At 43.2% G+C, this 71,400-nt stretch overlaps 5 protein-coding genes across 5 annotated transcripts; 4 read left to right on the top strand and 1 right to left on the bottom strand.

Moving 5' to 3' along the window:
* The first annotated feature begins 844 nt into the window (after window positions 1–844).
* Window positions 845–16,696, top strand: LOC311146831 (nuclear receptor ROR-beta-like). The gene is made up of 9 exons (XM_084183427.1): window positions 845–1,206; window positions 10,956–11,041; window positions 11,263–11,404; window positions 13,144–13,662; window positions 13,774–13,901; window positions 14,008–14,140; window positions 14,830–14,937; window positions 15,157–15,380; window positions 15,803–16,696. The coding sequence occupies exons 1-9, from the start codon at window positions 1,200–1,202 to the stop codon at window positions 15,965–15,967; spliced, it is 1,512 nt and encodes a 503-aa protein (XP_084039553.1). The 5' UTR covers window positions 845–1,199; the 3' UTR covers window positions 15,968–16,696.
* A 7,886-nt stretch (window positions 16,697–24,582) lies between these two features.
* Window positions 24,583–42,542, top strand: LOC311147051 (endophilin-A2-like). The gene is made up of 8 exons (XM_084183662.1): window positions 24,583–24,753; window positions 33,110–33,178; window positions 33,291–33,507; window positions 33,709–33,842; window positions 33,959–34,117; window positions 38,687–38,790; window positions 38,919–39,049; window positions 39,607–42,542. The coding sequence occupies exons 1-8, from the start codon at window positions 24,709–24,711 to the stop codon at window positions 39,789–39,791; spliced, it is 1,044 nt and encodes a 347-aa protein (XP_084039788.1). The 5' UTR covers window positions 24,583–24,708; the 3' UTR covers window positions 39,792–42,542.
* Window positions 42,543–43,172: 630 nt separating this feature from the next.
* Window positions 43,173–48,088, top strand: stap2a (signal transducing adaptor family member 2a; the record flags this gene model as incomplete). The annotated part of the gene is made up of 11 exons (XM_084183665.1): window positions 43,173–43,317; window positions 46,151–46,222; window positions 46,341–46,460; window positions 46,558–46,614; window positions 46,711–46,865; window positions 46,988–47,119; window positions 47,209–47,278; window positions 47,390–47,492; window positions 47,643–47,738; window positions 47,817–47,951; window positions 48,033–48,088. The coding sequence occupies exons 1-11, from the start codon at window positions 43,195–43,197 to the stop codon at window positions 48,086–48,088; spliced, it is 1,119 nt and encodes a 372-aa protein (XP_084039791.1). The 5' UTR covers window positions 43,173–43,194.
* A 4,846-nt stretch (window positions 48,089–52,934) lies between these two features.
* On the bottom strand, window positions 52,935–62,735 carry LOC311147042 (splicing factor Cactin-like). Its single transcript, XM_084183649.1, has 10 exons — window positions 62,342–62,735; window positions 61,540–62,233; window positions 60,642–60,737; window positions 57,167–57,312; window positions 55,386–55,548; window positions 55,152–55,266; window positions 54,689–54,881; window positions 54,375–54,494; window positions 53,908–54,239; window positions 52,935–53,778 (listed from the first exon to the last, which is right to left on the bottom strand). Exons 1-10 carry the CDS (start codon window positions 62,641–62,643, stop codon window positions 53,288–53,290), a joined length of 2,652 nt encoding a protein of 883 aa, XP_084039775.1. The 5' UTR covers window positions 62,644–62,735; the 3' UTR covers window positions 52,935–53,287.
* Window positions 62,736–63,390: 655 nt separating this feature from the next.
* On the top strand, window positions 63,391–67,196 carry LOC311147053 (ubiquitin-conjugating enzyme E2 R1). Its single transcript, XM_084183664.1, has 5 exons — window positions 63,391–64,081; window positions 64,449–64,535; window positions 64,720–64,817; window positions 66,062–66,196; window positions 66,713–67,196. Exons 1-5 carry the CDS (start codon window positions 63,896–63,898, stop codon window positions 66,918–66,920), a joined length of 714 nt encoding a protein of 237 aa, XP_084039790.1. The 5' UTR covers window positions 63,391–63,895; the 3' UTR covers window positions 66,921–67,196.
* The last annotated feature ends 4,204 nt before the right edge of the window (window positions 67,197–71,400 follow it).

The raw sequence follows: 71,400 nt of genomic DNA, 5'->3' as shown, positions 1-71,400 counted from the left end.
GCTTCTTGTCGTTGTTGCTAGCTCTCTGACCTTTCAGAATCATAACAATGCACGCGCATAATTTTCGTGATGTTGTCAGCCATTAAAAAAATACTTTGAAAAAACACAGAAGGGCTACAAAGAGCAGGAAATGGAGGGATTGAGCCTGGATGAAGGAAATAGAGGGGAGGTGGAAAAGGACTATTGGTGTAGGGAAAACCGAGAGTGGATAGAGGGAAAGAGAGTCACATGGGAGGGGGGGTCATAGATAGGCCTATAGATAGGCCTATAGATAGGCGGTGAGTGGTGTGTGGCTCCGGGCTCCAATCACTCCAGTGTTGCGCCACTAACCTATTGCGTAATCTGCCTTCTCGCGGTTTCATTACTAAACTGCCAGAACTTTGCATGACAAAGCACAACCCCTATACAGCTCTCACAGGGGAGAACTCACACATTCACTTCCCTGTGAATGGCATGAATCAGAAGTAATCATTGCTACACAAAGCTCAGAATTGTATTATCATAATGCCCATTGTTCTTAGATATGGCCTATCCACCTCAACACAAAATGTGATACAAGTGCAGGAAAAAACGGGTTTAATAGCCCATACTGTTTTGACCATGCCTTGAAAAAAAATGTGATTTGTGAAAACTACAAAAAAAAACTATATTTTTCAAACCCACGTGACTAAATGAGAGTTAAAGACTTAATTGTTGTTTGTTGTTGACATTGGATCTGATCCCCCTTAAAACTCGATCCCGCGAACGCGCGGCCATGAAGAATCCGAGAGGAGCTATGGGGGAGTGTGAGATCATATGACAGTCGAAAAGGAAGTCAGCAGGGTAGACTGAGCGAAAGGCAGTCAGAACGAAAAAGGGGAGTATAGTATTGGGACCTTGCTTGCAAGCTAAACCACAGTGAGAGCATTTTGTAAAAAGTTACCGAAATAGTGCATCGAGACAAACAGGATATAATTCAACTTGAACAGTCGAATTTCTTTGCATTTGATTCACCGTTGCAAGACTTTGTCGAACAATAAGGAAACACTCGCGGATTTTTGCCTTGTTTTTTGAAAAAATATTTTCTAGTTCATTAGGCTAAATACGCTTTATTTTACGTGCCAGCAAATGCTTGTCTTGCAACAGTTTGACAGATATTTATATTCAGTTACAAACCACATGAAGTCCAATTCATTGATCCAGAAACGATAACATTCAACATGAGAGGTAATTTCATTATTAGGCTATCATTCATATTCAAATGCACATCGTATACTTTGCAAAGTATACGATGGTCATTTGAATATGAAACAATGTATCAAAAGCTATTGAAATGTAAGTTACTGTAGGCCTAAATGTGTAATTAACATTGCAACTGCTTTCTTTTCGAAGTGCGTATGATCTCTCATGCTGCTTTGCCTGACTGGGTTATCTGGCTAGTTTTGCCAGGTGCGCCACTGCCGCTGTGAATAGGCGTATAGACTAGAGTTTTCTGTCTGACAGAGAACTAGTGAAAACGTTTATATTCATGATAAAATAATGTTTTTGTTCAATATTTGAACACAGTTTTAGTGCTTTAATGTTGCATTTAATTCAGAATTGAGACCATAGGGTTGTAAATAGCCTATGTGTTTTGTTTTGTAGCCTATGATTTGACTTTTTGCATAAATGTCATAAAATTGAGGTTGATTCCACCTGGGACTCTGTCTGTAAAATGTGCCTGGGGATCCATATTGGGTTATGCAATGAGTCGAGGGAGGTACACTGGGCACTACAAATTCTAAAATAGGCTACACATTATGTGATCAAAACATTATTCAGTTGGAATCTCATGACTAAAATTAGTTGGCTATAAATCAAAGAATTACATTTATAAATCATACTAGCATATTTGTGGCAGTTTATTTTTATATCTTTGCCAGAATAGTAGCCTTCCTGAGCACAAACGGCGCTATAAATCCATGTTAATTAATCCAGAGTTACACTGAGTGTACAAAACATTAGGCACACCTGCACTTTCCATGACAGACTGACCAGATGAGGCTATGATGTCACCTGTTAAATCCACTTCAATCAGTGTAGATGAAGGGGAGGAGACAGGTTAAAGAAGGATTTTTAAGCCTTGCGACAATTGAGACATGGATTGTGTATTTGTGCCATTCAGAGGGTGAATGGGCAAGACAAAATATTTAAGTGCCTTTCTAGGTGCAAGGCGCACCGGTTTGAGTGTGTCAAGAACTGCAACACTGCTGGGTTTTTCACGCTCAACAGTTTCCCATGTGTGTCAAGAATGATCCACCACCCAAAGGACATCCAGCCAACTTGACACAACTGTCAACATGGGCCAGCATCCCTGTGGAACACTTTCGACACCTTGACCCGACGAATTGAGGCTGCTCTGAAGGCAAAAGCGGGTGCAACTCAATATTAGGAGGTGTTCCCAATATTTTGTACACTCAGTGTAAAATATTGTTAATGTATCGCGCTCAGTGGGTTAATTAATCGAAACATAATTGTGTGTGTTTTCGGCATGTTATTGTGATGGCGGTGCTAGCATGACCGACTGTGTGGCTGGTCGCGTTCCCCTGCTTAGACGTTGCATGCATCAATCAATGGTTCTGGTTGCGTGCCACGTCATTGACTGTGTCATCGACTGACATTACATTTTAGTCATTTAGCAGACGCTCTTTGCTAGACGCAGATTTAGCAGACGCAGATTGCTATAACGTATGATGTGGTTTAGGGATGGGCACGGTTATTCAAATATCGGAATGGAGGTTAGTATTCGAATACTTGTGAGTGTTCATAAAAAAATTAAAAATAAATCATAGGCCTATTTTAACAATAAAGGCTTTGTCTCAATTAAATACAAGTTTCTATGTGACATTGCTACACACAAGGATATATCATGACTTTAGAAATTCTTAATTTAATAAAACAACAAACTTTTGAATGTTTTTTTTAAAAACTTATGCCCCCTGAAAAGACATACCGTATAGCCTACACAAGTTTCACGCGTGTAGCTTGTTGTTGTTGGCACTACAGTCAGAGGCTCCATGTGTAGCAACGTGAAGTGTGAGATCTTTAAAAATGGAATTCAAATTACTGAATTAAATTAGCTAAATGAGAAGGCGCAGGCTACAATGAGCAACCGACAGGTAGGCTGTTTAAACTGAATGGAGTTGTTGTAAACAAGGACGGGGAGCGCAGCAAAATAGCCTCAACTAGCCTAGCTGGCTAGCTATCATCTAGCTATCATAGCTAGCTACTTAACATAGTTTTGATGCAGTAAAGACAGGCCGGGCAGATGGGATGATATATAACCTATAGCATTTACAAGTTTGTCTAACTAGCGCAAGTCAGTGGCTACTTTTTTCCTCTCTTCCTCCCATGTCACACACCACCGGCCCCTGCCCATCCCCCGCTCTGCTGCAGAGCGCACTCTCTCCCGAGTCGCGCAGGCAGCGCAGCAAGTTTAAACAAAATAAAAAATACAAATAAAGTTTTAGAATATACAGATATCCGGAAACATTTCATGATATTATTCGAATAGTGAAAATATTTCAAATAATCATCCCTAATGTGGGTAGCTGATACTTAAAATACCTATCCAGGTGTTGTAAGAACTGACATGTGTCAGCAACGCCTGGGCAGAGGAACACGTCGACGTGACACACATTTGGTTGATGTATACAACATCTGAGCAGGAGGACGCAAAGGATGAGAACAGTTGGTTGGTTGCAGAGCATCGCCCTTGTCAGGGGCATTCCGAAAGCGATCGAACTTGTACTCGGGCAGTAGGTTATAGATACATTTTCTTTAGCTCCTGGAATGGATATAGTAGTTGACAGGATTGACAAAATCAACAAACAGAAAGATGATGATGATGGTTGAGATTTTCTGCAATGCTACTGCTACTTTTCTTCCTGCCTATCGCCTCTAAAATTGCAACTTTACTGCAATCAAAAGGCATGCCAAGACTTGTTACATTTACATCATAGACTAGCCTACTGTCTGTGGTTGTCACAGCAATGTAACAATACATTGTAAGAATGATAGACATATATTGCTATAATAGCATATAAAACATATTTTTATTTTTATGAATTACAGTATTTAGTGTTTGTTTGGATTGAGGGCTTTTGACACTGTGAGGCTACTCTGTTCCTAATCTGCTTGGGGAGGGAGGGAGATTATTTGGGCCTGTAGAGGGTGGTTCTACTTCTGGCGGGATATTGAAATGTAAACACTAACTATTTGACACGTCATTAAAAGCGATCACTAACACATTCATTTCACACCTCAGAGTATGTGGTCCTCTGTAGCTCAATTGGTAGAACATGGCGCTTGTAACGCCAGGGTAGTGGGTTCGATCCCCGGGACCACCCATAACTAAAAATGTATGCACACATGACTGTAAGTCGCTTTGGATAAAAGCGTCTGCTAAATGGCTTATTATTATTATTATTATTATTATTATTATTATGCAGTAACACTCCTCTAATAGGGTGTAGTACTAGGTAGTTATATTTGCATTCCATGTCAGACCATACCAGAAGTTGTTTTACATTTTAGCAGACGCTCTTATCCAGAGCGACTTACAGTTAGTGAGTGCATACATTTTCATACTGGCCCCCCGTGGGAATCGAACCCACAACCCTGCCGTTGCAAACGCCATGCTCTACCAACTGAGCTACACGGGACTTTTGAATACTTATTTCACAGCCAAAGTGCAAATAAGCATTTGTTTTGTGAGTGGGAGGGTAGATTGCGGGGTAGAGCCATTTGAGTACAAATAAATACTCACTGTACTCAATAATAATAATAATAATAATATCATCATGATGATAATCTCGCTTCACCATATTGACCGTAAGCAACCCTGTGTGCTACAAAGGGACAAATGACCTCCGTCGGGAAATTAACTGTTACACTTTGTCCTTCACCTTGTGTGACATACGACAGACAACAATCACCTAAGGGGCTTAACTAGAGGAGCCTTGTATGTGGCAATAACTGCCAATATGTGTCATGTAATGTGATACTGTTTTGTTAGCCTAGAAAAAAAGTGGTAGGAGTGGTGATCTAGAAGGCTGGTTGGGTAAATGGCATCCAATCCATCTGAGTTTACTGGCCCGCTGACACACTGACTGCTTGACACGCTGACTACCTGACAGTAAAATTATCTCAACATATTCCAAGAAAGGAGAAGGGTTGGAGACCAGAGCCATAAAGCTATTGAATTAGCCTCTAGTAGAGAGAACACCGTTATGTGCTTAGGCTGTGACTGATCAACAGAAAGAGGTAGCTAGAGTTTTATTCCCTTTTTAGCATGGTTAGATTGTTTGCGAGATACCTGGTTTGGGTGTGTTGTGAGAAAGAATAGGCCTATTATGTTACCACTTTGAAACGTTTGTCTTTCTCTGAGATATCTGCGATGAGTTTAGGGTTAGAATGAGTCATTTTGAACTTGGGAACTTCTGTGCATAAACCTTAACCTTGTGTTAGTTTGGCCTCTACTGAAACAAACTGGGGACTCCTATTCACATTTCTTTGTTATGTAACCAGTTCAGTTAAGTTTTACTCTGTTGTGGTTGCTCTCCAGGAGGATAGGTCAGAGGTTAAAGGGGATTGGAGGGATTAGTCTGGCAGCCCAGGTCAGGGGTCAACTGCAGAACTGAGTGATGATGTCACGAAATGGAAAATAAAAGGCACCCTGGGAAATAAATATGCAAATAAGGCTTTACACCCTACAGTTTTAAAACAACACCCCAAAACAAGTTAATGTAATACCACATGTGTTCATTCCCTAACACTGAGAAAGTGTAACGGCATCAGCTCTAATAAAAAGTGTTAGTTTAACACTATTTTGGTGGGTCACATATAATTACTAAAAGTGGGAGTTAAAATTCCGATCATAAATTTGCTGTGTGTTATTCTGGCCACTGCCTTCCCTCAAGCTGGGGACAATAATATAAATAGTTGAAGCAGAAGCTCAATGCCAGCGAGAGTAGTCAGATAGCAGACATGGTACTGCTGTACCTAGGGCTGTGACGGTCATGGAATTTTGGATGATGGTTATTGGTCAGCCAAATGACGCGGTCACTGTAATAAACATTCGATTAGGGGAAAAAAATAAGTTATTTTAATTTTGTACTTTTGAAAGAAGCACATTTTCTCTTCTCCTCTCCTGACTGTATGTGCTGCTGCAGGGGGGGGGGGGTTCCCTAGGCTGCCATAGACTTGTTTGCTACAACACCTTGCTTGTTTCAGCAAGGAGCAACAAAGTTTAATCACGTTGTAGAGTCCATGTTACAGCAGAAACGGACTCAATCGCACGGATGCCCGGCCGTCCTGTCTTCAGTCAGCTGTCCTTTCCAAACACAAAAAAACATTGATAAAAACCGGTCATGACGGTCTTCATCCATAACCGTTGGTTACACAGAGAAAGTGTGTCAGTTGGACAGAATGGTCTGGCAGGCAACCGCACTTAAGTGATATCCCACACAACCAACCTGACAGGCCCTGCCCACCCCTCAGCCAATGGGAGCTGTAGCGGCAGAGAGTAGGCAGGGCGGTAGCGTTGCTAGAGTGATCTCCCTGAATGAGTGTGCTTGCAGAATGCTTGCAGATGAGAGTTATATAATCAAGAGGAAAGGGAGGGGGAGCGGGGGATTGGAGAGAAAAGAGAGGGCAGAGGGAGGAAGAGAGCAGGAGCTACTTTTTTTTCATTGCATGCCTGCAGCTGCCCTGTTGCTCTGTGTATTTGAGTCATTACTTAGAGAGAACAGCAGACTTTCCCAGTTTTTTCATAGAAAAAACACATTTAAAGTGATATTTTCCTACATGCAATGTCACAACAATGCATTAAATCACAGAGTTAAGTCATTTTCCTTATATCTATCTGCCTCTTGGAATACTAAAGATCCCATACTTTATGAATAACACAGATTTGGTATCTCTTTCTCTAGCACAAAAATGAAATAGACTGACAGATTGAGTAATGGTAGCATGTCACATTCATAAGTTAGTTGTTTTTGTCTTTGTGTAGCACTATGGCTGCTGTGAAGTAATACAGCTGACCGGCTCCGTCTGTTTAAAAGGAAACATGTTTTTCTTCTTCACATACTGCCCTCCATTTTAGCCACTCATATCATATGGGCCCTGTGTATGTGAAGGGAGAGAGTGGGAGAGAGCGTGTTTGAGGGGGCTGAGTTTTCTGACACATGACTCGTGTCTATTTCTGTCTCTTTCACCTCACTGGGTCTACAGTCAGACAGACAACTTTAGAGACACTCGGCCAAGTTTAGGTGCAAAGCCATGGAACGCCGTTTGGGTCTTTGCGCGTCAAAAAAGATACACGTCAAATAACACTATTTGACGCATCAAATAAGCACGTATCGTTCTTACTCTTCTCAACGAGCAGCGGGTGCTTTGTTACCCCCGTCCCAAAGCACTCACAGGCGGCCCAGTCCTCACGCAGCAGTCCCAGCTGCAGTCAAGAGCGTCCAGACTGCAAATGAATCGCGCATGCGGGAAGCCGCCGCTGGCTGATCCCGCCCTGGCTTACATTCAGGGCGGGATGTAAATATAGGGTGTTTTTTACTCACTTTTTGTCTCTCCCACAACGTTATTCCTCTCTCCTACAGCGTCCATCACAATTACATGCACATTGCCAATTATGCATATTAGGTGATGACATCATTTAGCGACTTCTAGCGACTAGCTTTAGCTTGGTACCTAGCTAGCACCAATGCAACCAGCCTGAAAACAATGATCAGTAGAAACTGCAGTCATTTTCAATATTCTTAGCAATGATTTAGGAATCCATGTGAGTAAGTATTAGCTAGGGAGCCACTTCTTGTTCTCCTATTAAAATAACTAGCTAGCAAGCTACTTAACCCTGTTGCCCAAAACTAACTTTATAAGCAGCCAGCTAGCTTCATCTGGCTAGTATGGCTTGACCGGCACGGGTTATGTGTTGTGAAGCTAGCCACAATAAGGATTAGCCACAATAGTGTAATTTGCGTGTCACCTTCAAAATAAAAGTCGCCCTTTGAAAGTGATGCAGAAGGTTACAATTGGTGGAATCATGCCATATGTAAGACTAGGTCATGTTAAACAAGGTTGAAGTGTTGGAATGTGGAGCAATGAAATGAGGTATCAGCCTACTTGGTGACACCCACAGAACACAACTGTAAAGAGTTTATGCAAATATTAGCGTCGTACCTCTTATTGCAGGACTTTGACTGTGGGAAATCACCTCCCCAGACAGCCTATTGTGCGTATTGACATTCATATTGCAGTGTACAGCCTTACCTAAGGATTGGGGATCAATGAAATGGGGTTTCAGTCTACTCCGTACCCAAGTGCTTTTTTCCCAAAGACCTACTCCGTTATCAGGCTCCAGAACATCCACGTTGTATTGTTTTTCCTCTGGAATAGTGTTCAATACACATAGTAGGTTGACTGGTACAATAAATGTGGCTAAATTCACAGTGGTTTCAGAGTCCCGCAATAAGAGCTACGACGCTAATGTTCTCTGGGTGTCACTGAGTAGACTGAGACCCCATGTCATTGATCCACAATCCACAGGTGAGGCTGTACAGTCAAATAAGTAAGCCCTTTGTTGAGTTTGTATAATAACACTCCAACCTGGTTTAGCATGATCTATTCCATTATGGCATAATTCCACTATTTGTATTAATTTGCATCACTTTGATTGAGACTTTTATCTTGAAGGCGAAACGCAAATTCCACTATTGTGGCTAATCCTTATTGTGGCTAGCTTCACATCGGTGGGTCCGACCCCCATTAATCAAATAAGAACTGTCTTATAAATTAGAGGTATTTTAGATGATGACACCTAGCTAGAAAGTTAGCTAGCTAACTATAGCTACTGAAACAGATTATGTCGTTTTGCTATGTTTTTGGGGAAGAACATTTGTTTGCATCCATCAGCTAGCTAGTTTTTTTTCCAACTAGCTCTGTGCAGTGCTTGGGGAAGTGTCTGCGCTCGTGGGCCAGAGGGGCAGCGGCAGGTGCGCGAGACAACTTTACCAGCATCATAGCATACGTATCGGTGAATCGTTGTGACATGAAATACGGGTGATAGTGTAATCAATGTGTAATAACTACGTAAAAAAATTATGAACGTGTTAAATTATTATATGACGTGCAGTCATATTCAGGTCCTGATTGGTCAACAAGCTTATTTGACGCGTCAAATAGTGTTATTTGACGTCTATCTTTTTTGACACGCGAAGACCCAAACGGCGTTCCATACAAAGCCCTTCAGTCAAATCATTCCTCCGTGCTCCTTTTATTTCATACTATGTTTACTTTCAGTTTTCTTCTTCTCTTTTCTGGATCAATCTATCTGGGGTGTAACTGTACTTAATGTGATTATTGTGGATACATTAATATAATAGTTCGATTTAAAACGTTTACATGCTTTGCAAGAACAACGATTTCCCTAATAATCCGGTTTACATGGACACATCTGAAATCAGGCTACCTAATGGCACTCAAATTGGCAATGAAAGTAAAGGTTCTACTACAGCGACCGTGTTATTTTTGGGAAGCATATTTCATTCTGAGTTCAGACATATAAAGTTTGTCTGTGAAAACTACTTCTAAGACACATACATTCAGTTGTTCCGAACTCAGTTCATTCACGCTAATGAGGGAGGCTCGCTCGGCTGTTGCTAGCACATGGGCAGATCAAATAAACAGCTGGAACAACGATTTAAGGCGTTTACATGTCCTAATAATTCGAAAGATTGCTCAGAAAACCAGGTGTTTTAATCGGCATATGCTTACTTCGATTTTGACCTTACGCCGATTAAGATAAGCAGAGTAGGGTGTTTACATGACTATTGCATAATCTGCCTTCTGCCATAATCAGGTTAATATTGAATTATTACTGTGCATGTAAATGTACTCAGTAACACCAACATAAAACGTCTTAATATGTCGTTGGGCCACCACGAGCCGCCAGAACAGCTTCAATGCGCCTTGGCATAGATTCTACAAGTGTCTGAAACTCTATTGGAGGGATGCAACACCATTTTTCCACGAGAAATTGCATAATTTGTTGGTGGAAAACGCTGTCTCAGGCACCACTCCAGAATCTCCTGTAAGTGTTCATTTGGGTTCAGATATGGTGACGGAGACACACACGCACCCTTTAAACCCCCTATGCTCCTTTGAGGCACCTCTTTCAAAGTCACAGAGATCTCTTCTTCTAGCCATGGTAGCCAAAATAATGGGCAACTCGGCATTTGTATACATGACCCTAAGCATGATGGGATATTAATTACTTAATTAACTCAGGAACCATACCTGTGTGGAAGCACCTTCTTTCAATATACTTTGTATCCCCCATTTACTGGAGTGGTTCCTTTATTTAGGCAGTTACCTGCAGTAGATGCGGCATTATTTAAAGTCAATATTTGCCAATTTCAATACCTTTCTGTCTGCTGCTGCGAAACTCAGAGCACGCAAGGCAGAGCCAAACTGACAGCCTGCCTTACACTTTCACCAACTCTTCCTTCACACTGTGCTAACCATAGCCACATGCCAGGTAGAAACCTGTTAACCGGTTGCAAACGCCAATATTCCTCTGAATCGAAGCCAATGCTAGCCTTGCAAAGTGTCTATAATGTATGTGTGAACGTTTGCAACACCTTATGCAATCACATCTGGTTTTGATACAAGCTCTTCTTGGCTGTGCCCCAAGAGAGATTGGCCTCAGCGGGGGTGTTACTCAATAGTGAGATGGGTGTTTGTGTGTGTAGGCTGTATCAGTCCAAATTCCTGTCCTTATTTTGAGATCTACTAGCTGTAGACTTGACAGGGAATTATACTTTGTATGCATTCTCATTAGGTTTTGATACAGGTTTGATAACTCACTTGATGGCTTAATCTTCACAGCTTTTTCAATATGTTCCCTCTCTCTCTCTGTGTCTCTGCAGCTCAAATAGAAGTAATACCCTGCAAGATCTGTGGGGACAAGTCCTCAGGAATCCACTATGGAGTCATTACCTGTGAAGGCTGCAAGGTGAGCTAGTACTAGAGTTTTTCCACTGTACCACTTCACAAAATAGGTCATGGGAGACTTACTGTCTTAACAATATAAAACCAAGACAAGCTGCAATAGAAAATATCCTTTGTTGTCATCAATGATTTAAAACATCCATGCTATAACATCTAGGTTTATGATGCTGGAATTGTATACATTATGTAATAATTTGACTCATCCCATTGTCTTTCTTTGTGTAGGGGTTCTTCCGCCGCAGCCAGCAGAACAATGCCATGTACTCGTGTTCCCGCCAGAGGAACTGTCTTATTGACCGAACAAGCCGCAACCGCTGCCAACACTGCAGACTGCAGAAGTGTCTGGTGTTAGGCATGAGCCGGGACGGTGAGTCTCTCTCACTCACTCACATACAGTGGGGGAAAAAGTATTTAGTCAGCCACCAATTGTGCAAGTTCTCCCACTTAAAAAGATGAGAGAGGCCTGTAATTTTCATCATAGGTACACGTCAACTATGACAGACAAATTGAAAAAAATAAATCCAGAAAATCACATTGTAGGATTTTTAATGAATTTATTTGCAAATTATGGTGGAAAATAAGTATTTGGTCACCTACAAACAAGCAAGATTTCTGGCTCTCACAGACCTGTAACTTCTTCTTTAAGAGGCTCCTATGTCATCCACTCATTACCTGTATTAATGGCACCTGTTTGAACTTGTTATCAGTATAAAAGACACCTGTCCACAACCTCAAACAGTCACACTCCAAACTCCACTATGGCCAAGACCAAAGAGCTGTCAAAGGACACCAGAAACAAAATTGTAGACCTGCACCAGGCTGGGAAGACTGAATCTGCAATAGGTAAGCAGCTTGGTTTGAAGAAATCAACTGTGGGAGCAATTATTAGGAAATGGAAGACATACAAGACCACTGATAATCTCCCTCGATCTGGGGCTCCACGCAAGATCTCACCCCGTGGGGTCAAAATGATCACAAGAACGGTGAGCAAAAATCTCAGAACCACACGGGGGGACCTAATGAATGACCTGCAGAGAGCTGGGACCAAAGTAACAAAGCCTACCATCAGTAACACACTACGCCGCCAGGGACTCAAATCCTGCAGTGCCAGACGTGTCCCCCTGCTTAAGCCATTACATGTCCAGGCCTGTCTGAAGTTTGCTAGAGTGCATTTGGATGATCCAGAAGAGGATTGGGAGAATGTCATATGGTCAGATGAAACCAAAATAGAACTTTTTGGTAAAAACTCAACTCGTCGTGTTTGGAGGACAAATAATGCTGAGTTGCATCCAAAGAACACCATACCTACTGTGAAGCATGGGGGTGGAAACATCATGCTTTGGGGATGTTTTTCTGCAAAGGGACCAGGACGACTGATCCGTGTAAAGGAAAGAATGAATGGGGCCATGTATCGTGAGATTTTGAGTGAAAACCTCCTTCCATCAGCAAGGGCATTGAAGATGAAATGTGGCTGGGTCTTTCAGCATGACAATGATCCCAAACACACCGCCCGGGCAACGAAGGAGTGGCTTCGTAAGAAGCATTTCAAGGTCCTGGAGTGGCCTAGCCAGTCTCCAGATCTCAACCCCATAGAAAATCTTTGGAGGGAGTTGAAAGTCCGTGTTGCCCAGCGACAGCCCCAAAACATCACTGCTCTAGAGGAGATCTGCATGGAGGAATGGGCCAAAATACCAGCAACAGTGTGAAAACCTTGTGAAGACTTACAGAAAACGTTTGACCTGTGTCATTGCCAACAAAGGGTATATAACAAAGTATTGAGAAACTTTTGTTATTGACCAAATACTTATTTTCCACCATAATTTGCAAATAAATTCATTAAAAATCCTACAATGTGATTTTCTGGATTATTTTTTCTCAATTTGTCTGTCATAGTTGACGTGTACCTATGATGAAAATTACAGGCCTCTCTCATCTTTTTAAGTGGGAGAACTTGCACAATTGGTGGCTGACTAAATACTTTATTTCCCCACTGTACGTGCAAGTATTCTAACCCAGAGGATAACTCATGACAGCGTTATACAACAGTTATTTCCAATCCACACAGACATTGACTTCCATTCTTCCCCTTCTCATGTCTCCATCCAGCCGTGAAGTTTGGCCGTATGTCTAAGAAGCAGCGCGACAGCCTGTACGCTGAGGTCCAGAAGCACAAGAAGAACCAGGAGTGTCTGAACCAGGGTCTGTCCCTGTCCAGGGAAGACGTGGCTGGGGGAGAAAGCGAGTGGGACGGGCACGGGGAGCTCAGTCGCTCCTACAGCAGCGGGGGCTCCACCTCCACCCTGAGTGACCTGGATGACATCGCAGCGCTCCCCGAACTGTTTGATCTGCCCTTGACCCCACAGGAGGCCCACGAGTACTGCAGCCTGGAGCTGCAAGAAGACCACGGCGGAAGCACTGGGAACACCTCCAATTCTTCATCATCGTCATCATCCTCTCCCATTTCATCCAATCAGAATTCTCCCCAGCAAAATCTACTGGATGTCACCGACGCCAATGGGATCAAACACGAGTACCAGATGTTGTCACTCACACACACGCTCTTGGCGCACACACACGCCACGCTGCTAGAGCCACTGCCTGATGACTGCCCTCTTATGGATATAGGTAAGAAATCTATTACTATTGCTATAACTAACAAAGTTTCCCATTATCAATAAACATGTTATCTGTAGTGGTCTTGTATTCATAAGTGTGCCTGTGTTGTTTCTGTTTCAGAGCGTATCACCCAGAGTGTGGTCAAGTCTCACTTGGAGACGAGTCAGTACAGCTCTGATGACCTGAAGAGGCTGACATACAATGGGATGCAGTACTCACCTGAGGAGACCCGCAACTTCCAGTGCGAGGTGAATGCACACTCACACTCACTCACATTGCACTCACCATCACAATACCTAGTATAATATATTGCATTATCGTTGTATTCAATTATTATCTCTCTCTTTCTCCCAGTCTGCAGAGTCTGTGTGGCAGCAATGTGCCCACCACATCACCAATTCCATCCAGTACGTGGTGGAGTTTGCCAAACGCATTACAGGCTTCATGGACCTGTGTCAGAATGACCAGATCATTCTGCTCAAAGCAGGTCAGGACCTATATATACATGCACACATGCTAATTAGACTGACTGCTCAAATCACTTCAGTTCTTACAGGACATACACACTGATACGCAAAACCAGGTGGGCATGTTTACACAAGTAGTTATTTCTGTGTGACATGCACACTCTCTCTTATACACACACTTACATATGCAAACAGCCATTATTTCAAACCGTGTACCATAGAAGCACATGACAATTCCTGTAATGTGAGTGAAGAAATGGTGTAAATGGTTTATCTTGCTAACTTTGGCTCTTGTACTTCTTTTCTCCAACCTTCTTCCTTTTTGTGCTCTTTTTATTTGTATCGGTTTGTTTTTTTACAAACCACACATCACTGCTCTGACCACTTAACCATCTCTGAAACCTAAATGTATTTATATAATTTATCATTATATCTGCAACACACACAAAGACATTTCTTTTACAATACTCCATATTATACCATTTGTAAATGTTTGAAATCCTTTTTGACAAATCCTTGGTTATCTCTATATTGTCCTGCTGATTTTCTAAATGTTCAAATGCCTTACATCTGCTGTCCTCCAATCTGAAATATTTACTTTTCATTGTGTGTTTGTGCATGTTGGAGCATTTTTCGTCTTCTTGGTTTTCCCCTCCCTCCTCTTCCTCCATCTCTCCATCTCTGTGGCTCTCTATGGTTGCCATTGCAGGCTGTCTGGAGGTGCTGTTGATAAGGATGTGCAGGGCGTTTAACGCCACCACAAACACCATGTTCTTTGATGGCAAATTTGCCTCCGCTCAGCTCTTCAAAGCCCTCGGTAAGTGTCTTATAAATAGGCTACTCTTTCTGTGATACAGTTGAATGTATACGGTTGATAATGTTAGCGACTGCAAATTAGCCTGATCTAAGACCAGCCTGACCGCTGCTCTTTATGTAAGCTCGTGAGATTCTGATGGTAGTATGAGGCTAACTCATACAATTCAATGAAAACTCAACATGGTGTCTGGATATCTAATATTGGGATATTTCTCTGCAGGTTGCGATGACCTGGTCAGTGCCGTGTTTGACCTGGCTAAAGGTCTCTCCCGCCTGCAGCTGACCGATGAGGAGATGGCTCTGTTCAGCGCCGCTTGCCTGCTGTCCCCAGACCGACCATGGCTAACCGACAGCCAGAAGGTCCAGAAGCTACAGGCGAAGGTCTACCTGGCTCTGCAACACAGTCTGCACATGAGCGGGGCTGCTGACGAGAAACTAGACCAGGTAAGGCCCAGCACACTCCACGGCACCACAACAACAAAACACAGCCCACAGTCTCTAGCCATGGCCCAGTTGTCATTAGCTGAGATCCACCATATTGGAGTCACTGGTGTAGCATATGTCTCCTCTCCAATAACTTTTTTATGATACGCTCCTCTCCAGAATATCCCAAACAGCTGCATATGCATATTTTATAGGGCCTTATGGCCTGAATGATCTTGTGCTGTAGACATTCTGACATTCTTTAAATCTAACAAAGACAAACATTTAACCAGTCTAGTGCTGTAGACCGGATCTATCCCATTTAGCTTAGCTTAAGTCCATACACATTTCATGCATTCTCTAGATTTTTCCCATTCCATCCCACCAAGTCCATAGATATTGATTGTGTTTTCCTGACTGATCCCGGTGTGTCCCCTCTGTAGATGGTGTCCAAGCTGCCAATGATGAAGTCCATCTGTAATCTCCACATCGACAAGCTGGAGTTCTTTCGTCTGGTCCACCCCGAGACCGCATACAGCTTCCCACCACTCTACCGGGAAGTGTTTGGGAGTGAGATCTCTCTCCCCGACTCTACAAACAACTCCTAGAGAGAAAGAAAGAGTGAACGTGTTAGCGAGAAAGAGGGAGAAGTGTGGAGGTAGGGAAGCGGAAGGAGAGAATGAATGAGTGAGGAATATAAATAGTGACCTCAAAAATAACCAGCAGTTAACGAGACAATCCAGGACTTCAAATACTCAGTCTCCCAGCATCCTGTGGTGTTAGTCTTCCACTATCCCAGCAGGCCATGCACCTTACACTACAGACTTCACCTTCATGGTCCTTTTGTACCGTAGCACTTTGGACAAACTAATAGGTGATATGCATATTCTACAGTATGCACATAGATCATTTAGCATTAGAACATCATTTTACATGAATGTACCTCACTGACAAGCACCAATGCACCAGCTAGAACCCCACACCAAATGTAAATACTAACACTGCTACAGTTCGACTGGTCAAATTAGAATCATTAATTTATAGTCCCACAGACAGTTCATGGCAGTACCCATATATGTAGGCTACATATACAGTACCAGTCAAAAGTTTGAACACACCTGCTCATTCAAGGGTTTTTCTTTATTTTTACCATTTTCTACATTGTAGAATAATAGTGAAGACATCAAAACTATGAAATAACACATATGGAATCATGTAGTAACCCAAAAAGTGTTAAGCAAATCAAAATATATTTTATATTTGAGATTCTTCAAAGTAGCCACCCTTTGCCTTGATGGCAGCTTTGCACACTCTTGGCATTCTCTCAACCAGCTTCATGAGGAATGCTTTTCCAACAGTCTTGAAGGAGTTCCCACATATGCTGAGCACTTGTTGGCTACTTTTCCTTCACTCTGTGGTCCAACTCATCCCAAACCATCTCAATTGGGTTGAGGTCTGGTGATTGTGGAGGCCAGGTCATCTGATGCAGCACTCTATCACTCTCCTTCTTGGTCAAATAGCCCTTACACAGCCTGGAGGTGTGTTTTGAGTCATTTTCCTGTTAAAAAACAAATGATAGTCCAACTAAGTGCAAACTAGATGGGATGGCATATCGCTGCAGAATGCGGTGGTAGCCATGCTGGTTAAGTCTGCCTTGAATTCTAAATAAATCACAGATAGTGTCACCAGCAAAGCACCCCCACACCATCACACCTCCTTCTGCTTCACCGTGGGAACCATACATGCAGAGATCATCCGTTCACCTACTCTGCGTCTCACAAAGACACAGCGGTTGGAACCAACTATTTCAAATTTGGACTCATCAGACCAAAGGTCAGATTTCCACCGGTCTAATGTCCTTTGCTCGTGTTTCTTGGCCCAAGCAAGTCTCTTCTTCTTATTGGTGTCCTTTAGTAGTGGTTTCTTTGCTGCAATTTGACCATGAAGGCCTGATTCACGCAGTCTCCTCTGAACAGTTGATGTTGAGATGTGTCTGTTACTTGAACTCTGAAGCATTTATTTGGGCTGCAATCTGAGGTGCAGTTAACTCTAATGAACTTATTATCTGCAGCAGAGGTAACTCTGGGTCTTCCATTCCTGTGGCAGTCCTCATGAGAGCCAGTTTCATCATAGCGCTTGATGGTTTTTGGGACTGCACTTGAAGAAACTTTTAAAGTTCTTGAAATGTTCCGCATTGACTGACCTTCATGTTTTAAAGTAATGATGGACTGTTGTTTCTCTTTGCTTATTTGAGCTGTTCTTGCCATAATATGGACATGGTCTTTTACCAAATAGGGCTATCTTCTGTATACCACCCCTACCTTGTCACAACACAACTGATTGGCTCAAACGCATTAAGAAGGAAAGAAATTCCACAAATTATCTTTTAACAAGGCACACCTGTTAATTGAAATGCATTCCAGGTGACTACCTCATGAAGCCGGTTGAGAGAATGCCAAGAGTGTGCAAAGCTGTCATCAAGGCAAAGGGTGGCTACTTTGAAGAATCTCAAATATAAAATATATTTTGATTTGTTTAACACTTTGTTGGTTACTACACGATTCCATATGTGTTATTTCATAGTTGTGATGTCTTCACTATTATTCTACAATGTAGAAAATAGTAAAAATAAAGAAAAACCCTTGAATGAGTAGGTGTGTCCAAACTTTTGACTAGTACTGTATGTTGTGCAGGTGTGTACTCACTAGCCCTAAGGGACCAAGATTATGATTCAGTTATTACACAAACATAGGCACTTGTTCTGACCGTGTTTGGTGCTGCCCTTTGTAGGCTTTTAAAATGCATTGAGAAACCTCAGTCCCACACCCCCTTCCCTTGTTAATGCCACTTAGAGACAAGAAGAAAATAAATGATCTTTAATTTATATACACATTTATAAATGAATGAATATTTTAATTAAGAATGTATATAGATAAATATGTGGGTATATATAGAGAGGGTGTGAGTGAGATGGAGAGAAAGAGGGAGATGAAAGAGAGAAAAAGGGAGTTAAAGGAAAATGGACTCCAGTGATCTCAAGAAAAGCACTCTTGGAAATGTATTTTTTTCATGGACTGTTTTCCTCTCTCGACTGGACTCAGGTTTCCACGGCAACACCCACCCCCATTGCAACCTGATGGGGTTATGTACTGTATGTCATGTGATCAATGGGGAGGAGGCTGAACACTCTTTGCCTAGTGGACACTCCCGGGGTAGGCAGCCCAATCACACAAAGGCAAAGGAGGAGACACGTTCTTGGGCCAGTATCTGAACTGTACAGACTATGGCCCAACATTGTCAATGACCCAATATTGACAGAAACGTAGGACCCTTGCCTCAGGAGACCGCTGAAATAACAAAGAGTCTTGAGGAGAAGAGTTTCTCTGTGAGAGTCCCTAACCAGCAACAGCCAGCCAATAGGAATAGGCCCCATTCACTCATAGCTTTTCTTTGGGTTACAGTTAAGTTTGTCTGTATCATAAGCTCTCTTTGCTGATTGGATCAACTGTATTATTTTTGTACATTGCTGTCCTGTGTCCTCCACTGACTGTATGTCAAAGATATTTCCTATCCACTGTCCCACTGGGCAGGATGGACTGAGCTACCAGCTACACCCCTGAGTTAGGCATTGATGTTAATTAGGTTTATGATTCAGAGAGGGCATCTCTTAACCCTTTGAAGAGGATGGATGGACAGCATATCCTGATTATACTTCAGTCCTTATTGAACTGTAATGTTCCGGAACAGAATATTGATAGTAAGGTTCTAAGAACTCACTCCAGAAAGGGTTCAAAGTGACTCTTGAGCGACTCGGGGAGCTAGCTGTTTTGTCTGGGTCCTCTCACCAGCAGTGTCTTCTACTACCCTTGTATTCTTCTCACCCATAACCTTGATCACTGTGTACGTAAGCTCTATTTTTGTGAATGGTACTCAGTGTCTAAAGACCTTTTCTCTTTATTCTCGATATTATAACACAATCTGAATTTTAAAAGACATAGGATCAAGAAAATAAAAATAGATTAAAAAACATATTTTATTCTTGGGATTTAATGTTACTTTTGTTGTGATTTTTATTTCTCTGTTGGTCTTTGATCTTTTTATGTCATCACCTTTTTGTCTTGTAAAGTCAGTTATCTATTTTTTTAAAGAAGAACCTAGGGAAATTCAAAAAATTTATAAAATAAAAAAATCTCTCTCTTCCCCCGTAAGACAAAATGTACAAGAGGTATTTTGCTAGTTAAATCGTAAACGAGTCAGTCAGCTCGATATATATTGTTGTACATTGGGATACATTACATGTTTAAATAATGTAATTAAAGTATTTCTTTTGAATCAGTGAAGTCTGTCTTTTAAAAATGTAAATTCCCTCATCACAAACGTGGTTTATTCACATAAAAAATATAATACCACTTACAGCATGTAATAAAGTGGTAATAGTATGGCAACAAGTTCACAATGAAAACATTATTTGCCTAGATATCCCTTAATTTCAGTATAATCATATTCTTGTTTACAGGGTAATACACCATATACTTTGTGCTGTGCTATAGTATAGAGGGGGTAACAAAAATAATATCTGAAAGGACTAGATAGGTGTGAATATTATCCTAATGGCTCCCCCTAGCCTTCCAACAAGCTAAGTGGAGCTTCTGCAATTTTGCTCTCACTGATCCAGACTGTGAACACAGAAGTGGTAGGAGTTTGAGGAAGGGGCTAGGGACCTAAATGAAACTGGGCGTATGTATAACACATTAGCCTGGTCCCAGATCTGTGCTTTTTCCTACTCCATTGTCATTGTTTGGCATGACAATTCCTTAAGAAGTTGGCAAGAGAGCAGAAACAGACTAGGACCAGGCTAATAACAACACATCACATTCCAAACTGCAGAGTGGGACCTGGATCATTCAGGATGGCATCACATTGTAAAATGTATTTCACTGAACAGACATGATTCTCTGCATGTAGAAAAGGTATTGGCCAATTGACATCAGCGCCATCATTTTTTATATATCATCTGCAGCATTGTGAATATTGCACCCCTCTGAAAAAGGCACAAATGTTGCCAAAAACATTCACCCCTTGCCAATGGGAAAGGAAAGTGAGCCGACTGGGATGCATCCATTGTCCTCAGCAGAGCTGTCACTGACTGTCACATCTACGGCCCACAGCAAGTCCCTTCACCGATATCTCATTTCCTTTACCTGTACTGCTGTAGGGGGGATTGGGTAAAGGTGAAAGAAGATTCCAAGTGGCATCCACCTTTTATTGTAGCAACCACCTGTCCTCTCACAAATCAGCAGATAAAGAAGATGGCTAACACCTAACTCCTCCTGACTTCAGTCTGGAATGCAGTGGCGGCTCCTGAAAAAATTCTCAGGAGGGGCAATTTTTCTGATGATTTAGGTGACCTACACACATTTAAAAAAAGATATGTCCAGCAACAACATGAAGACAGGGGCAGCATATAAGTCAATACCAGAAGCATTTATTGACTGATCTCAAAAGTGTTGGCTTACCAGGGTTGGTGGAGCCCTCAGTTTCATCTTTGCCTCGCAAAGCTAACTCAAACACTCCGCAAAACTTCACACACTGGATTAGCCGGCTGAGGATGTGGCGGTTCTTGCTAATGTCGTAGTAAATATATTTGTTATAGTGAATATGGAATATGATATGTTGAGTAAAATGTTGTGCTAAGATCTATTTAGGTCAGGAGCTGGTTATAAGTTCTGTTCCTATCCAATAACAATGGACAAAAGGGTCCTATCTTGTCAGCCTTGTCAGCAGGTGGCCAAGGACAACACCCACGCCATAGGCCTCTCAGTTCTTCCAACTCACGAGTTCTTGCTCTGAGGACACACACACACACAAACACACACACACACACATCATCACTGTTAAACACACACACACACACACACATCATCACTGTTAAACACACACACACACACACACACACACACTAAAATCCCCTCTCTTAGGCTGAACATTTGAAGACAGAGAACCCGACTCAGAGCCAATGCAACAGTGACAGTAGCCTGCAGGGGACCTCGCCCAACTCATCAGGACCAATCAGAAGATCAGAACTACTAGATTGAACCTACTTCATTTATTGCATAAAATGTCTGCACACAATGTTTCGGGGCTCTCTTCAGATAATAATAATAATAATAATAATAATAATAATAATAATAATATGCCATTTAGCAGACGCTTTTATCCAAAGCGACTTACAGTCATGCGTGCATACATTTTTGTGTATGGGTGGTCCCGGGGATCGAACCCACTACCTTGGCGTTACAAGCACCATGCTCTACCAGCTGAGCTACAGAAAGTGGATACTCATGGATGCGCATTGCAATTGTAAAATGTCAACACAATTGGAGACACCACGTCATTTTTGGAGACATGTTATTGACAGTAAACTATTGTAGATGCGACTGCTAACTAACTAAAACATTTTAGCTGGCTAGCTAATCATCTTAGCTAAATGTGGGGCAAACAATTCAGTTATTTACCGTTAATTTGAGGGATTGGGGTGAAAGAAATCGAGTTACATAGTGATACTTTACGATATACTGTATTGACAATATCGCAATATTTTAGCGCTAGTTGGCTGTACCTGCACCAAAACACCATTATTGTTCCTTCATAGCTTGTTCTCAATCTTTTCACATTGGGAGCCAATTTGTTTTCAGCACTTTTATTTCCATGACTGATCAAAACTCGTTCTCATGGCTTTCTGATCCCTCTGCAACAGACATATGGTGCGCAATAAAATCACAGTATCGAATCGCAATACGTATAGAATCATGAGACTCGCAATGCTGATGCATATATCTTATCGTGAGGTTCCTGGCAATTCCCAGCCCAAGTTCATTTGCCACAACAAATCTCTTCGCTAGCAAACGCGATGTCTTCTCCAAAACGGCAATGTGTCTCCAGCAATGTTTACTTTTTTGACGTTCTATGGCATCTCCACTTTCCAAGCATATATGACCACATGTAATATTTTGGTAAGTGATGCAAATAGTGAACTATGTAGGGCCAGGATGTAAAATATATGTAGCTGCAGCAATTTCTCTTATCTGATATGGTAAGTAATGGGGCTTAATTTATAGCTCCCTAAGAGTTTGACGAACGGGTCCGTGAACGCGATTCCAGATATATTTACCTCTGAATAAACTGCCTTTATTACACCATATCCACATCCAGTAAACTTGTGATTATCAACACTAACCTCATCGTTGTGGCGGCGGACAGCTAGCCTGTATCCCTTGTCATCCAGTTGAGTGAGTGGCAATGTCTTTTTTCGTTCGTACCAATTTTTGGAAAATCCTCGGGTGTAGGACTTTCCGCCTTTAGTAGAAACCTGTTGAATTATTAAATTTGGTCTGGGAGGTCCTAATTGTTTCGTTGCCAATTTATCTTCATTTGTTCGCCGACAAAAAGGAACTTCTTTCAAACAATCCACTCTTTTCTCAGTTACGTTCATGGTTACGTAACGTATGACGAAAGCGCGTAAGTGCAAGCCCACAGACACCCATTGAGATTGTATTGAAGGCTCTGAAATTTGAAAAAAAAAGATTTTACATGGGAGTCTATGACAGAAGTTCTGGGCGATTTTCAATCTGACTGAAATCGCCCCAAAAGGGGGTGGAGCCATTTGAAGCACGACTTTAGCCTGATTCGACATTTAGTGGCAGTGTGGCACTGTGGCAGATCAGACGTATAGATTACAACACTGATAACTACTGTTGCCGTGATATAATTGATTAGAAAAAAAATCCCTTCCTTTTCCCGTTTGGCAGTGCGTCGCCCATATCGCCCTATTGAACAGGCCGTCCCTGCTGGAATGGCTCTTTGATGTTGTTGGCACAATGTGTAGATTAATGAAAGGGGGCTGTGTCTCTCCTCTGTGTCTTTCTCACTCAAAAACTCACACGCAAAACCATACACAGCCCCCAACCATTACATCGGTAAAAATTTATAATACAAACAATGAGGTCTCAACCCCCGAGAAAAACAACAACATTTGAGACAACCAATCAAACCGTCGCACAATTTCTGAGCTAATATTGCATCAACAAACGACCTCCTTTCCAGACCAGTGTGGTCAGAGCTCCTGCGCTGTGAGTCACGTGGGGCTCATCAGCCAGGCTAGAAGAGATGAGGAGCATAATCAAATCGGATCCTTTTGAAATACAATAAAGGGCCAGTTTCCTGGACACAGATTAGGCCTAGTCCTGGACTAAAAATACAATTTCAGTAGAGATTTTCCATAGTCCGCCACATTGGACGTGTCATAATACCCATAAACAGGGAAATGTTCCAATGGTTTTTCCGCCATTCATTTTTCACATCATGAATATTACAAAAAAATCAAATTAATTGTGTGTTTGGTCTAAGCTTACTTTAACATTATGTTTTGATAGCCATGTAATTCTCTCTCGGACAAGGTGAGTTTTATCAATATATTCGCCTCAATTTACTCGCAAAAATTCACAATGCTAATTATTACTAAAAGTTCTATATCGTGGAGCTCCGCCCCATAGGGGAGCTATGCTCCTAGTGGTTTACCCTCTGCCCTAGGGCAGAGGGTAAACCACTAGGAGCATAGCTCCCCTATGGGGCGGAGCTCCACTCATAGAACTGGAGTTACACTCCGGTAACCAATCGTTACCTTGTCCAGAGAGATTTGCGTGGTTATCAAAACATCACGCCAGGGTAAACCTACTCGAAACACATACCTTATATGAAGTGGTTAGTTGCAAAATCCCAGATGGAAAAATGAATGTTGAAAAAAACGATTGGAACCATTTCCGGGTTTTATGACTCATGCTCTTCAATTCAGAACTTGGTTTAGCCTAATCAGTGTCTGGGAAACTGGTCAGATGTGTTAAAAACAGAAGGGCTGTCATAATCTCGCGATGTTGTGCCACTGGGTTTAGAAACGACAGTATGTGCCCACACCATTCCAAAACAGAAAAGTTTATTTGTAACATATTTATTTTAAAAAATTGGAAGGAAAACTATTTCACTCATATTGTAAGTAATTATAGGTCATATTTCATAGAAATCTGGGAACACTGGACAGTTACTTTAATCCGCTTGGACAATAGTGGGAGTTGCAAAATCATCATCTAGCCACAGATCTAGCAGCTACTACGCCTTACAGGAAGTATGGTTGCCAGGCAAGTTCCCCTCGCCAAGGCATAAAGTAACTAGCTTGAAGAAGTGTATGGTCAGAGCAGCAGAGAAACTTCAGCGAGCTATTCCTAAAATCAAACTTTCAGTAATTATTTTAAATCAGCTTGCACGTAAAGAAATAAGCTAACATCCTGCTGCAAAAATGTCTGTTGCAGGCTTCAAGAAACAATTTTATAAAGCCAGCCAGGTCAGTGAACAACAACTTTTTACTTCGGCTAACGTTAGCTTGCTAGCTAAATTAGTTGGATTGCTAGCGTTAGTTCAATTTATGCAAAATATATAAATGTAATTTTTGACAAGAAAATATGTGACCCACATTTTTTTGTTAGCTAAATTATTCAACGTTTAATTTAGTCTAATGGCTAACTTCAGTGGACGGAAAAGTCCTGCAAAGTTAAATCGGCATTGCGCCAGTGAGTTGGGTACGTTAGTTAGCTACTGTTAGCAGCTAGCTAGCTGTCAGTTCAGCACGGTTTAGAAACTGACTGTGCTGTTACTTTGTCACGTCGTTATGCGATTGACACAATGTTTACATTTACTTCGGCTAGCTCACCACAATGTTTCAATTTACCATAACAAAAATGAGTTTGAAAACAGCGCCATTGCAGTGATTTCATTGTATAAGTTTGTATAGCTAAATTAGCTAGTGAGTTTCGTATCAGAATGTTGACTTGAAATACTTTCCCCCCTCTTTGTCTGCTGAGTTAAGCAGAAAAATTCAGCCACTCTCTCTTGACATCCTGGCTTGGGTTTACTGCCAGATTGCCCTTTGAGAAATGGGTAAAGCAGGGTAGATTAGAGGTGAATTAAACTAGCTGTGTGAGTGTGAGAGAGAGATACATTCATGGCAGGTGAATTCCTCACTCACACGATGAGTAGCACGGTCCCTACTCGCCAGATACAAACATGCTTATTACCCTTTTGTGGAATGTATTGCATGATGTAGTTGTCACTAACAATAGCACTTATCTAATAATAGGTTTGTTATTGCATTGGATGGATATGAGACTCATTGTAGCCTTTGCAGATACTATCAGAATCTGCATTTGGCCTCAAGGGAAGTAACTACAGAACAGGTTGTAAGTAGTCCTAAGGAAATCAACCGACAGCTTTGAGAGAGAGAAACTGTTGAAATGGGCCTATTAGATTTTTGTAAATACACTGGAGGCCCTCCATAAATACTGCTGTAACACAATGTGTTGTGTGTGTGTGTGAACTGGATTGGCATCTGACTGTACCACTCACCTCTACAGCATATCCTAGTCTCAGACAGGTTATTTGGCATATGCACCAATTAGGCTGGGCCTAGTCACCCTCAAGCCCATGTCATTAAATGTCCCTAGGAGAAATTAGGACAGGGTTGAACATGAGTGTGCAGAGACTGACGGACCCTTATTATGAGGTCATCTGCTATGTATGAAAAATGTATGCACTCACTAACTGTAAGTTGCTCTGGATAAGAACTTCTGCTAAATGACTCAAATGTAAAAAAAAAAAAAAAATGTAAATGTTATAGGGGCCTGTTTTGGAAATATGAGTGCGGTCTGTTGTAGTGTTGTCACGATTAGACCTTGTCTACGATATTCTGCTCCAAATATCGCGATATCCAATATAATCATTTTGCCATGTTAATGACAATGTTTCCAGACTGCAATTTTTGTGCTTATTTACAATATTATAGTCGCATTCTCATTAAATAATGTTAATGTGGTGAAACAATATGGCTTAGTTAATCCATTTAGATGTCATTTTCAACATATTGATACAGCCTAACTGATAAAACTGCACCGTTTTGATTAGCACATTTCAAATATAGTATAGTCTTGCGCTTCACGATACAGTGAGGGAAAAAAGTATTTGATCCCCTGCTGATTTTGTACGTTTGCCCACTGACAAAGACATGATCAGTCTATCATTTTAATGGTAGGTTTATTTGAACAGTGAGAGACAGAATAACAACAACAAAATAAAAATAAAATACATGTCAAAAATGTTATAAATTGATTTGCATTTTAATGAGGGAAATAAGTATTTGACCCCTCTGCAAAACATGACTTAGTACTTGGTGGCAAAACCCTTGTTGGCAATCACAGAGGTCAGACGTTTCTTGTAGTTGGCCACCAGGTTTGCACACATCTCAGGAGGGATTTTGTCCCACTCCTCTTTGCAGATCTTCTCCAAGTCATTAAGGTTCCGAGCCTGACGTTTGGCAACTCGAACCTTCAGCTCCCTCCACAGATTTTCAATGGGATTAAGGTCTGGAGACTGGCTAGGCCACTCCAGGACCTTAATGTGCTTCTTCTTGAGCCACTCCTTTGTTGCCTTGGCCGTGTGTTTTGGGTCATTGTCATGCTGGAATACCCAACCACGACCCATTTTCAATGCCCTGGCTGAGGGAACGAGGTTCTCACACAAGATTTGACGGTACATGGCCCCGCCCATCGTCCCTTTGATGCGGTGAAGTTGTCCTGTCCCCTTAGCAGAAAAACACCCCCAAAGCATAATGTTTCCACCTCCATGTTTGACGGTGGGGATGGTGTTCTTGGGGTCATAGGCAGCATTCCTCCCCCTCCAACACGGCGAGTTGAGTTGATAGCATTGAGGAGTACACCACATCAGTCACTGGCTTCATCAATAAGTGCATCGATGATGTCGTCCCCACAGTGACCGTACGTACATACCCCAACCAGAAGCCATGGATTACAGGCAACATCCGCACTGAGCTAAAGGGTAGAGCTGCCGCTTTCAAGGAGCGGGACTCTAACCCGGACGCTTATAAGAAATCCCGCTATGCCCTCGGATGAACCATCAAACAGGCAAAGAGTCAATACAGGACTAAGATTGAATCGTACTACACCGGCTCTGACGCTCGTCGGATGTGGCAGGGCTTAAACTATTACAGACTACAAAGGGAAGCACAGCCACGAGCTGCCCATTGACACAAGACTTCCAGACGAGCTAAACCACTTCTATGCTCGCTTCGAGGCAAGCAACACTGAAGCATGCATGAGAGCACCCGCTGTTCCGGATGACTATGTGATCACGCTCTCCGTAGCCGATGTGAGTAAGACTTTTAAGCAGGTCAACATTCACAAGGCCGCAGGGCCAGACGGATTACCAGGACGTGTACTCCGAGCATGTGCTGACCAACTGGCAAGTGTCTTCACTGACATTTTCAACATGTCCCTGACTGAGTCTGTAATACCAACATGTTTCAAACAGACCACCATAGTCCCCGTGCCCAAGGACTCTAAGATAACCTGCCTAAATGACTACCGACCCGTAGCACTGACGTCTGTAGCCATGAAGTGCTTTGAAAGGCTGGTCATGGCTCACATCAACACCATTATCCCAGAAACCCTAGACCCACTCCAATTTGCATACCGCCCCAACAGATCCACAGATGATGCAATCTCTATTGCACTCCACACTGCCCTTTCCCACCTGGACAAGAGGAACACCTACGTGAGAATGCTATTCATTGACTACAGCTCAGCGTTCAACACCATAGTGCCCTCAAAGCTCATCACTAAGCTAAGGATCCTGGGACTAAACACCTCCCTCTGCAACTGGATCCTGGACTTCCTGTCGGGCCGCCCCCAGGTGGTAAGGGTAGGTAACAACACATCTGCCACACTGATCCTCAACACAGGGCCCCTCAGGGGTGCGTGCTCAGTCCCCTCCTGTACTCCCTGTTCACCCATGACTGCATGGCCAGGCACGACTCAAACACCATCATTACGTTTGCCGACGACACAACAGTGGTAGGCCTGATCACCAACAACGATGAGACAGCCTATAGGGAGGAGGTCAGAGACCTGGCCGTGTGGTGCCAGGATAACAACCTCTCCCTCAACGTGACCAAGACAAAGGAGATGATTGTGGACTACAGGAAAAAAAGAGGACTGAGCACGCCCCCATTCTCATCGACGGGGCTGTAGTGGAACAGGTTGAGAGCTGTCCATATCACCAACCAACTATCATGGTCCAAACACACCAAGACAGTCGTGAAGAGGGCACGACAAAGCCTATTCCCCCTCAGGAGACTGAAAATATTTGGCATGGGTCCTTAGATCCTCAAAAAATTCTACAGCTGCACCATCGAGAGCATCCTGACTGGTTGCATCACCGCCTGGTATGGCAACTGCTTGGCCTCCAACCGTAAGGCACTACAGAGGATAGTGCGTACGGCCCAGTACATCACTGAGGCCAAGCTTCCTGCCATCCAGGACCTCTATACCAGGCGGTGTCAGAGGAAGGCCCTCAAAATTGTCAAAGACTCCAGCCACCCTAGTCATAGACTGTTCTCTCTGCTACCGCACGGCAAGCGGTACCGGAGTGCCAAGTCTAGGTCCAAAAGACTTCTCAACAGCTTCTACCCCCAAGCCATAAGACTCCTAAACAGCTAATCATGGCTACCCAGACTATTTGCTTTCTTGAGCAGGGGGACCTTGCGGGCACTGCAGGATTTCAGTCCTTCACGGCGTAGTGTGTTACCAATTGTTTTCTTGGTGACTATGGTCCCAGCTGCCTTGAGATCATTGACAAGATCCTCCCGTGTAGTTCTGGGCTGATTCCTCACCGTTCTCATGATCATTGCAACTCCACCAGGCCGAGGGAGGTTGACAGTTCTTTTGTGTTTCTTCCATTTGTGAATAATCGCACCAACTGTTGTCACCTTCTCACCAAGCTGCTTGGCGATGGTCTTGTAGCCCATTCCAGCCTTGTGTAGGTCTACAATCTTGTCCCTGACATCCTTGGAGAGCGCTTTGGTCTTGGCCATGGTGGAGAGTTTGGAATCTGATTGATTGATTGCTTCTGTGGACAGGTGTCTTTTATACAGGTAACAAGCTGAGATTAGGAGCACTCCCTTTAAGAGTGTGCTCCTAATCTCAGCTCGTTACCTGTATAAAAGACACCTGGGAGCCAGAAATCTTTCTGATTGAGAGGGGGTCAAATACTTATTTCCATCATTAAAATGCAAATCAATTTCTAAAATTTGTGACATGCGTTTTTCTGGATTTCTTTTGTTATTCTGTCCCTCACTGTTCAAATAAACCTACCATTAAAATTATAGACTGATCATTTCTTTGTCAGTGGGCAAACGTACGAAGTCAGCAGGGGATCAAATACTTTTTTCCCTCACTGTATATTGTCAATGTCAAATATCACAATATTTGATTAATCATATATCGGCCCATTCCTAGTCATGATACCCACATTTTAATATCACTACTTTATACCAGGGGTATTCAACTCTTACCCTATGAGGTCCTGCTGCTGGTTTTCTGTTCTACCTGATAATGAATTGCACCCACCTGGTGTCCCAGGTCTAAATCAGTCCATGATTAGAGGGCAACACTGAAAAAAAACACAGTGGAACTGGCTTTGAGGTCCAGAGTTGTTTCAGGGCTCTATATCATCATGATACCACAGAAGAAGAAAAAAAGAAAGTGGGGAGATGGACTGATTTTCCTTCTTTTTTTTCAGGGTTTCCCACTCGAAATCACACCTTTTTATTTATTTATAGGAGGGGAAAAAACGTGGATGTTCTAAGTCCACAACAATGCTCAAATCACACAGGAGACCATTTTTGAGGTTTGGGAAAAATCTAAATATTGATTTGAGTGTAGTTACCATTTAATTCAAGTGCGCATGCACCAAGGACTGTGGTTAGCAGTGTTTATTTAGCGCACATGGAGTTTGCAAAACAAATCCCCATTTGACTGGTGCAAATAATCATGATTCTGCAAAGTAGACGTATACTAGTTTGTACTTAACTTGAGAAGGTTTTTGGGAAAGTCTTTCCATCTACCTGAAGACTGTTATCATTAGCATTGCTAACGGCTACACAAACGGGAATTCCCGTGCCGTTTCCTCTTCAGAAAGTTGCAGGGAATACGAATCACTGATGCATTCTGTTCATGTCTTATGATAAACTTGAGAAAATGTATTACTTTTCTAATAAGTTCAATATATTTAGTTGATTTACAAACGTGAGACACATTTGATAGATAGAAGAACCAAAAGTAACATTCTAGTACCGGACCGTTCTTCATGTTATAGTATCGAAAAAGTACCAAAGTTTTGGTACACCGTGCAACAGTAGTCTGTTGGTGTGTTACTCCCACTTTGTCTGGTGGGGTGACTTGTTCGCTTATGGGTGTGGGCCATGGTGTGTTTCGTATATCTTGCAACGCAGTAGTAGTGCCCAAACCGGATTCCCGGGTCATTATTTAAGCCAGGAGAACAGACCAGGTCAACAGCCTGCCGATAAACACAGTCACTTCCACACACACTATCTCACACACACTCACATGCAAAGCATTATGCACATACAATAGAACATCAGTAATAGTCTGTTGGCTTACGCGCACGCATACACACACACATAGACCCTCTTGCGCTTCCTCTTCTCTCTGACGCAGTTCAAGTTAATTTGTTAGTCATGGTCAACATGAACATGAAATGATGGGTTATCACATTTTTTACACCTATGACATTGAAAACCAATACGTAATTGCTTCATTTTGTATCACTGAACTCCATGCATTAGCCTGTTCCCATTTCATAATATTGACTGTATTGTCTTATGAGGAATTATTTCAAGTTGGTAATTTTGATAATTTTGCTCCTCTCAGGTAAAAAAAAATGAGTAGCCTACTCATTGCTACATCTTGAACCGCAGATCATGGAATAGGCTACGGCTACATTAATGCACAGAGAGAGAACCTGCAAAACCGCTGGTGATCATCATGTGAACACACACCAGAGAAATGTGTTGAGAACATGAACAAACATGCCTTAAATATGTTCCCACTCCCAGGCAGGCCCATCTCCAGTCCTACATGTTATGTCATATAGCATAATGTGGATTACAGCTATCAGTAGCTGAAGCCTGGTCACTGGGCATGGCATGTTATGTGACTGACTATGGTAACTGCAACAGTTATTGCACTTAAGGTGCGACCTGTAATTTCATGATTTATGGCAGCAAAGATATTATTGCCCCTGCAGGACTGAAGCAGGCGTATCGTCTTTGAGAGTGTATTGCACACTGATGGGCCGGTTATCAAGGTTGATGAGTAGTTACTAGTTGATAAGTTTAATCAGTTGTGTAAAACTTCTGGAATGGAGCAAAAGCCTGCACACACTGTGGATCTCCATGACTTAGATTAAAGAACACTGCTAATATAAAGACTGATTGACTAACCCATCTGCTGTGTGCATGTAGTGAGATAAAGGCCCTGGAGACAGCTGCACTGAGTCACATGGTGAAGGAATATACAATAAGAGTCTGTTTGATTTTACCTGCCAATCAACCAAAAGCTTTGGTGCATGTGCACATGGATGTGTGTGTGTGTGTGAGAAAGTCTCTGTCTGTGGAAGTGTTCCTGTCTGTTGGTGACTTGTGGGGTCCAAGGGCTATTATTTAAGTAATAATGCATTCAGTATGAAAAGAAAACAAAAAAGTGGTCATCTGAGTGCTCGTCGTCCTCCTTGACCTGACTGCAGTTCGGCATCGTAACAGACTTCAATGGGCAAATGCTCTCCTTCGATGGCCACTGGCACGCTGGAGAAGTGTGCTCTTCACTGATGAATCCCAGTTTCAACTGTACCGGGCAGTTGTGTGAGCAAGCGGTTTGCTGATGTCAACGTTGTGAACAGAGTGCCCCATGGTGGGGTTATGGTATGGGCAGGCATAAGCTACGGACAACGAACACAATTGCATTTTATCGATGGCAATTTGAATGCAGAGATACCATGGCGAGATCCTGAGGCCCATTGTCGTGCCGTTCATCCGCTGCCATCACGTCATGTTTCAGCATGATAATACACCGCCTCGTCGCAAGGATCTGTACACAATTCCTGGAAACTGAAAATGTGCCAGTTCTTCCATGGCCTGCATACTCACCAGACATGTCACCCATTGAGCATGTTTGGGATGCTCTGGATTGATGTGTACGACAAAGTGTTCCAGTTCCCGCCAATATCCAGCAACTTCGCACAACCATTGAAGAGGAGTGGGACAACAATCAACAGCCTGATCAACTCTATGCGAAGGAGATGTCGCGCTGCATGAGGCAAATTGTGGTCACACCAGATACTGACTGATTTTCTGATCCACACCCCTACCTTTTTTTAAAGGTATCTCTGACCAACAGATGCATATCTGTATTTCCAGTCATGTGAAATCCAGAGATTAGGGCCTAATGAATTTATTTCAATTGACTGATTTCCTTATATGAACTGTAAATCAGTAAAATCTTTGGAATTGCATGTTGTGTTTTTATATTTTTGTGCAGTGTAGACTTTCACTGCTTGGAGTAGTCATGTCCTGTAATGAACCAGCACAAACTGGAGAAGAGCAAACTTTCTCCATCACGTGGTCAAATGCAACATTTCACTTATATGCTACTATTGTCTGAATTAGGCCTGCTTTGTTGTGATCTAAAAGTCATGTCCTGTGCAGAATGGATGTGAAAGAGACTTGTATTCAACGTATTATTCTCCTCCCTTTCTCTCTACCTGATCCTTTGTAGATGGTGAGTGAGAAGGTGGGGGGTGCAGAAGGAACCAAGCTGGATGAAGACTTCAAAGATTTGGAGAAGGTAAGGGCTCGGTCCCCTTAACAAAAACACACACCTGGACAACAAACCACCTACAGTTTGTTACATAATTATGTTGTACATAATTCTCTTACTCTTTCTCTCCTCCCCATAGAGGGCAGATGTTACCAGCAAAGCGGTGGTGGATGTCATCTCTAAAACCTCTGAGTACCTGCAGCCCAACCCAGCGTCCAGGGCCAAGCTGACCATGCTGAACACAGTGTCTAAGATCCGGGGCCAGGTGAAGAGCCCTGGCTACCCCCAGGCTGAGGGGCTGCTAGGGGAGAGTATGGCCAAGTTCGGACGAGAGATTGGAGAGGACACAAACTTTGGTAAGAAAGAGAAATTGGTTTCATAAACCACCATAATAGTTGTATTTTAGTCTTTGGCCCTCAAAATACAGAATTCCAGGTGTGTTTGTGTGTGTGTATAATGTAGTGACCACTTAAAAGAGTACTCAACAGAAGAACCTTGTCCTTTTTGGCAGGTGAGTGGATTGTGTATCCACTCCTGTAACTGTGTTTGTCCTGTAGGTGGGGCCCTGGTGGACGTGGGCGAGTCCATGAAGAGGCTGGCCGAAGTCAAGGACTCCCTGGACATCGACGTCAAACAAAACTTTATCGACCCACTGCAGGCCGTCGTCGACAAGGACATCAAAGATATCCAGGTACAGATCTAGAATGAGATGAATGAGTGATTCTCAACTCTCCCCCAATGTTACACATTTTTGTTCTAACCTTGCACAATCAACTAATGGAGGGCTCTCTCCTTCTCCTTCCTCAGCATCATCTGAAGAAGCTGGAGGGCAGGCGTCTGGACTACGACTATAAGAAGAAGCGGCAGGGGAAGATCCCAGACGAGGAGCTGAGATCGGCCCTGGAGAAGTTCCATGAGTCCAAAGAGATGGCCGAGAGCTCCATGCACAACCTGCTTGAGACTGACGTGAGTCATACCTCAGGGGTGAAGGGTTAGAGGTTAGAGGTTAGGGGTCAGAGTTGGGGAGTCATACCAGAGACAGACAGCCACAATCAATCAATCAAATTTGTATCTATCAATCACATTTTTATCATAGTGCCAGGATAGTTTTTGATTCCCGGGACCACCCATGCGTAAAAATGCACACATGACTGTAAGTCGCTTTGGATAAATGTGTCTGCTAAATTATAGACAGCTAACTGCCAAAATAATGGAAACACAATTAGGGATACAAAGTATATTGAAAACAGGTGCTTCCACACAGGTGTGGTTCCTGAGTTAATTAACCAATTAACTTCCCGTCATGTATAAAAATGCTGGGTAGGCCATTATTATAGGATGACAATGCCCCCATCCACAGGGCACGAGTGGTCACGGAATGGTTTGATGAGCATGAAAACGATGTAAACCATATGCCATGGCCGTCTCAGTCACCAGATCTCATCCCAATTGAACACTTATGGGAGATTCTGGAGCGGTGCCTGAGACAAGGTAAAATCATGACGTCAGTGATCTTCAGGTCGGAGCTCTAGAAAGGCCAGAGTTCCCGACTTGGAATTCCGAGTTGGATGACCGGTCAAAATGTATTTTCCCAGTCGGAGCTCGTTTTTTCAGTGTTCCCAGTTGTCTTGAATTCACTGAAGTCTGAGATTTCCCAGTACCGAGTTTCCAGTTGTTTTGAACGCGGCAGAAGTCAAGCTTGGTGGACAGCCTGTCCAATGTATTCAACCTTTTCTGGCCCATGGTGTTGCGTGTGAATGTTTATCCTTTTAAGCTTGGAAAAGAGACCCTTAAACCCAGACTTGGACCACACACCCTCTCCATCGAATAGCTGGCAGGTGAAGCTAAATAGTGATTGCTTTGCAACGCTTGCAGTTAGCCACTGATTCCTTCCAAACCACTCATTGTTGAATTTGCGATTTCCATCTTGTTGTGTAATGTTTATGTCCAATGGCCGATGAGCACCGATACGTTTTATCTATAATTTCTCTTCATGTGACAAGGATTGATTGATTTATTTTTATTTCACCTTTATTTAACCAGGTAAGCCAGTTGAACAAGTTCTCATTTACAACTGCGACCTGGCCAAGATAAAGCAAAGCAGTGCGATAAAAACAACAACACAGAGTTACATATGGGGTAAAAAAACATAAAGTCAAAAAATACAACAGAAAATATATATACAGTGTGTGCAAATGTAGCAAGTTATGGAGGTAAGGCAATAAATAGGCTATAGTGCAAAATAATTACAATTAGTATTAACACTGGAATGCTAGATGTGCAAGAGATTATGTGCAAATAGAGATACTGGGGTGCAAAATAGCAAAATAAATAACAATATAGGGATGAGGTAGTTGGGTGGGCTAATTTCAGATGGGCTGTGTACAGGTGCAGTGATCGGTAAGGTGCTCTGACAACTGATGCTTAAAGTTAGTGAGGGAGATAAGAGTCTCCAGCTTCAGAGATTTTTGCAATTCGTTCCAGTCATTGGCAGCAGAGAACTGGAAGGAATGGCGGCCAAAGGAGGTGTTGGCTTTGTGAATGACCAGTGAGATATACCTGCTGGAGTGCAGACTACGGGTGGGTGCTGCTATGGTGACCAATGAGCTAAGATAAAGCGGGGATTTGCCTAGCAGTGATTTATAGATGGCCTGGAGCCAGTGGGTTTGACGACGAACATGTAGTGAGGACCAGCCAACAAGAGCGTACAGGTCACAGTGGTGGGTAGTGTATGGGGCTTTGGAGACAAAACGGATGGCACTGTGATAGACTACATCCAATTTGCTGAGTAGAGTGTTGGAGGCTATTTTGTAAATGACATCGCCGAAGTCAAGGATCGGTAGGATAGTCAGTTTTACGAGGGCATGTTTGGCAGCATGAGTGAAGGAGGCTTTGTTGCGAAATAGGAAGCCGATTCTAGATTTAACTTTGGATTGGAGATTCTTAATGTGAGTCTGGAAGGAGAGTTTACAGTCTAACCAGACACCTAGGTATTTGTAGTTGTCCACATACTCTAGGTCAGACCCGTCGAGAGTGGTGATTCTAGTTGGGTGGGCGGGTGCCAGCAGCGTTCGATTGAAGAGCATGCATTTAGTTTTACTAGTGTTTAAGAGCAGTTGGAGGCTACTGAAGGAGTGTTGTATGGCATTGAAGCTCGTTTGGAGGTTTGTTAACACAGTGTCCAATGAAGGGCCAGATGTATACAAAATGGTGTCGTCTGCGTAGAGGTGGATCTGAGAGTCACCAGCAGCAAGAGCGACATCATTGATATACACGGAGAAAAGTATCGGCCCAAGAATTGAACCCTGTGGCACCCCCATAGAGACTGCCATAGGTCCAGACAACAGGCCCTCCGATTTGACACACTGAACTCTATCTGAGAAGTAGTTGGTGAACCAGGCGAGGCAGTCATTTGAGAAACCAAGGAAAAGGATTTGCCAGTAGATTGTCGACGTGATTCATGATGACTGCTTGCTAGCTAAGATTTTGAAAGTATGATGTTGACATGATCAGTCCAATCAAAGCTACGGTGGATATAACGTGATTTGACGTAATTTTATCTGTGGCCAATTACCTTGAGCCTTCTTGGATGGGCACTTCTAATGTAACTCTATGGCAGCACCCAAGGAGGCTTGAACTTTCTAGCTCTCCCTGTAGATTTTGCGGTGGCGTAGTGTCCCGATGAGTAACAGAACACTGAGCCAATCACGGCGCAACTAGAGACGATTACCAACCCCTACGCTCTATATTTTCCGCTGGCTGCCCCTCCCCCACAGAAAGCACTGAGCTAGGCTGAAACCCCTGCATTTTGGAGCTCCCTTACTCAAGAAAGCAAAAAAGAGACCATGTTTGAATGCGGCTTTATTAACTGTGTCCCACCTGCCCTGAATGACATGTCGCCACTGCCTGTATATAGTGCTTCTTACAAATGAATTGGTCATAAAGTGCTTCCTTAACAGAAACATATGTGCCTAAACTCCTCAATAGCAAGTAGAAACAACAGTGACAAGGAAAAAAGGGAGCCTGTTTTCCATTGGTTGTCTGGGTAGATGATCAGAGCTAGTATGATCGTCATGCCATATGAGGCTTCATACTCTCAAACCTAGCATTAGCATTGGCACTAGATTTGGCATCAACGTTAGTATTAGCCTTGATGAGTATTTCAGGACCAGAATGCAGTCAGCTTACCACGACTACATAGCTGGTGAGTGGAACAGTTATGTAATGTCACAGCATTGTGTGTATTAGCAACTGAGAATAAGTCTAACCCGTCTCAGATTGCCTGGGGCCTCATTTGTAAATGTTGCGTATGTAAATATACCCCAAAACATGCATGCGCTAGTTTTCCCACAAAAGTTGGCATTTATAAAAACTGAACTTGACGTGAGAATGTGCTAAGAAAGGAAAACAACTAGATGCATCCATTTGCAGTTAGTAGGCCTAAAATCTCTGTTTAAAAACATATATTCTGAAATAATTAGACATTGGAAACTATTTCTTATTTATTTTATTTTCATATCCATTGCAGGATAAATTCCTCCCCTTTTCTGGCCGTGATGCATTCCCGAAGTAGCCATACAACAAATGACCATGCGCATCTCTAATTGAATTGGGCCCAGTAGCCTAGTAAATAGATAGACTATGTATTTCAAGCTTTGCTGTAGTGTAGCCTATACCATTCCATTGGCAGCACGGTTTATAACAGGCTACAGTCAAATTTAACAGGTGAACAGACAGTTTATCTTTTACATTGAAGTATGTATGCAACTACTGTAAGTAGCCTACTGTAATGTCAATGTTTTTGAGTAGCCTAGGCCCTAGACAATGTTTCAGAACTTGCAGGCAGTCCAGCATATTTAGGTTGGGGGTAAAAGTCGATGCAAAACATTGTTGCGTTCAAACGTTCTGCTGACAGGTCCACAACAATTAGCCATAGTTTTTTCTTTAAGAATCTGTCAGTCCTTTGCCAGATACAGCATAAGTTACTGCAAAATATTAAAAGATTCTGCCAACACCTTCAAAGACATTTGATTAAATTTGCCATTGCTCTTTCTTTTAGAAACTGACGTGGCCTAATTCAAATAGTTCTAAATGATGTAGCAAATAAAGGGTGTTATTGTCACCATAAAAGGTGAATGGAGGGTGTTTTCCAGGCAGAGTTATAATGCTAGTTCACGAGCGAGCAGTTTTAAGACCGGTCTGATTTATAACGGGAAACATATGTATGGCGTGTGCCAAGTTTATAAATCTCAATATTTTTAGACGTACCTATTCATATCAGAAATTGCGCACAAAGATATTTAGTGTAACATTTATGCAACGGTTATAAATGAGGCCCATGTTAGGTATTTACCTTTTATTTGATCAGGGGTGAGGGGAGAGTACAACACGTGTTAGTAGGAACAAAGCAGTTTTGAGAGTCCGAAAATAGACCTTGTGAGGTGAGAGGAAGAAGAACAATAAAGCAAACATGCCAAAGTGTAAATGTGCCATGTCCCCCTGTATTAATAATATATCTGACTGATTTCTGTGTAGGTGGAGCAGGTGAGTCAGATGGCTTCTCTGGTGGAGTCCCAGCTGCAGTATCACAAACAAGCCGTGCAGGTTCTGGAGGAGCTGACTGACAAACTCCGAGAACGGTATTTCAGCTGTGTGTGTGTGTGTGTAGACATTACAATTCAGTTGAAGATATTTGTGTTGGTTGTTACTGTGTGTGTGTATTTGCGTGTGTGTGACTGAGTCATCCCCTCTCCTGTGTGTGTATCAGGGTGAACGAGGCCCAGTCTCGCCCCAGGCGGGAGTACACTCCTAAACCCAAACCCTCCTTTGACTACGGAGAGCCGGAGCACTCAAACGGAGGATACTCTCCCACTGCCAACTCCCCTTCATACTCGTCAGGTAAGACTGACCCTTAACTGTGTGCGTAGTGTGTGCGTGCTTTTGTCTCTGTCTGTATCTGTCTCACCAGCCCAGAACTGATCTTTCTCTATGTATGTATAGCCCCCCTTGTAGAAGTCCCATCCTTCCACAGAACACTGTCCATGAAGATCAATCGACACTGTGAGTGTGTGTGAGTCTGTGAAAAACTCACTTCAGTCCAGGAGTTTTTTTAAATAACATGGAATGGTGTGTGTTGGATGCTTTAACCCTTCCATCCCCTGCATGTCACCACAAAGAGGATATGGTTGGTCACTAACACACACTTGCTCCGGCCTCTACAACCACTAAACTAACCCTGTGCACTGGAGATGGTAACGGTTCCCTTCAGCCCTGTGAGCCCAGCGGTTCGGAGGTTTCTGAAGTGTTCTGGTTCCGGAAGGGTTCCTCTCCTGCATCTCCCTCATTTAAACTCTGGAAGTGGTCCTGGTTTGAAAATGCTGACCAGAAGAATGCAAAATTCAAGTTCCTTTTTCTCTTTCCCTTTCCAACACATTCCTCTCCTTCCCTGTCCCCAGCCTCTGAGCCGTGCGCTAAGGCAATGTATGACTTTGAGCCGGAGAACGAGGGTGAGCTGGGCTTCCGCGAGGGCGACATCATCACGCTGACCAACCGCATCGACGAGAACTGGTTCGAGGGCACACTCCGCGGCCAATCAGGATTCTTCCCCAACAACTACGTAGAAGTGGTCGTGCCCCTGTAATGCTCAGAGAGGAGAAGAGAAGGAGAGGGAGGGAAGGGAGGAGAGAGGTAAACCAGAGAGGGCATCTCAATAGTCTAAAGTGGCCTCCAGTTCATGGTCACTGGTCTAAAAATGCAGGACTGATGCCTACAAGGAGATCTCGGTGTAAGAAAATTCGATGAGGAAAGAGGTCACTTTAGGTTATTGAGATTCACCCAAAGATGGATGGATAGAAAAAGTGAGGGAGAGAGGAAAAGGATGTTGATTGAGAGAAAAGTTAGTACAACATTGGGGTGGGTGTATCTTTGTTTTCATTCTCTATGCACCTGTGCACTTTCTACACTTCACCTCCCTTACCGGGAGATATGAAGAAGGGGTTACTAGAGGAGATGTTTGTGTTATTATGTGTGACCTGTACCCATGAACACTACCAGGCTATGCTGTAAAATTGCCTTGAAATTGTTGCCTTTAATCACTCATTTACTTAACGTTATTGTTCTTATTTCTAGGCAAAATAGTTTAAATATGTTTTACTCTTCCACAAGTGGGAATCAAAAGCCTGTTCATTTTAATGCACACGCGCCCTCCTCTTTGATATACAAACACAAAATCCATACACCCATTATATTCCTCCCTGAAGTGGAGCGTTAGATGGGTCGCCGTTTTAGCAGTTAAATGCTGCCCTCTGCTGGTCTACGTGTGTTAGACCTTCAGGAGTAGGATGAAGTTGCCCATAGATATGGATCAGTTTTGCGTGTTTCCCCCTAATGGTTAATTTCATGGTCCTTTTTTCTAACTCGTAATCTATCCCATACTTGTAAAATGTGATTTGTTCAGCTGGTATGTGGAATAACTAGCCTGTTTACCAGCCTGTTTCTACTCAAGCCAACGTGGCCATTGTCTTGGCATGGTAACAATATGGTGTTGTTGGAAACAGTTGGGCACCTAGGCTAGTGAATAACTGTAGTGAATGGTCCTTTTCTGTTGGCATACACACATCTCTGCTGGTCAGAGTTGTACTATGTCTCTTAACACGATCTCTGTTTGGTACTGTTACTGCTGCTAGGCTGCCTTTCATAGACTCCGTCTGCAATACCCCTGTGCCTTCCTCCCCCTCTCCTCTGGATCTCTGCCTTACACTAACTTTTATATGGCCAAATGATCAAAAAGGGAAACTTTGCATTTCCCACCCCGTCCTTAGTTCTGAATGTGTTTTTGTGTTCTAACTCTGATTTGTAGCAATCTGTACCTTCTGACAATAACCCTTGTCTCTGTGTGCCTGAGGGCTGAAACCAAAGTACCAACTTTTTTTTGAGAGTGGAGATGGATACCACAGTGGCCTCCTATGATTGACTTGCTACTGTCAGTCTGCGTACGGTCAGTAAGGTGTGTGCATGTCTGTCAGTATGCATCGCTTGTTGACACTGCTGGCAGTGTCTTGGAGAATGTATTCAGGTTTTCTAGAGCATGCATTTACAGATGCTACCAAAAGGGGATTTGAAATCACATTCTTCATTGGAGAAGTATTTTAAAGAAGGGTAGTTGTTTTGTATTTACACATGTCACCCCCATGGTGTGTGTGTGGGAGAGAAAGAGAGGAAAGAGTACTGGATATGACCATGAACTTGTTTTTCTGGGTGTTACACTGTTCTAGTTTCAGTTCCACCTACACCTTTTACCCAGAGCCTCAACTGTAAAGATATGAACTCTACACACAGACAATAACTGGTTCTCCTTGATATCTAGTTGTTTCACTCCATCACAGCACCCGTGGAACTGGAACAGAATCTTTTATTTAGAAATGGCACAGGACAGCTTATCCCCTACCCCCACTCGCTGGCTCTCTGCCCCCATTCCTATGCCCCCTTTACTCCCCTCCTACCCCTCTCTCACACCTGCCCCGGGTCCTTCCCTATTGTCATCCCTAATCCTCCCCCTCGAGCCCTGCCCCTCTCCCATCACTACAGAACTCTCCCTCCCCATCTCCCTCTCTCCACTCCTTCCCTAGAACATGCAGCTCACTACCAAAAGAAACCTAATATCCCTTGTGCATTTTGGCATGTTCCTCTTAACTTAATGTTTACATGTGTCTCTTGTTGTCTGTTATATTCGTTGGATTGACATGGTTTGGGGTTTAGTGCCTCTGTCAGTGAGTAATGTTTAGGTTCAGGTGTGGTTTGCCATGGCCCATTAGCCTAACTAAAAATAACTACGAAGGGGGACCGAGGTGGGGGGGAGAGAAGGGGCTCAGGTTGTGCCAAGTACCTCGTATACCTGTTTAATAATATAACAAAGGGCTCAGATCAACTTTGTCCGTTTTTGCGGACGTGTGTGTCGTCAACTATTCTAATGCCATTGGTGACTAATTATATTTGTATGTTTTTCACACTACATTCGTAGCTGGGGTAGATCTACTAAACCCCACAGGAGTACCATATTATTTGGATATTATGAAAATAAGTATTATCTTAACTAACTTTATTTGAATATACAGAATCATATTGGAAGGTGTCCAGTGTACATTTATAGTATCCTGCATGTGTCTCTATATGTAATGTGTCTTGCTTTAGCGATGATGCCTCATTTTGAGGCTCAGTTTTTTTTTTTACTGTGACGCTCTCCAGGGATCGAGGCTTGAACCGAGGCAGGATTATTTCTGGATTATCTTTGTATTGTCATGTATAATCTCCTGTGTATTGTATATTTTTGTTATGATGTAAAGGGGAAAGGATTCTGTCCTTTCGCTTCTTAAATAAATATAAAGGAAAGTGAAGTGGCCCTCAGTGTGTTGGTTGTGTCTTCAGGTTTACAATGCATGATTGGATGGATTGTTTTCTTTTTGGGGTCCCCTGTAGCTCAGTTGGTAGAGCATGGCGCTTGCAACGCCAGGGTTGTGGGTTCGTTTCCCACGGGGGGCCAGTATGAAAATGTATGCACTCACTAACTGTAAGTCGTTCTGGATAAGAGCGTCTGCTAAATGACTAACATGTAAAAATATAAATTCCACTATTTTCAGAAAAGTCTCATTCATTAATACAGTGTAGTTTCGATATTGTACACACATTTTGAATGAAATGATGTAGGTAATGTTAGCCTAAATTAATAGAATAATCTAATCAGTGGTTTCAAAAACACAAGTCGATTGTCAAAAAATAAATTGATCAATCAGGCTCTGGAATAAATGTCCAAGCAGACTATTCCAGCAATATATTTGAGATGTCACAACCAATCTCTAACCCTCCTGAAGAAGCCTAGCCCAATCAAAGCAAACTGCACAATAAACCACACAATGACATATCCTATCCTGACTGACACATAAGGACGTGCACGACAGCCAGCTGTTGGCGGATATCCATGGTGATATCTCATCCGAGGAAGGCGTGTCATCTCCCCCAATTACTAAGCACCCCTTTGTCCTCGGTTTATGCCCAGCCAGCCAGCGATACTCATGGCGACTGCACCAGTCAAACAGCGCTCGGCAACGAGGGCGCAGCTCCCGCCCTGCTACTACGAAGGATACCTGGAAAAACGGGGACCGAAAGAAAAGGTAGGTGCAGCCATACCGTCAATGCGCAAATGTCGGTGCATTGCATTGCATGCTGTGTGAGTGGCTGCATAGTGTCGCCCGGATAGCGCGCGGCGGCGAATTCCTTGGAAACCCCATTCTGCGAGAGCTGTCAACTTCCTTATTGTGTGCGAATGGGCGAGGCTTGAAAAAACTGGCAGTGATTTTCATCTAGCGGTACACTTGCTTATTGCGCACAAGTGATTATTAGCGCGTAGGCTAAGCGTCATCCTATTAGCCTAGGGTTGGAATGGACACTGAACTTAAAAGGATAACACCACATACATGTCCCGGTGAATGTAGCCCAGTCAAGACATTATTTGTCATTATGTTAATAAAAACGCAAATAATTATATGTATAGGCGTATTCTATTGGCAAATCTCAGTATAACCAAAAAGGAAGGCTTGGGCTGGCTCAGTGATTTTTGACAACTGTAAATGTTTGACAGCTGATTTTGAATATGGCCATCCCTATCTCTGAGTGATAGTGCCACTGTGCTATGTAGTTTGGGAGAGGAGAGGAGAGAAGCATGGGGTTGTGTCAGTGGCCAGGCCAGCTGAGCAGTGTGGGTTGTGGTGCTGCATGTTAATGACACCGCCTGGGCACAGCTGGGAGGGAGGTGATGGGGGGATTGTGGAACAAAGACACACACACAGACCAGATATTTCGGCTGGGGTTCAGGTGCACTCTATTGAAGGGAGGATCACATGGCCACAGATTGACAACAGCTGTGGTGCAGATTCATCCCCTGAGACCTGGGATCACCATTGGGCCAAAGTGTGTGTGTGAGAGGGAGAGAAACTGTGTGTGAATATACTGTACCAGTCAAAAGTTTGGACACACCTACTCATTCCAGGGTTTTTCTTTATTTTGACTATTTTCTACATTGTAGAATAATAGTGAAGACATAAACTATGAAATAACACATGAAATAATGTAGTAACCAAAAAAGTGGCGCAGTGGTCTAAGGCACTGCATCGCAGTGCTAGCTGTGCCACTAGAGATCCTGGTTCGAATCCAGGCTCTGTCGTAGCCGGCCGTGACCGGGAGAGCCATGGGGCGGTGCGCAATTGGCCCAGCGTCGTCCAGGGTAGGGGAGGGAATGGCCGGCAGGGATGTAGCTCAGTTGATAGAGCATGGCGTTTGCAACGCCAGGGTTGTGGGTTCGTTTCCCACAGGGGGTATGAAAAAATAAATAATGTAAGTCGCTCTGGATAAGAGCGTCTGCTAAATGACGTAAATGTAAACGTGTTAAACAAATCAAAATAAATGTTATATTTTAGATTCTTCAAATAGCCACCCTTTGCCTTGATGACAGATTTGCACACTCTTGGCATTCTCTCAACCAGCTTCACCTGGAAGGCTTTTCCAACAGTCTTGAAGGAGTTCCCACATATGCTGAACATATGGCTGCTTTTCCTTCACTCTGCCGTCCGACTCATCCCAAACCATCTCAACTGGGTTGAGGTCAGGGGATTGTAGAGACCCGGTCATCTGATGCAGCACTCCATCACTCTCCTTCTTGGTAAAATAGCTATTACACAGTCTGTAGGTGTGTTGGGTCATTGTCCTGTTGAAAAACAAATGATAGTCCCACTAAGCCCAAACCAGATGGGATGGCGTATCACTGCAGAATGCTGTGGTACCCATGCTGGTTAAGTGTGCCTTGAATTCTAAATAAATCACAGACAATGTCACCAGCAAAGCACCGCCACACCATATCACCTCCTCCTCCATGCTTTACGGTGGGAACTACACATGCAGAGATAATCCGTTCACCCACACCGCGTCTCACAAAGACACGGCGGTTGGAACCAAAAATCTCCAATTTGGACTCCAGACCAAAGGACACATTTCCACCGGTCTAATGTCCATTGCTCGTGTTTCTTGGCCCAAGCAGGTCTCTTCGTCTTATTGGTGTCCTTTAGTAGTGGTTTCTTTGCAGCAATTCGACCATGAAGGCCTGATTCACACAGTCCCCTCTGAACAGTTGATGTTGAGATGTGTCTGTGACTTGAACTCTGTGAAGCATTTATTTGGGCTGCAATTTCTGAGGCTGGTAATTCTAATGAACTTATCCTCTGCAGCAGAGGTAACTCTGGGTCTTCTATTCCAGTGGCGGTCCTCATGAGAACCAGTTTCATCAAAGCGCTTGATGGTTTTTCCGACTGCACTTGAAGAAACTTTCAAAGTTCTTGAAATTGTCCGTATTGACTGACCTTCATGTCTTAAAGTAATGATGGACTGTCGTTTCTCTTTGCTTATTTGAGCTGTTCTTGCCATAATATGGACTTTGTCTTTTACCAAATAGGTCTATCTTCTGTATACCCCCTACCTTGTCACAACACAACTGATTGGCTCAAATGCATTAAGAAGGAAAGAAATTCCACAAATTAACTTTTAAGAAGGCACACCTGTTAATTTAAATGCATTCCAGGTGACTACCTCATGTAGGTGGTTGAGAGAATGCCAGGAGTGTGCAAAGCTGTCATCAAGGCAAAGGGTGGCTATTTGAAGAATCTTAAATATAAAATCTATTTTGATTTGTTTAATACTTTTTTTGTTTGTTTACTACATGATTCCATATGTGTTATTTCATCGTTTTGATGTCTTCACTATTATTCTACAATGTAAAAATAAAGAAAAACCCTGGAATGAGTAGGTGTGTCCAAACCTTTGACCGGTACTGTATGTAATACAATTCATGTTATAACCATGATCGATGTTGAAGTTTTCGATTAAAATATTAAACAGTTCAAGCTCTAATTCCCTTTGTACCTCTGTCTGTGTATCTCTGTCCGTGTGTGTTACCAGATCTCTCGGCGGCTGTGGACCTGTCTGTGTGGGAACACCCTCTTCTTCTTTAATAATGCCAAGGACACTCACGTAAGTGCTCTCTGTGTGTGTGTGTGTGTGTGTGTGTGTGTGTGTTAAACACTTTGTATATCTTCAGGGATGAGTTATTGTATATGTTAATTTATGATTATCTGTGTATCTGTTGCAGTATGTGGAGAAGATGGATCTCAGTGGCTTTGTCTCACTGAAAGACGACTGCAGCCGAGACAGAAACCTTGAGGCAGCTAGACTCATACTGCGGATGAAGGATGGAGAGACAAAACTCACAGTAATAAAACACACAGACACACAGACACACACACACACACACACACACACACACAGCCAGAGAGTAACAACCTCTTCTCTGTTCTCCTCTTATCCAGGTTGCCAATCTAGAGGCTCGAGAGCTGTGGAAGGGTTTCCTCCAGTCTGTCATAGATGTAAGTATCAGACACCCTACATCACAGTATAAACCTGTCTGATTGGTGGTTGCTCCCTGACCTGTCAGTAACCCCCTGTGTGATTGGCTGTTGTAGCTGAGTGTGCCCAGCTGTTTGACGTTGCTGCCGGGGCAGGTGCAGATGCTGAAAGAGGTGGTGGACCGAGAGAGGAACAGACGCAGAGCAGCACGCACCCCCACCCGCGCTCCCCCCTCACCCCTATCAGTACCTCTACTGGGGGAGATCCCATCGTGAGTCGCGCACACACACCCACACACACTGCTGACACTGAAGTGAATGCAGGTGTGTTACACTTAGGTGTGTGTGTGTATATGACACTGCGGTATATGTATGTTTGTGTGTGTGTCTCTAGGTGTTTCCGGCCTGTGTCGAGGACTGAGGCAGAAGTTCTGTTAGAGAGACATCCAGACTGTGGCAACATGCTGCTGAGGCCCGGCAGAGACGGATCCTCATTGGCTGTCACCACTCGCCAGGATCTCAACGGGTAATGGCCACTCAGCATAGGTATACACACCTAGATCTGCAAGCATTTTTCTTAATGATTTGATCCATCAATTGCGCTCTCTCTCTCAGGTCAGTGTTCAGACACTATCGTGTGACTCAGAGAGAGCAGGGAGGATATGTGATAGACGTTGAGAACCCAGTAAGTCCAACACACTCCCAGACACATTGTTTCAACAGGCATATAAACACATGCTACATTGTTGCCTCATATCTTGCTATTCCATGGCTCCTAACTCTGTTTTCCCTCTAGATTCCCTGTGCTACGCTTCATGATGTCATCGATGCTCTGGTGGAGAAGACAGCAGGAACCCTACAGCCTTTTCTTCTGGAGGAACCTTATGAGGAGAACATCAGTGAGACACACAGACATACTTGAATCCTTAACACATTTTCACTTACACACAGTGTTGCTTGAAATCCTGGGAGATACAGTATCTTAGGTTCTGTTCAATGTTCATGTAGTTTATTGATATTTGTGTCTTTTTTTTTTTTTGCGCGTTCAGCGTTTGTTTCGTCCAATGATGAGAATGGAGAGAGAATCCTACACTGTGCCCCTTCCAGCCCACTACCCAAAGCCCCTGCCCTACCCCCCAAACAAGGTACCCAGAAATCCTACACCACACACACACAAACACACAAACACACACACACTAACCGCTCTGTTTGTCCTGGTGTAGAGCGATGGAAACCCCTACCCAGGTCTCCCGCTCCCGACCGCCGTATCCTGTCGGCTGTGACATCACCAGTACCGTCATCACCCAGCAGCCCAATGAGACGGCTCGTTCTCTCCCCCTCCCCACTCCTCGCACAAAGTGAGTGGCATGTGTCCTGATCAATGTATCCATGAATTCAAGCATACTCATACTACAGAGGTCTCACTCCTCTCTCCTTAGGCCTCACAGAGGAGCTCAAAATGAAACTGGAGAAGAGACGGACCAGTCAGGAGTGACTTCCTGTAATTGCTCAGCCAACTAGTGGTCAGAACTCTTCCACCAGCAGCAGCAGCTCTCTTCTCTTCCTGTGCCTTCTGATTGGTGGACTACAGAATAGTTGCACAACGCTGGTCCTCATGGATCACAGTCCTGCTGAACCATTGGTCTACAGTACCTTTAAAAGTGTTTCCCACCATGTTTGGGTAACGCACCTTATCCACCTGAGCTGTGTTCAGCAGCGTAAATTTGCAGCCTCAAAACTTGACCGTTTTCAAGAAGGGATAACCAGTGGGGTTGAGCATTAGATGAGCACACAAACACAAAGGACCAGTGACTGAGCCTGTTGTTACTCTGTTATTCCGATTGAGCCAATGTCTATTGTCCTGCTGCTGATGTAACTGACGCCACACTTTAGAAGTGAGAGAGTGACACCAGAAGCTTGAGAAACCAGCCTAGAGAGAGACTAGAGCAGTAGTCACCAACCCTGGTCCTGGCTACTGGGTGGGTGTGTGCAGGCTTTTGTTCAAACCCAACACTAACACACCTGGAACTGGAACAAAAGCCTGCACACCTTGAACCTGTACACCACTGCACACCTTCCAGGTCCTGGGTTAATGACCACTGGATTAGAGATTAACATATCTAGTTGTTCTCGTGCATCTAGAATGCCAATGCTCTAATCTATTGTATTATGTTGGTGCTATGATGGTATGGTGCTCTACTTGACTAAACCTTCTCTACTGTGTGTGTCGTTGCTACAACTCACGTAAAACCTTATTTTCTACTGTGTGTGGGTGTGTGTGTGCTAGGCCTAGGCTACTGTTAGCTGACTAAACTCAACTCCATGATTTACGATGGAGTTTAGCGGCGACTAGTGTGGGCAGACTTGAGCTCCGACATCACAATAATGACGTTTTTATCAAAAACGACTGATTTCAGCACCCAAGGAATAGCCCGCAATTACACAGAACAATGTTGTGTGTAATTGTGGGCTATTCTTTGGGTGCTGAAATCAGTAGTTTTGGATAAAACAATTATTTTATGTGATGTCGGAGCTCCAGTCCGCCCACACTAGTCTCCACTCAACTCCAATCGGGTAGGCTACTGTATGACCTATGACCTACTGGTGCCGGGACACTTTTTACTCCTCAAAGGTTCTCTGTCCCCTGTCGCGACAAAAACAAACATATTAGATCTTAAGAAATGAAAGTATTTTAATTTAGGCTTACTATACAGCATTGATTGCATTTGCTCCTCTTGTTGTTTGGTGTTGTGGGCTGGTACACAAGCGCCATCCAGTGGAACTCAAACCCTGTGGTCATTGGCTGATTTGTTCGGAAGGAGTGCATCCTCTACTGGACTCTCTCAGAACTACATTTTCTTGTACCATTCTCTCTATGTTGTGTGTGTTGTTTAAGAATAATATCAGTGTTATTTATAAGATGTCCTATTCAAGGATATTAAAGAAATGGTTTGCATGAAACAGGAATACTTGCTTGTTTCTGTTTTGTTACACCAACAGACTCTTGCAGCCTTTCCTCTGCTCTCATCGGAGCCTCTGGAAGCAAAGGGCAAACTTGAATGAGAGCAAAATCATCTCTAGCCTACCTTCCATAATTGTTTCAAAAATGTTTATTTTGTTAGTCAGTCTCACTTAGATAGCATATTTAAAAACTGCACACATTTAGCTCCACCCTATGGAAAAAATGTTTAGGATTGCAGGAAATGAGCTGTAAAACAAAATGAGTAGAATTGCACAAAAGGAGTTATATAATAGCAAAATCTTCTCTCCACCTCTTGGCAAAATGAGTAGAATTGCAGCAAACTTGCTTTAAAGCTGCAACATTTTCTCTACACCCCATGGGAAAATGTGTAGAATTGCATTAAATTAACTCTGAATCGTAAAAGATTATCTCCGCTGTCAAGAGGGGGGCCACTAAAATATTTAGCTCTCAATGTGGTGGTGGTGGTGGGGATGGCGGGTATGATTGTGGGTACGCAGACCCGAGAGCAACTTTGGCCCCTCATGAGTTGAGATTTTTTGTGTCCCCCACTCCCATCAAAGTTGCCCATCCCTGCTGTAGAATACTATACTACACACTGTAGTTTCCCTTGATCGTATGGTGCTTACTATATGATATTGTAGTCTACTGTAGAACAGTGTTTCTTAATCCTGGTCCTGGGGACCCAAAAGGTTGCACATTTGTGTTTTTGCCCTAGCACTAATCAGCTGATTCAAATGATCAACTCATCATCAAGCTTTGATGATTTTAATCAGGTTTGTAGTGCTAAGGCAAAAACTAAAATGTGCAACCTCTTTGGGTCCCAGGACCATGATTAAGAATACGCTACTATAGAATTCTATACTCCACACTGTAGTATCCCTCAATCGTGTGTGGTACTTACTTTGAATTTTGTAGTATACTGTAGAATACTATACTACACACTGTAGAATCCCTCAATCGTAAAATATATATATATATATATATATATATATATATATACAGGTATATGCCTAAATAAAGGAAACACTTGAGTAAATGAGGGATACAAAGTATATTGAAAGCAGGTGCTTCCACACAGGTGTGGATCCTGAGTTAATTAAGCAATTAACATCCCATCAAGCTTAGGGTCGTGAATAAAAAGGCTCAGTTGCCCATTATTTTGGCTACCATAGAGCTCAATGACTTTGAAAGAGGGGTTTTAAAGGAGCATATGGGGTTTAAAGGTTGTGTTTGTGTGTCTTAGTCACAAGATCTCAACCCAATTAAACTCTTATGGGAGATTCCAGAGTGGTGCCAGAGGCACCAACAAAACACCAATTGATGGAATGTCTTGTGTAAGAATGGTGTAGCATCCCTCCAATAGAGTTCCAGATGCTTGTAGAATCTATGCCAAGGTGCATTAAAGCTGTTCTGGTGGCTCATGGTGGCCCAAAGCCCTATTAAAACAATTTATGTTGGTTTTTCCTTTATTTGGGCAGTTACTGAAAGATCATACCCCAAAGACATGCTAACCTCCCCTGTTAATGGAGGAATGGAAACAGAACACATAACTAAAGTGATCTCTAGTGTTCTGGAACAGAACTGTTATTTTCTAATCTTGAGAACCGGTTAATAGTGGTCTTTACAAATATTCCTAATGTCTAGTATATAATTCTGTAATTATAATGCTAGTAATAGCCTAAACACATTCGAGTTCACTTCATGTTCAGCGCTTCAAGCCAAGCCCCCTCCATGTCCACCACTCTCTCTCCCCACCGCTGAAATGTCAGTTGCATCTCGTACCACCCATTCCATAGCAAGCTTCTCTAGCCGTGCTAATGGGTCGAGTAAATTAATGATCTATTCTGTAAAACCTGTTGATTTCACAGGTTTAAAAAATTACGAAAAATGAACTATATGAGCCGTTACTTTTTTGGGTCTCGAACCGGTTCAGAACTTTATTTTCTGGTCTGAACGGAACGAAAAAAATAGGGGTTCTGTTCAGAACGATTGGAAAATACTTTTTGTTACAACTAAATGGGTCATACTTTGACTGTATCCAGCACTTACTGTGACTGAACAGTATGCAAAGGATGAAAGTGAAGTTTTTATTTGGGAAACTCATTTTAATTAGAACAGAGTGTTTTAACGGTTGCCAAATAATTATATATATAATATTTTTATAATCAATCAAATGTATTTATAAAGCCCTTTTTACATCAGCAGATGTCACAAAGTGCTTATACAGATACCCAGCCTAAAATCCCGCAAAATAAACACTACTGTGTGCTTGTGTCTTGAAAGGCTTGTTATTATATTTTGTGGAATTGCCCATTGTATATATGCTGTGTGAATGAGATTAAAACATGAACACACATTGAAAAAATAGTTGGATTCGGCTATTCAGACACAACAGAGGCATGGCAGTGCCAATCATAGATATACCAAGAGCCGTATGAATAAGGGCGAAGGTGTTGAGTGTAATAATGTTGACCATATTGGATTCAGAATCAAATGTATTTACACCAACAGTTTTAATAGGTATGAGTGTTGTACACAATTCTGAAAAACAGCTACCAAAAAGCAAAGTTTACATTCATCATAATTATTGCTAGTTGATATTTCTGCCTATTGTATAGATCTGTGTCTACAGGTTTATATTTCAAAAAGTATTTAAGATATCCTAATGCTGTTTATTTGGGTAGACAATTGACTGCTTGTATTCCAAATTTTAGCAATATCAGAGCTTGCAATATTGGGTTACCCCTCCAGCCTGACATTATTCTACACTGTTTGAGTTAAGGGGTGTGTCACAATATCTATAAATGTAACCACTTTTGCAGTAAAATATTTTTACACAACCATACATCTCATATATGGGAGACCTTAGAGATATGGAAAAACATGGTTGAGCTTTGTTATTCCTCAGGTAGGGGTATCAAAAAAAATAAACTAAAGCCCTTTTTGAGGATTGGCCTCTAGCCTAAGGTGCCTTCTCAGGATCCTGTTAACTGTATTGTATCAGTGTTGTTTATGTTATTAAAACTCTTTCTACCTGAACGATTTATGGCGTCTCCAATGTGTGTGTATAGAATAGCCAACAGGCTTGACTGGTTTCCATCTGGGGCAAGAGTGGACTTGCTAAGAATGTGCTAACATTGGGGGTTAATTAGTCCTAAATAGAACAGCTGTTGTTCCTAAGATTGAAAATAGGTCAACATTATGTTTAGCCAATGGTAAAAGTGACAGTTTACTATCTTATGATTTGTTGACATCCTCTTCCTGACTGATTGAGGCATACTTAATGCTACTCTTAGGAAAATAGAAATGTTGTCAAATATTTGCCTCACAGCTCTGATGGCACCAAATGGAAGCCAGCTAGGAAAATAATCTTTAATATGTAATTTCAGAGACAGGTACATTGAAAATCACCATCTGATCAAACTAAAAATACAAACCATTATTTGTGACACAACAGAATGGGCAGGGCTGCCATAGTAATAACACAGAGAAGTAGATCCATAGCGTGTCAATTATTTTTTTGAGGCCTTCAGACTAAACATTAACAGCTAGAATACATATTAACCTTACAGATGATCCCAACTGATGTGATGTCTGATCTATACATTCCATTTCTATGGTTAAAACCTTGCAGTTTGAGGTTCCTGGTCCGGATTGGGGTCTAGGCCCAGGACTGGTGTTGGTCTGTTGAGGTTCTAAACTCAGCCGGTTCTATCTCCTGTAGCGGTACCTCTTGAAGTGGAACCAGAGCTGGAAGATCCCATTGGCGAACTGACAACGGAACCCGTGGCGGTGAGAGTACTCCCACTCGCGGTTAACGATCTTAAAGGCAATGTCCTCGTATGGCGGGCCCGCATGGAACCGCAGAACCCCAAAGTCCTTGTTGTCGGGACTGGGTTCTAGGAAGTACTGCGGTGTGGAACGTTTGTTGATCAAGTCCGGGTAGAAGATGTTGAACTTGTAGCCCTGGACGATCTTTGGCGGAGGGTTGTCGAAGTCGTAATGGGTCTGGTTATATTTGTTCCACTCGAAGCCTGTGTGGACCCTGTTGAAGAAGCGAGGTTTCCGGGGACGGTATTTATCAGCCCACAGGTACATCTTCCCTGTGAGGGGAAGCTCTACGCTAAACTGAGCCTCGTCCCCACCCATGCCCTGTTTGGCGCGACGCACAAACTCATCCTCTGCATTCTCATTGGCATCACCTGGAGAACAAGGGGTAAGCAGAGAGAGAAAGATTGATTAATTTGACAATGGGTAGAGATAGGCCTTGTAAGAATGACTGAGCGTTTTTGTATGTATGAATATGGGTGTGGGTATGCAAAGCCTCTTACCTGTGACGGCGAGCTGTCTGCGTGAGAGGTGTAGTTTGTGTGTGTCTTCATCAGGTGTGATGGTGTGTGTGTCCAGCGGTAGCTCCGAGGGAAGCAGCAGTGTGGGACTGTAGCGGCCAGAGTCATACTCTGCCTGGCTCTGCTGGATCAAATCCTCCTCTGTCAGAACAGCCTCTACCACCTCACCCTTCTCCTCTCCATCCCCGTCTCCCTCCGTGGATGGGCCCGCCACTTGCTCATCCTTCTCCTCTGTATCCCTCTTCTGATTGATGGAAGGGGAGGAAGAGGAGGGGCCAGGCACCTCTGAGGGAGTGTCTTTCTCGCTCTCGGTCCTGTGAATGAGAAACAGAGGAGGCAAAGGTCAAACCTTGTGTACATGAGTGTGTGTGTGTGTGTGTGTGTGTGTGTGTGTGTGTGTGTGTGTGCGTGCGTAGAAAGAGGTTGATGGTGTGCGTGAGTGTACTCACACAGCCTCCTCCTCAGGCTCCTCTTTGATGATGGGGAAGAGAGGCTCACTCTCCACTCCCTGCTCCTGTTTCAGCTTGAACAGCTTCTGACGCAACACGTCCTGGTGCCTCTCTCTCAACCTACAACACAGATAGGGATTTACATTTTTTAAAACATGTTAGTAATATAGCAGACGCTCTCATCCAGAGCGACTTACAGTAGTGAGTGGATACATTTCTGTACTTTTCCCTGTACTAGTCTCCCGTGGGAATCGAACCCACAACCCTGGCGTTGCAAGCGCCATGCTCTACACACACAAACAACCGGTCCTCACCGTGCTCGGCCCATGTAGACCCTGACTTGCTGCATCAAGCTCTCCCAGTAGCCTATGTCCAGATTGGATCCCCCAGCTCGGATCTTAGTCTCGATGTTGAGGTTCAGCGCCTGGAGCTGGCTGTACGTCTTTCCCTTAAACACTATCTGAACATCGGTGCTCACTGACGTGTTAATGCCATCACGACGGTCACCTGGAGAACAGAGAGACAGTTAACGAAACAGAAAACATCACTAGAGAGACTAGGGCTGCACCAGAAAATGCTCTATATATTACACTACTTTTAACCAGGGTGCCATTTCTGACACACCCTAGGAGAGAGAGACAAGGGGAGAAATGCCTAGCCGTAGGCATAAAGTATAGAGGTTGATGGTGGACAGCCAAGACAGAATATGGGCCAATGAGAGAGAGCAATACTGAGATGTCCATGTAGCTGGACCTATGAGAGGTTGAGGTGGTGCACCTGGGCCTTTTCCAGATGCCTCCAGTTTCCGGAGCTTGCTGATCTCATCCTCTGTGATGGTGGTCATATCCCTCCAGAAGTCTACATTCTTCCCCTGCTCCAGCTCCATGTACACCTACAGGGAAAACACACAGGGTCACAAACAAACACTCTCTTGCTCTCTTCCTCCACACACCACAATTTCTCAACCAACAAGCTCCATTTATTCTAGAAAGACAGTAAGCGCACACACACCTTGATATCTTCAAGCAGGTCGTCCATGTCAGTGACAGTGAGTCCATTGAGGAAGGTGTAAGGTTCGTGCATCTCCACAGCCAGGTCGTCATCTTCAGCACTGATGTACTTAGCCAACAGGTCTATGGGCTTAGCACGGCCGTCACGGATACGGATCTTAGACCTAAACAAACAAACATTTATTAGTTAGAGGGCTACACACAAATCCACATCGGCAAACACCGGAGCAGCGAGGCGTTGTTTTTGGACCAGGCTGTTTTTGAGTGAGTAAATGGAACTACAGTGCCTTCGGAAAGTATTAAGACCCCTTGACTTTTTCCACATTTTGTTACGTTACAGCCTTATTCTAAAATTGATTAAATAAATAAAAATCCTCATCAATCTACACACAATACCCCATAATGACAAAGCGAAAACAGGTTTTTAGACATTTTTGCAAATGTATTACAAATAAAAAGCAGAAATACCTTATTTACATAAGTATTCAGACCCTTTGCTATGAGCCTCGAAATTGAGCTCAGGTGCATCCTGTTTCCATTGATCATCCTTGAGATGTTTCTACAACTTGACTGGAGTCCACCTGTGGTAAATTCAATTGATTGGACATTATTTGAAAAGGCACATGCCTGTCTATATAAGGTCCCACAGTTGACAGTGCATGTCAGAGCAAAAACCAAGCCATGAGGTCGAAGTAATTGTCCATAGAGCTCCGAGACAGGATTGTGTCGAGGCACAGATCTGGGGAAGGGTACTAAAAAATGTCTGCAGCATTGAAGGTCCCCAAGAACACAGTGGCCTCCATCATTCTTAAATGGAAGAAGTTTGGAACTATAAAAATACTCTTCCTAGAGCCAGACGGAAGCCACTCCTCAATAAAAGGCACATGACAGCCCGCTTGCAGTTTGCCAAAAGACACCTAAAGATTCTCAGACCACAAGAAACAAGATTCTCTGGTCTGATGAAACCAAGATTGAACTCTTTGGCCTGAATGCCAAGCGTCACGTCTGGAGGAAACCTGGCACCATCCCTACGGTGAAGCATGGTGGTGGCAGCATCATGCTGTGGGGATGTTTTTCAGCGGCAGGGACTGGGAGACTAGTCAAGATCGAGGGAAAGATGAACAGAGCAAAGTACAGAGAGATCCTTGACGAAAACCTGCTCCAGAGCGCTCAGGACCTCAGACTGGGGCAAAGGTTCACCTTCCAACAGGACAACGACCCTAAGCACACAGCCAAGACAAAACAGGAGTGGCTTCGGGACAAGTCTCTGAATGTCCTTGAGTGGCCCAGCCAGAGCCCGGACTTGAACCCGATCAAACATCTCTGGAGAGACCTGAAAATAGATGTACAGCAACGCTCCCCATCAAACCTGACAGAGCTTGAGAGGACCTGCAGAGAAGAATGGGAGAAACTCCCCAAATACAGGTGTGCCAAGCTTGTAGCGTCATACCCAAGAAGACTTGAGGCTGTAATCGCTGCCAAAGGTGCTTCAACAAAGTACTGAGTAAAAGGTCTGAACACTTATGTAAATGTATATTTCCGTTTTTGATTTTGAATAAATTGGCAATTTTTCTAAAAACCTGTTTTTGCTTAGTCATTATGGGGTATTGTGTGTAGATTGAGGGGACAAAAAACAATTTAATCAATTTTAGAATAAGGCTGTAACGTGACAAAATGTGAAAAAAGTCCAGGGGTCTGAATACTTTCCAAATGCACTGTATGTGAGAGGTTATTGAGAGTCAGGGTTTACAGAGGGACAGTAATGAAGGTGGCACCACTAACCGTAGCTTGGCCTGGTGCAGGTGGAAGTTGTCCTCTTGTTCTGCCCAGGTTTTGAAATGCTCCGCCTCCTTTTCTCTCTGCAGCATCTCCAGCTCCGTCTCTCTCATGGCCTTCTCTCTCTCCCTCTCCAGACGCAGCTGCTTCACCTACACACAGGCAGACACACAAACACAGTTACACACACAGTTACACACACACAGGTCCTGCGCTTGCATGGCTTTCTCTTTCTCGCCACATTGTTCTAAATCTATCAAACACACAGACAGACAGTAAAATCGCATGAGTTCGTTCAACTCCAATGGACTCAAATGTAACACTATTTTGGGGTTTATATGGTCCCACCCCCATTTTGTATTAAAACTACTCTGGTCATGTTGTTTGGACACTAAAAGGAGTAAATATCCAACTCTCACTGAGTTGGTTCAATTTAACTGCAATTGCCATTTTAGTATTTTCAGTGTAGTTTTTAAATCAACTCCCATGCTATGTTACACTTTTCTGTGTTGTTTTGAATTAACAATCAACTACATTTACATTTTAGTCATTTAGCAGACACTCTTATCCAGAGCAACTTACAGTTAGTACAGCAGAGTACATATCTCTATGGTTAGTTATAAGGCTGTAAAGCCTTATTTGAATATTTATTCATGTGTCACATAGTGGTAGTTTGCAATGTGATATCCAATCTGTTGGAAGCCAACTTGCAGGAAGATATCCAGCACACCTTTACATCACTCACAACTTGCATTTAGAATGCCTGTCAGAGTAGCAGGTTGCCGTTTATTGTCATGAGTCTTGTCCTGGAGGCAGAAATGAGCGATTTCCCCTTAGATAGGCCAGCTACAGAGTCAAAATTGGTTATATTGTAAAAATTAATGAAATAAAAAAAACTTTTTTGGTCTTCATTTAGGGTTACTCATTAGGGTTAGCAGTGTGGTTAAGGTTAGGTTTAAATCTGATTTTATAACTTTGTGGCTGTGCTAGCTAGTGACCGCTTGTTCGTAAATTCAATCTGGAGTGACAGAGTGCGCTGCGGGCGTACGTACATTCAGAGCGTTTGTCAGATTGTCTGTTTCGCTCTCGGAGCGTTCAGAGCGCACACTGGACGCATTGGCGAGGAGTAGAGTTGATCCGAGCGTTCTGACCTCACAGTCAAGCACCTAAGCTAACGTTGGCTAGCTACACACCTCACTCTGACCATTTTACTCGCCCTAGCCTAGCAGAGCTGGTTAGGCTGTTTTTATGTTATCCAGGGCGTTGGTGACTGTAACTGTGCTGCTGGCAACAATTTAATTACGCTTTTTTGCCGATGTTTACTGATACCAGCCATATTCAACTGTTGTTGAGCGTTCGTAAATTCATCAGTTACTCTGCGCTCTGGCACATTCAGACGAGAGTGCTCTGAAATCGGAGTAGATAGCCAGAGCGAATTTACGAACGCACCCTTATAGAGACGTGGCCGCAGCCATATTGAAACAAACTCATGGCTTTTTTTATCAAGCCTCTGATCAAGAAGTGAATCAAGTAAAAGCTAAAACTACCAATTTGAGATTGAATAACAATACAATACTAACAACCATGTTAACAAGCCTGTAAAGTCCGGTCAGAAATCCAGGTTTTTAAGCACATTCAGCTGTACGCGACATTTGTGATTTTCACATGGGCATCGGCTCTATGTACTATTATCCTCCATTAGAAAGCTAGCTAAATGCATGATGTCCACAATAACAAAGCAGTTAGCTAGCATCGAATAAGCCTGTAGAGTCCAGTCAAAAACCCACTGTGCTAGCTGTGTTAAACATGACAGTAGTTTTGACAATGACATCGGATCGTTCTGTGTTTTTCACTTCAAAATGTATGCCAAACAAAAACCATTGATTTAAAAGATTTTCAAACCATACAACTCTATGCACAAGGGCTACTTTTAACAATTTCCACTAAAACATTTACAAAAACGAATTTAGTGGAAGAACTGTGCAGATGCAAACTTTGGTAACGGAATTACGGTAAAGTCTCCCTCAGGTTTGTATGAGACCACGTTTTCCAAAAACATGTTAAATATCTGGTCCGAATTAAGATTAAATGATGTCTGCTATCAGCTATGACATGGCACCTTGAGTGTGAAAATATATATTTTGGTTATTGAACTACAGTGAGTGAAGTGGATTTACACCCGGTACCGGCATTACAGTAATCGGAATTACATCATGTGTCCCTGATCTGTACTACACAGAAATGTATAATTATGGACATTAGAGCACAGTAGAGCAGAGTTCAGTAGAGTATAGTTCAGTACAGTACAATATACTATACTCTACTCATTGTACAGTACTGTATTCAGTACTGTGCTATCCAAACTTATAAAACATACGTCTATGATAGGTTCAGATTTGGTTCAACTACTTTTTAAAAGTCCATGGACGTCCGGTGTCGGTCGGTGCTCAGTAAGTGAAGATGCTGGTTAAAGTAAATGGAAAGAGAGGGGGCTCATGGGTAGGTGTCAGTAAGACCTGGTAGAGGTGACATTAACTAGAGAAAGAGAGAGATAGAGGGGTTGTCCAGACTCAGACTGTTTTAACACTCTTGGTTTGACCACCAGAAAGACAAAGAAAAAAGTTATGAGCTTAACATAAAAGTATGCCAGTGGAAGAGAGGACAGTAGCAGGTGACCCAAATGTGATTGGTAACTATTATGATTTCCCATTGTAGCCAATTCAGTTGCAGTAATTCCGGAGCAATTTTTTTGGTAATTCCTTTACCAATTTGGTCACGGAATTACGAGTTTGAATCACATAATAATTCATAAACAAAATTGATATCAGTAAAATCACTAACTAATTGGAAGGTCTACCATTACTTGTTACTTCTGTGCACTTTCATTATCCTCCTTCCTCATGAGGGAGAGAAATTAGAAAATATTTTTAAGATATGTGGGTTTTTGGTAATGGAATTTCGAGTCACAAGGCAATATTTCTTTAACTTACAGAAGGTAAACAATTTATCCAAAACTAAATATAAGTGTTGATATTAGTTGGCAGGGGTCTTTACGTCAACATTATTGTGTTTTTATACATTTCTGATACCTTTTAATACTTTTTCTGGTAGATGTTTTTTAGACCCCTTTTCCATCTGTTTATCCAGAAATCAAAGCCATTACTTATGCCTAATTTTTTAAGATGGAAAATGGTTGAAAAATGCATCTATGCCTTCATTTCCCAAAAGTATAGACACTTAGCTTTCATTTGACATGCTGCTATGAACTTCACGTTGGTGCTCATGGGTCCTTTTCAGTGGAAATGCCCTGGAGTTAAAAGTACTCCAACCCAATAAACTCCAGTTATCAACACTAACTCCAGGGAGTGTATCACTCTCGAGGGTTAAGATAACTCCCAGTAGAGTAAATTTAACACCGATTTCAACTATCCTTGATTTATAGTGCAGACCCAGAAAACTCTTGTGTTGCATGGAAGCATACCTTCTGCAGTTCTCTGCGATTCTCCTCCTGGATACGTTTGTTCCTGTCCTTCAGGTCCTTCTCACCCAGATGGCCAATCCCCTTCCTGTCCAGAGCCTGACCACAACAACAACATACAGAAACACACATATTCCTCAGAGACTGGTCTGATGAAGCATGAAGACCCAACGTTGAATTGCATATAATTCTAAGTCGGGCAGAAATGAGCATTTGGATCAGGAACATTTCCTTTCATGACCTCTACAAGCCAGAATGCTGAATAAAATTACACTTTACCGGTTATCCGTGTGGTTGTTCCTTTTGCTGGTAGGAATGTGAGACAAAATACCCACAGAATAATGTTATCAACCCGACCTTCAGTACGCTGTTCTGTATATCATTTGTATTTCCAGTTTTTATTTTCAATACTGATGCAATTCACACGTGACAAACACTTGCACAATATGGCCGAGCCTAACCGAATGGCAAACACCTCCAGCTGATTGCGAGGAAACGTGCTTCGGTCGTCAACATTCGGCTTTTGTTTACATATTGTGCATCACGTGTAATGCGACAACAGATTGATAATACAAGCGACAGAACCTACCGGCACCCCAAAAAGTCAGGTAAACAGCGCTTTCCTGTGGATCCCTTATCTCCCCCTCCTACAGCCAAAAGGACCAACAGCATGTACAACCGGTAAAATAAGTGCAAATATTTTATTCAAAATTCTGCCTTGTAGAGACTATTGCATCTTTTTTTTACAGCAACTTCTTTCCGGCTGATATTCATGGAGTAACCATGATATCAGTCTGCTGTTTAGGCAAGGTCTGATAACCACTGTACTTCTAAAAGCAGGAGGTTGATAGTCCCATATACAGCCATTTCTCAAGTGATCACTCTCCTCTCCCTGTCTTACCTTCTGCCATTTGAAGGTGCCCAGCAGGTTGTTGTCTCCGAAGGGGTTGTCTGCATTGGTATAGCCCATGTACTCCTCACTCCAGCCCATCTTCTCCCTCTTCTTCCTCTCCTTGGCCTCCTTCTTGGCCAGTCGTCTGGCCCTCTTCTCCTCTGGGGTCTCCAGGGCCTTCAACATCTCTCTCTGGTTCTTCTTCTCATCTCGGACCGAGGGCCCGGCCTCTCCAGACCCCGGGCTGCCTCCACGGGCTCCGCCATCCGACCCAGAGCTCTTAGATGAGTCTGAGGAGCCAGAGCGACGTCTCTTACACTCATTGTCCCTTTGGTCCTTCCCTCTGCTTCTTTCTCTTCTCCCACGGTCTTCAGTCCTCCAGCTGCTTCTCTCTCTGTCTCGACTTTTCTCCTTACATAGGCTTGGGTCCTTGTCTCGGCTTCTCATTCTCTCCCTGTCCCTTGTTCTCTCCCTCATCTGTCGTTCCCTCTCTCTGCTGGGGCTTCTGCTCCCTCTGTCTGCACTCCTCCGCCATCTCCTCTCCCGGTCAATGTTCCCCCCATCCCTCGATCTCTTCCCGTCTGCACTAGACCCTGAGTCGGACTGGGACTGGCTCCTGCCAATCTTCTTCTCTCCTTTGTCTTCTCTTTTGCTCTTCTTTTTCTCTACTTTCTTCCTCCCCTTTGGATCATCTGAGTCAGAGCTGATAGATAGAAAAACGTTTAGTTGCAGATACAGTATGTGGGCCATTTTTTGCTAACTACATGCACTGTACATTTTTTTTTAATATAGCTTAACCTGTAACGTTTACCTGGATCTGTCTTTTGATTTGCCCTTCAGTTTACGTCTCATGTCGCTGTCTGAGTCGCTTCTCGGCCCGGGATGGTCTCTGCTACGGGGCCGTTGTCCTTGTCGCCTCGCAGATCCACCACTGCTGTCCGAGTTTCCGCTCTCAGAACGCGCAATTCTCCGGGTTTTTATGTTCCGATCAATGGACCGACTCCGGCCTTTCTTCTCTTTGGGTGATCGTGATCTGCTTATTTTGGACCTGTTTCGATCCCGGTTCCGACTACGAGAGGTAGAACGGGACCGACGATGCTTTATTGGACCCATGGCAAAAGAGTTCCCAAATTGTTGTGGTCCGTTCTCTTTTCCGTCGCGTAAATAGGACCTGAACAATTATTTTTGTGCGCAGCACACAACTGTAATGTATTTGAGGGGAAAAAACGTTAAGAAAATTACAAACATAATTATTTAACTTGAAAACCACGAAGGGATCCTCTTTCCTAATAAACTTCGTATTGATTTTGTTCGCATTTGTTTAATTCTCAGGTATATTTAAAGCCAACCGCTGGGACTTGCATTGAGCCCTGACGCAGCTTGTAAACGTCATATTATAAACTGATTGGTCGTTTCGTTTGGAGCAGAATGGGGGATGGTGGCATACAACAGCGCTTTTCTAAAGTATTTTATCATGATCAATGAAATCCGCACACTACACCCCATCTATAAGTATTTCGTATAGACATATTTTAGTTTACACATCAATTGGCCTCGAAAAGGCCAAGCAAGGCACTTTACAGCAAAACAAACAACATTCGTGTTGTCGTAACGTCACACCATTTGATAGTATTCCAGAAATGCAGTGAGTGTAGTTCTTAAAACCCCGAAAATAATGTCATAAATGCATTGCTATACACAATTAATTGGAATACTTTTACAATAAACATGGTGATTAAAATGTATATCATGAAACATTTTTGCAATGCTGACAGAAGTTAAGTTCTGTTTAATTGGAACTACATTTCCCAGACGGCACTGCAATCTTATTGAACGTTTTGAGAGGAGAGGAGGAGACTGCTTCACTCTTCACATTACTTGTCAGCAGGGACATAGATGTTCGCAGTTGAAAAACGGCGTTGGTGAATAATTATTGTTTGTAGTCTTTGGCTGGTCCAAAACTAATTATTTTAGTATAACTATCAGTAGCAAAGTAACATTTTTTATATTAATTGGACCAATAGCTAGCACCTACTAGCTAGCTCCACGGCAGTTAGCTAGGTCGGTGAGCCTATCTACTAAAATACCAAAACATTATTATTTTTAGTATGAACTCTTCTAAATTCAGCTATTTCATATTGATAACTAGCCAGATAAAACATATTGCGCGATTTCACAACAAATCCATCGACTTGAAGCAAAATAAAGGTTAACTAACTAGTATTTGTGCGCATCGCGAAATCGCAACAAAGAAAACGTTTTTGTTTTGCAGAATCAGGTGGCTAGCTGGTTGCTAACTGTGTTCGAGTAAACAACGAGGTTCTCCGCCAAACATTAACAAGATTAGCTCGTTTGCTATTTTACCATGGCGCAACATGGTCCGACTCACGTAGCAAGCTCACAAAAAGCATTAATGTTAGAAATGAAGAGCCTTCAAGAGGAGCCAGTCGAGGGCTTCAGAATAACATTGGTTGACGAGGCAGATTTATACAATTGGGAAGTGGCCATTTTTGGACCTCCTAACACTCACTATGAAGGAGGGTATTTCAAGGTAAGTCAGCTTGTTTTGCAAATATGTAACATACACAAATGCTATTTTCCTAGTTTATATTGTTCACTAGCTAGCCATCATTACTAATGGACAACTACATTGTTGGCTTCCGTTAGTAGTAACGTTAGGCCCGTGAAAAACGTGACATCGCATCTGCTTTCTATTGATGCAGCCTGCAGTGACAAGCAGTACTGTTTAGTGTCAAACCTGTGTCAGGGTCACGCTGTTGTTGCTCTCTAGTATGGTCTACTCAGCACTGGGTTGCGACATCAGGATTACCATTGAATCCGGTTAGGTAGTTTAGCCCCCACAGACGCATGTTAGGACATGTTGCTGACATATTTGCTTCTCTCCCTGTGTCCCACAGGCTCGTATCAAGTTCCCCATTGACTACCCCTATTCACCACCTGCTTTCCGTTTCCTCACCAAGATGTGGCACCCCAACATCTATGAGGTAAGAAGAGATCACTGACACAATTCTAGAAAAATACATTAAACTCCATGTAATTAATTTTCAAACACATTTTGTGGTGTTAATCTAAATTTCTCTCCATCTTTTTATGTGGCCTAATCCCAGTCACACCTGCAATTTGTGATCTTAAACTTGTTTGTATTAATTTTAGCCTCTCCCTTGTTAGAATGGGGATGTGTGTATATCCATTCTGCACCCTCCAGTTGATGATCCTCAGAGTGGGGAGCTGCCCTCTGAGAGGTGGAACCCTACCCAGAACGTTAGGTACACATCTCAGCATGTTCTCTCACCCCCTCCCCTTCTCTCACCCCTCCCCTTCTCTCACCCCCTCCCCTTCTCTCACCCCCTCCCCTTCTCTCACCCCCTCCCCTTCTCACCCAGCATGTTCTCTCACCCCCTCCCCTTCTCTCACCCCCTCCCCTTCTCTCACCCCCTCCCCTTCTCTCACCCCCTCCCCTTCTCTCACCCCCTCCCCTTCTCACCCAGCATGTTCTCTCACCCCCTCCCCTTCTCTCACCCCCTCCCCTTCTCTCACCCCCTCCCCTTCTCTCACCCCCTCCCCTTCTCTCACCCCTCCTCTTCGCTCACCCCCTCCCCTTCTCTCACCCCTCCTCTTCGCTCACCCCCTCCCCTTCTCTCACCCCCTCCCCTTCTCTCACCCCCTCCCCTTCTCTCACCCCTCCTCTTCGCTCACCCCCTCCCCTTCTCTCACCCCCTCCCCTTCTCTCACCCCCTCCCCTTCTCTCACCCCCTCCCCTTCTCTCACCCCCTCCCCTTCTCTCACCCCCTCCCCTTCTCTCACCCCCTCCCCTTCTCTCACCCCCTCCCCTTCTCACCCAGCATGTTCTCTCACCCCCTCCCCTTCTCTCACCCCCTCCCCTTCTCACCCAGCATGTTCTCTCACCCCCTCCCCTTCTCCTTGCATGTTCTCTCCCCCCCCCCCCTCCCCCTCCCCCCCTCTGTTTCTTTCAGTTTGCTTCTGTTTAAGAAACGTTTTGCAACAGAATCGGCGGAATTAATACACCCCTGCTCTCCCTCCGCTTACTGTATCACTCTCCCGTCTATCTATCACGCTCCCTTTTCATCCCCTCTTTCTCTGTCCCTCTCCTCTACGCCCCCGCTCTCCCGTTGTGCTGTGTCACTCATACCCAGATCACATGACACTTGTCCATCTGGCTTCAGTGGAACCTCTCCAGGACTTCCTGGATCATGAACAGAACGCCTGTTACACTTTAGTTTATTTTCTGTCTGACCCAGTAATGTGGATACTATTAAGTCATGTTGACAAACATTTGTTTCTGTCAGTTCTTAAATTAGAAGTTGTAGGTCTTATTTTTACCAGCACCATTTGAGGTTTATATCAACATCGACAGGTTGACATATTTCAGAAATTGTACTTTGGAGAAATAGCCTTTATCCCACAGAGCAGGATCAATGAGTCAACCAGCTAACTTTGATAGACACTGCTTGGTGCTTCTTTCTGACATCCAACCCTGTGTCTCCTGTAGAACCATCCTTCTGAGTGTCATCTCTCTGCTGAACGAGCCCAACACCTTCTCCCCGGCCAATGTGGATGCCTCCGTCATGTACCGCAAGTGGAGGGACAGCAAGGGCAAGGACAGAGAGTACGCAGAGATCATTCGGTAGGTACACACACAAAGGACAAAGTGTTGCATACATCAAATCAAATGTATTGGTCACATACACATGGTTAGCAGATGTTATTGCGAGTGTAGCGAAATGCTTGTGCTTCTAGTTCCGACAGTGCAGCAATATCTAGCAAGTAATATCTAACAGTTCTACAACAAAAACCTAATACACACAAATCTAAGTAAAGGAATGCAATAAGAATATATAAATATATGGATGAGCAATGTCATTATCAGTGGCTTAGTCTAAGATGCAATAGATAGTATAGAATACAGTATATACATATGAGATGGGTAAAGCAAGATATGTAAACATTAAAGTGACATTATTAAAATGACTAATGTTCCATTTATTAAAGTGGCAATTTTCAGGTCTGTATGTAGGCAGCAGCCTCTCTGTGCTAGTGATGGCTGTTTAACAGTCTAAAGGCCTTGAGATAGACACCAAGGACAGAGAGTACAGCGCACACACACACAATTATTTATCCTCTCTATCTCACTGTCTCTCAGGAAGCAGGTGTTGGCCACTAATGCTGAGGCGGAACGTGACGGGGTGAAGGTCCCCACCACACTGGCCGAATACTGTGTCCGCACTCGTGCCCCGCCCCCTGACGAGGGCTCCGATCTCTTCTATGACGATTACTATGACGACGAGGATCTGGAGGATGAAGACGACTGCTGCTACGATGAAGATGACTCTGGGACGGAGGAGTCGTGACGCGTCCCAATTGTGAACCTGGACGGCTGACGCATGTGCTCCCTGACCTCTCCTCCCATCGGAGAGACAGTTCTGAAAGGACTACTTCACGTATTTTAAACCTCTCACTTTTTCTATCCACAGATGGCAAGTGGTATTCCCCCTCAGTTTCTTCTCAGAATCGAAGCACACTTAGGTTGGGCCTGGTGTGCACAGTTTTCTACCAGTGCAAAGGCTGCACCTGTTATTTTCAGAAAGGATTGACTAAAATAAAGCAAAAAATGACATGCTACCTTATGACCTTGTTTGACTATCTGTATACAATTTTTTTTTTAAAGGTGTCAACTTTGCACAGGTGAAAGCACTTGGTAAATCAGGCCCATAAATTAATCTCTCACTTGTTAAGTTTCACTTCAACTTGCCGCCTCTTTCTAGTTCACTCACACCTATAGCCTTCATTGACTGAACAGGCGACTGAAGACCTCCACCTGTCATGGTATCTGTGTGAGCGACACACCACTGAACTTACAGCAGAACTTATTTATCTCCAAGATGAGGTTCTGTCTGGCTTCTCTCCACCCTTACATTTTTGTGCGAGGAAAACCGACTCGATACTTTTTGCAACATGGTGTTTCTGCATGTCAGACATCTTGGACGCGTAAAATGTTCTCTTACAGATGGATCATTGCTTGTGTCGTCATATTGGTTTGATTTAATTTAGAAAAAGACTTGTGATCATGGAAACGCTAATGACTTCTCTCTGGGGGACCCCAGGTTGAGCTTAAGCTGTGGCCCAAACCCAGTTTTAAAATTTTAACAGCGTTTCAACTTTTCGCTGGCTTAGCCGTAACTATGAGGTGTTGTTCTCTGTCGTTTGAAAGTGGAGTGTGTGTGATTCTAAAGCGCTCAACGAAACGATGCTGCGGCAACCCGTTCTCCTGCATCTGGACAGAATCCCTTCAGAGACCCCTTTCTCAAGGTTCTCCTCTGCAAAGCAGGATAGAGCCAGAAACCTCAACTAGTCTTTGGTGGAGCCCAACTGTATGGAGAGAGAAAAAAAGTTAGCTGTATGTGTTTAGCAGCTTAATAGTTTGCTCTGTTTGCTGTTTGTTGTTTTATTATCCTCCTTTCATTGAGAATTATGCCTGTAGTCTTTGTTAGAGAATGGGTTGATGTTGGTGGGTTTCTGTAGGAAGATTGTATCTCTGTTCAAAATATGTTGTGGCAGTATCAGTCAGCAAGTCTTTGGAATTGGGAAAGAAAATGTCAGCCATTTTTGTTTTTACTTATTTATTTTGTGTGTGCTGCTGGGGGTGGGGGATGCTATCATGAATCTCCAAGCAGAGGTGTGTTTGCGTGTGTGTATCAGCAATATTGGATGTTGCATTTATTCTAATTTGGCTTAATTTAACTTTATCTCAGGATATTTAGGAATGAGGAAAAATATATAATTTTAAGATGGTAAAGTGTCTCTATTACCTGGTGGGCTTCAGAGATGGTTTACAGTAACATGTACCTTTACTGATATGCACATGTGGCTATATGGACAATCACTTTTTCATTTTATTTACATGTATGTGTTTTTTTTGTCTATTTAAAACAAAAAATAAAGAACTTTATTGGAAAACAAGTATTTTCTTCCTCCTACCCCCAATTGAAATGGGCTGTATGCATCGCAACTTTTTTGTACAACAATACCCTGCAAAAGTTTTAGTGTAACAATGGTGTGTGTGCTGTCTATAGTACATCAACCATAGAGAGCCTATTGAAATACTAGAGGGGCTATGCCAAACTCTAAAAGTTCCAGAATGGGGTGAAAATGGCAGCCATATTGGTCAGAGAGAAGTCCAAACCAGTCTAACTGGAATGAATGGTAGTAGAGGCATAATTCAGATTGCAATCATACAAAAAAATAAAAGTTAGGTATGGGATATCAGAACTTGTGTAATAAAGAATTGTGAATCTAAAATAGTCATATATACACTTAACAAAAATATAAATGCAACTTGCAACAATTTAAAAGATTTTGCTGAGTTACAGTGCAAATAAGGAAATCAGTCAATTGAAAAATTCATTAGGCCCTTATCTATGGATTTCAGATGACTGGGCAGGGGCACAGCCATGGGTGGGCATAGGCCTACCAAATCAGACTGAGTTTTTCCCCCACAAAAGGGCTTTATTACAGACATAAATAATCCCCCCCAGCCCCCCTCATTATCCCGCAGGTGAAGAAGCCGGATGTGGATCCTGGGCTGGTGTGGTAACACGTGGTCTGCGGTTGTAAGGCCGTTTGCCAAATTCTCTAAAACGATGGAGGTGGCTTATGGTAGAGAAATGAACATTCAATTCTAAGCAAACAGCTCTGGTAGACATTCCTGCAGTCAGCATGCCAATTGCACACTCCCTCAAAAAATTTGAGACATCTGTGGCATTGTGTTGTGTGACAAAACTAAACAATTTAGTGGCCTTTTATTGTCCCCAGCACAAGGTGAACCTGTGTAATGATCATGCTGTTTAATCAGCTTCTTGATATGCCACACCTGTCAGGTGGATGGATTATCTTGACAAAGGATAAACATGCTCACCAACAGGGATGTAAACAAATTTGTGCACAACATATTCGTAATATAATATTTTTCTGCATATGGAAAATTTCTGGGATCTTTTATTTCAGCTCATGAAACATGGGACCAGCACTTTACATGTTGCGTTTATCTTTTTTTCACGTCAGCCCAGGACCTCCACATCCGGCTTGTTCACATGCAGGATCATCTGATACCAGCCACCTGGACAGCTGAAACTATGGGTTTGCACAACTGAAGAATTTCTGCACAGACTGTCAGAAACCGTCTCAGGGAAGCTCATCTGCGTGCTCGTCGTCCTCACCAGGGTCTTGACCTGACTGCAGTTTGCCATCATAATCGACTTCAGTGGGCAAATGCTCACCTTCGATGGCCACTGGCACATTGGAGAAGTGTGCTCTTCATAGATGAATCCCGGTTTCACAGTACCGGGCAGATGGCAGACAGCGTATATGGCGTCGTGTGGGTGAGCGGTTTGCTGATGTCAATGTTGTGAACAGAGTGCTCCATGGTGGCCGTGGGGTTTGGTATGGGCAGGCATAAGGTACGGACAACGAACACAATTGTATTTTATCGATGGCAATTGAATACACAGAGATACAGTGACGAGATCCTGAGGCCCATTGTCGTGCCATTCATCCGCCTCCATCACCTCATGTTTCAGCATGATAATGCACGGCCCCATATCGCAAGGATCTGTACACAATTCCTGGAATCTGAACATTTCCCAGTTCTTCCATGGCCTACATACTCACCAGACGTCACCCATTGAGCATGTTTTGGATGCTCTGGATCAACGTGTACGACAGCGTGTTCCAGTTCCCGCCAATATCCAGCAACTTCGCACAGCCATTGAAGAGTGGGACAACATTCCACAGGCCACAATCAACATCCTGATCAACTCTATGCGAAGGAGATGTGTCGCGCTGCATGAGGCAAATGTTTAAGGTGCATGCCGCCACCTACTGTGCTGGAGTGTGCGAGCAATCATGGTCTGCCTAATTCTGTACTACAAAGAAAATACAATTTAAATATACAAATATATAACTTCAACCACCCCCCCCCCCCCCCCAACCCAACCCAACCCATTAAACTGTATATATTATGCTGAAACAATCCACCCTTAGGACTATTCAGCATGTCTACAACCATTTCAACAGTAACATTACCCCCATTAACTCTTTTGCCGTATCCACAATAACCTTCAACCTGGCATTTCTGCTTTCCACAACCCGCGTCTTGTTGATAACTTCATAGCTTTCATTGGTAAGGTTAACTTTAATCACTATCAAAGTGTCCTTTGACACAGCACATTCATGAGCGCAAGATTTCTGATTTCTCCAAACCATGCCAGGACCAGAAGAAACACCAGCCCCGACATTAGGTCCACTTAGTACAGGAGCAGCCATGGAAGCTCCATCATTCCGCACTGTAGTTCCACCAATCTGTCTTACAGCCTCTGCATACGATACATAATGAATGATTCTATATCTCTGAGCCTCTCTCTGCACCCTGCATCCACCAAATGCTGCACTATGTTCCCCCCCACAATAACAACACTTGACCTTCACATTGCTCCGACAGATACGCCAGCCGTGCTTCTAGCTCCTGAGCAACTTTGCAGTATTTTGTTTTTTTATGTGTTATTTCTTACATTATTAGGCCAGATTTTTTTTTTATATTACTGTCGTGGAAATTCTTACAAAGGGATACTCGAAGTCAATCTTAAATTAATCATTGTTTATTGTGAACGCGCTGAAGAGGTTCCAACAAAATTAATGCACCATAGTGAACGTCTGTCAGAAGCTCTGCTCGGGCAGTCCCAGCAGTTGTCTTATATACGGCTATACACAGACGTCATATTTACATGATTTAGCATAATTAATTAATCATTACCGTTTTGTTTCATTCATGTGACC

This window comes from Coregonus lavaretus (assembly GCF_964263955.1).
Source record: "Coregonus lavaretus genome assembly, chromosome: 19".
Classification (NCBI taxonomy): Eukaryota; Metazoa; Chordata; class Actinopteri; order Salmoniformes; family Salmonidae; genus Coregonus; species Coregonus lavaretus.
This window is presented reverse-complemented; position numbering and strand designations above follow the sequence as displayed.

Bases quoted from the DNA above. Each gene is read 5' to 3' on its own strand.
- LOC311146831 (XM_084183427.1), top strand. The intron at 11,405-13,143 runs GTGAGTCTCTCT...GTCTCCATCCAG, and splicing joins GTTAGGCATGAGCCGGGACG to CCGTGAAGTTTGGCCGTATG. The intron at 13,902-14,007 runs GTGAATGCACAC...TCTTTCTCCCAG, and splicing joins CCCGCAACTTCCAGTGCGAG to TCTGCAGAGTCTGTGTGGCA.
- LOC311147051 (XM_084183662.1), top strand. From the start codon at position 24,709: ATGTCTGTTGCAGGCTTCAAGAAACAATTTTATAAAGCCAGCCAG. The intron at 33,179-33,290 runs GTAAGGGCTCGG...TCCTCCCCATAG, and splicing joins ACTTCAAAGATTTGGAGAAG to AGGGCAGATGTTACCAGCAA. The intron at 39,050-39,606 runs GTAAGACTGACC...CCCTGTCCCCAG, and splicing joins CTCCCCTTCATACTCGTCAG to CCTCTGAGCCGTGCGCTAAG.
- LOC311147042 (XM_084183649.1), bottom strand. From the start codon at position 62,643: ATGGGTCCAATAAAGCATCGTCGGTCCCGTTCTACCTCTCGTAGTCGG. The intron at 55,549-57,166 runs GTTAGTGGTGCC...TTGTTTGTTTAG, and splicing joins CTGCACCAGGCCAAGCTACG to GTCTAAGATCCGTATCCGTG. The intron at 54,240-54,374 runs GTGAGTACACTC...TCTCATTCACAG, and splicing joins GAGCCTGAGGAGGAGGCTGT to GACCGAGAGCGAGAAAGACA.
- LOC311147053 (XM_084183664.1), top strand. From the start codon at position 63,896: ATGGCGCAACATGGTCCGACTCACGTAGCAAGCTCACAAAAAGCATTA. The intron at 64,536-64,719 runs GTAAGAAGAGAT...CTCCCTTGTTAG, and splicing joins GGCACCCCAACATCTATGAG to AATGGGGATGTGTGTATATC. The intron at 66,197-66,712 runs GTAGGTACACAC...ACTGTCTCTCAG, and splicing joins GAGTACGCAGAGATCATTCG to GAAGCAGGTGTTGGCCACTA.